The following is a 71,822-nucleotide window of genomic DNA, read 5'->3' as shown; positions in this document are numbered from 1 at the left end:
GACTGTTCCGGCACCCCAAGTATAAGACCGAGCCCTGCAGAACCTTCTACAACTTTGGCTACTGCCCCTATGGCTCGCGCTGCCACTTCATCCATGAGGAGAAAATCAGTGCTGGTACAATGCCGTCTTCCAAATTCCAGTGCCAGCCGAACCCCACAGCATCCAGTGGGCACAACCCACGCCACCAGCTCCGCCAGAGTGTCAGCTTTGCTGGGTTCCTTGGGTCTTCGCGCAGCTCATCTCCTCCGTCATTCCCTTCATCCTTCAACGATCCCAACCTGGGCTTCAGCCGCGCTCCCTCAGTCTCTCCACCTCCCGCTGACCTCCTGTCCCCGGTGTTTGGGGACACCATGCAGCGGGAGGCAGCTGCCTTCCAGTTTGGCAACCATCAGACCCGCGCCAGCACTGGAGACATCCATAACATTCCTGTCATCCTGGAGCCAAAGACTTCCCGCTGTGTGTGTGGCCATGGAAAAAACTTTAACAGCAACAACAGCAGAGTTATAACCAGCATGGAAGACGGGCAGTATCAGGACAGCGGCATGCTGTTTCCTGGCCCGGGAGCCCATGGGGGATTCACGAGGGCTACTGGGCTCCAGCGTTTTTCCTCCGAGGACTCCCTGGAGGACAGCTACAGCAGCAGCAGCAGCGGTTCAAGCGGAAGTGAGTCCCCAACATTCGACGGTTCGGCCACCAAGAGGCTCACCGTGTTTGAGCGTCTGTCCCTGTCTGACTAAATGGAAGTGACACTTTAAAGAACTCTGGACTTTCCTTCAGAACCAGAACAAGTCAACACATTGCTACAATAACACTTAAAGTTCTTAATTTATCTTTGTAAAACTCATCATAGACAAACGACACAGTCTGTGTTCGTTTTAGTAGCCAAATGTTATCACATTTTATTTTTTTATACATACAGATAATATGTAGCCTGTTGGGCCGTCGTATGTGGTCTGCTATAAGAATGAACTCTTCTGCAGGTAGCGACATCACCAGTTCGTATCCTGGTTTGTAGTTGATCAAAATTGGCTTATCTTGAGTGATAATCAATATCTCTGTGCCTTAAAGATTTCTGCCTGCCTTATGGGCTATTAATTATGTGTGCCACAAACAGTATGTTTGATTCAGTAGCCTTAATCAATGAGACCTGACATGAGTCTGTGATATGCACTTTACAGCTAATTCAGAAGGGAGAAGCTGTCAAATCTCCCAGTAGCATTCAACCAAAGCTTCACACTTCACTTTGCTCTGTGCTATGAATGAGTGTTTTTGTGTGTGTGGAGTGAGTCTGAATAGTTGGATGTGTGGGTGTATGTGTGTAACAAAGTTTTTCTAAGACCTGGGGTGCATGCAAATATAAGCTGCCGAATTTCTTAAGATCAAAGTGTGCAGATCGCTGAAGTTTTGTCACTGAGTTTTGACCTGAACATCTGTTTTCTGAAACACTTGACAGGACTTGCATACGCCAATCATTCTCTTAGATTTGCTGGTTTTGTAAACTGCACGCCGTCTTTTATTCCCCCATTCGTTCGACAGCCTGGTTCAGGGAACACCGCAGTATTTCCTTTTGGTTATTGGTTGCCTTGTGTTGTTTAACTTAAACTAATATATTTATTATGATATTTATTTGTGTTTAAAGAAAAAAGCAAATGTATTTTGTACTTTATTTATGGAAGAATATTTCAAGCTCTGTGAAATAACAATGTGAGTTTAAAAAAAAAAAAAAAAAAAAGCAGTAAAAAAGAGAATCTTATATTTTTAATTACCTTAAAGGGACAAAATAAATTTCTGAATAAAGAAATGATTGTAAGCTATTCTTTCTCTTGACTTTTATTACTCCCACTATTCACCACGAGTTGCACAGTTTATGGATTGTACATGAAATCCAAGAGGTTTCCAATAGTTTACCCAGCAGACACTGACTCCTCAAAGTACAGTAGTTTCATTATGTGTCTCAAGTCGGCCATTAAAGTACAAACAACATGAACTTAAGCTTTTATAAGAAGAGGACAGCAACCAGAAGTGTCTTTGCTACTTTGACTAATAAAAGTGGCTGCTCTGCACTGCAAGAGTCAAAATGTTGTCTTGTTTATTTGCCAAGTGTCTCAGCATATTCATCTAGTTTCCATTCCAAGTACATTGATGCATTTAATATGGGACCCAGTAGCCCAACAAGTACAATTTCTATAAGATATATGGTCTTCATTACATATTTAAAAGATGTTGAGTTTAGGTCAAATCATTGGCTACAGAAACAAATGTGTATGGATTAGTTATTTGTACTTTATGATACTTTATGTATCCGAAACCATTCCATACAGTCTATCATCCATTCTGCCTCATTCAATGCAGGATTTCAAGATACTGGAGCCAATCCCAGCTGACCATAGGCAAAGGCAATTTACACTTTCAAACAGGTCACCAGTCTGTCACATGGCAAACATGTACAGATTCACACTTCCCAGCAACTTAGTTTCACCAATTAACCCCAAAAAGCCCAGATTAAAACTGGGGATATTATTGCTTTGAACCAAGAGTACTTCGCCAATACTTACTGTGCTGGACCACTTGTCCATATAGCTTGTTGACATATATTTTTTGGGGTGGTTGTGTCATTACTAGGGTTTCACCTGAAACTGGAGAAATGTATCAACTTTGTACCTTGTGGAAAAAGCTGCTGAGACGGAAATAATCAAAGAGTTGGGCACCAATAGGATATAACTTTTTTTCTGTTTGAGTGGCTTAATGGATAAGGACTAACCCGCTCTATGTGAAACCTTGACCATCTGTCCTGTGACTGTGTTTTGTAGCATACAGTGTCTTTGTTTTGTATACACTGCTGTGCCAAGATCACTTCATGTCTACACGCCACCACACTGCTCTTTCTTATTCAGACATGCAATTTACAGCATTATAAATGATTATAATTCATCAGTATTGATGATATAGTGTAAAAATAAACAACCTGACATTTTAAACATCATGAAAATCCCATAATGAAAAGAAACAATAACCAGAAAACTGATTGACAAAATGTCATATTCTGTCACAATCTAGCTTCCCAAGTAGGGACCAAATAAAAAGCCATTTTGGGATGAATTATCTGTTAACATGATCAAATCAAGCTCTTTCAGTCACAGATTGGTCTAAATCTATGCGGTCATTAGATAATACCCACAATTCTGTTGTCTCCAGTTTGGTATATTTGGTAGTTAGACTCTCAAGTCTTACTGTCATACTTCATGACACTGAAAGCCTCGAAAATTGTTTAATGAAGCAATTACTGCTTTTAAACTGGACTTATTTATTGTCAAAAGTTACAACCTACCACACCACTTTGGAGCCCCACATTTGACCGACCTTGGCTAAATATCAATGTTTAGTTTCTAGCGTTTATACGAACAAACCTTTGTGTGATTCACAGAGCAGCTGAACATCCACATTGTTATATATCAGAAATTACACGGAAGATCACACATAGGGAGGATGAGGAGAGTTTAGTTGTCGAGAATGATTCTAAATGACGGACACTCTTGAGCTTGCGTAAAACAACTTTTACAAGTTAAGCAGAAGTTCATGAAACATCTGTGTTGCAATTTCCACTTCATACTCCCAGTGTGATCTCATGTGGTCTCCTGTTGCACAACTCGTCCACACAGCCACATTTCAGCAGCTGTGAACTATGTGGCAGCAGTTCTGCAACTTGGAAAAGGAAAAGATAAAAAAAAAAAAAGAAACCTGTTACACTGGCAGCCCACAGTGACTGGAAAACAAACAGAAACAAAAGGGCCTTTGTGGAAAGCTGGGAGATAAAGTTAAATTTGTAATAGTTACGTTTAACAACAGAGGCATTCTACATGTGCTACATTTGGATATTACAATATTGGAAAGCAAGGACTAATCTTTCTTGCAGTTTTGTTGTTTACTCTTTCTCTTCTTAAAAGGCAACACAAATAAAAGTCGGGATACTGAGCTCAGACTTTATGCCAAAACCCTTTTTCTAGAAGAACAATTGTATCAGATTTAATCAGTTTCATCAGTTTGTTCAAAAAACAATTTAAAAAAGAAGGCTGCCACTGACTTTTCTCTTAAGGTCCACCATCAACTTCTTGGTCTTTATCACATTTACTTCTTTATCCTGCTTTTGTTGGAACATTTAAGAAACACATGTTTGTAAAGAGTTCTTACCGCTCAACATTATTATTCAGTAGGATGTGTTGTTTGCTTCAACATCTGCTTCTTCAGCTCAGACTGTCCATCTCGAATATGCAAAAAATTAACAATACAATTGAGCATTGTCATTTATCATTTAGTGTAATATTTATTTTGTTTTTAGAATAAAAGTCTAGAATAAGTCTATTCCTACACTTCCTGCTCAACTAACTGGTTCAGGTTATGTTTTTCTTTTCACAAAACAATGATGTTTGGCAACTTTTACACAATGGCTGACATCACCCGGGAATAATAACATTTGTTTGCCCTCGATCAGATTCAAGGTGGGGCGGTTGCCAACCTGGTGCATCACAACACACCCATTCACAACAACAGAATCTAAGTCTTGTTTGTTTCTGTTATGTAGCAGTCGTCCACCAACATCCTCGGTGAGTTCGCTGCTGAAGCTTAGACGTGTGACTACCACTTGTGGCCACAGAGGTCACTGTTGTGAATGCTCAGCAAAAGTTGATGCATTATTGCCTTGCGTGTCACTAATATATCTCTGTCAATGTGTAATTTACTTAAATGTTAGTTATACTTGGTTGATCAATCAGAATCTAAAACGTATGACTTCATTTATAAGTGATTTCTTTTTTGTTTGATCCAGTGTACCTCAGCTCTGGTGACGGCCGTGCAATGTGTCTTTAAGCCTTGTTCCTCTTTCAGCCAATGGCAGGATGTGTTGCCATGGTGAGGAACAATGACCACAAGTGTAAGCTGCAAGGCCAAAGAGAAGTCATCAGCCTGTGCTCACAAACATTAACATCCCAGCCTGTTTCATAAGACCAGACTGGTTAAAGTTCACTAAAGTTCACAGCTGGTACATGAAACCTCAACAACCAAAGTTTTATTCATATACATTTGGATGAAGATATATGAAAATCTACTCAGTAAATGTAAATGTTTATTCTGTACTGATAATATCAAACAGGAGCAGAATACGGTGAGTGTTTAAATGCAGCTCACGTTGCTGGTCAACTTTCCAATGGGGAAGCAGTGATTTGCTGCTTCTGTTTTCTATGGTTTCGCAGACAAGCTGCTCTGCGTCTCCACTTTTCAAATGTAAAATGACTGTTATCTAAAATGCCTTCGTATTACACATGAACTACCTGAGTTCAGCCAGTCTCTTTTATCACAGCCTCCACATTATCACCGTTTTCTGTGGAACCGTTAATGATTAACCAGAAAGCCGCTGCCTTCAGAAGTCTCCTTACCCATGTCACCTGATCACACGGCACATGTATGTGCAAACAGACGTCTCTGGTTCAGTGTGTGGAGTGGATTGGCTTCCAATCTGACGGTTAAAGGTTTGATCCCCCTCACTGACACGCTGTCCATGAGTCCAAGTGTCCTTGGGCGAGACATTGGTGTGGAAATGCTTCGCATGGTGGCCATTGGCGTGTATGAGTGTGTCCTTGTCAAACCAAAAGCAGGAAAAGTGATTGATTAGGTGTTAAAATGTGCTATATAAATAAAGTGAATTTATCGTTTACACACACACTACCTTTGTGGGGTTCTTCCCACTGACATAATGCATTAGCAGCTTATCATAACTTTATTCTAAAGTTGGATCTAAAGTCACAGCTTGAACTTTAACTACATTTAAACTGGTATCTGGGCACACAAAGTTCAAACCTGGGCATGGATCATCAGGCAGCTAAAAATCATACGGTCTAAAGGTAGGAGAGAGAGAGAGATACTCTTATCCTAAGACAGTGAAGCAACAGTCTCAGAGGTCAGAACAGACATTCTCGCTCATCAAGCAGATTGGAATAGGAAAGCAGATGGCAGCACTCAGTTCTAAAGGCATACATTAGGGTGTGTATATCTAAACCCTTTAAACACTTCAGTAGGCTTTGGAAAACTTCTCCTCTGGGTGAAACTTCAGAAGCTTGAGTTCTATAATGTGAAGCGTTTTGGTTTATAACAGGGAGGAAGTCTTTCTGTCAGAAGTTGGTTTTCATCTTTGCTGCCAGTCGTGCTGGTTGGGTCGGATTGTCTCAGCCTGAGGCAACCGTCAACCAAAATCAGATAGGAAACATTCCTACCTGTTAAATGTGCTCACATGTGTGTGCATGCTTCACTCAGATTTGGGCCCTGATTTACTCTCAGCACCTGAGAACCACTCCTTCCCTCAATCCGTCCTCTTTCTGTCACAACCTGTGGGTTAAACATAATGGTGGGGCAGATCTGTTCCAGCCCCTGCCCTTCGTCAATCATCAGTGGAATGACGGAATACATTATGCAAGTTCTCTGTTATCATTTAGGTCAATGAAACTTCTTTTTTTTTTCCTTTTCTTTTTTTTAAATAAAGAATAAAATCCAAAGGGTTGATGCACTTTAAAATGCTCATTTGAACTTTGTCCTGTACTCCCAAAAACACTTCTCTTCATTTGAAGTCTTTCCTGGAAGTTAACCATGGAAAGAGCACTAACCCTATTGCACAACGGCGCTGGAGGAGCTGCAAATCACGTTCACACATAGATGGTCCCGTCAGGCGCAGCTGTAACATCTACAGAGACCAGACGTTGATTCTCAAGGTCGAAACTTTTATTCATCTTCTTATTCTGATTAACTCAATTTCAGACTCACAGTACCACTGTGTTACCGCCCTCTGCCGCTCAAGATGATATGAACATTTGCAAGAGGGGAAGCTTTGTTGAGTCACTGCGATGAGTCAGTGTCACGTGTGGAGGATGAAGGGAGGGTCAAGACACTTGAAGGAGAAATAGGACATAGTGTTCTGCAGTGGGACGCGAAAAAAATTGGATCGATTTCAAATCTGAAAACCAGAAAAGTAGGAAATGTATTAAAAAAAGAATGAATCAAATCTTCCAAATACAGTTTACCTTACCTTCAACTGAACAACTCACGTTCAGGAAAATATGTCTATATTTCTTCTTGAGAATACCATTCACTGTCTATTGGCCAGCCCGTGTGTCCCCCGATTTGTCAAAAGTTGAAAGTGACGTCAGACCATCTGTTCTTGTTTTACAAAAAAAAAAGAAATCAAAGCAAAGAGAGAATTGAGCAGGACGAGCAGGACTGGACTGATTGTATTTTTAATTTTGCAGAAACTGGAGTAAAGGTTTGCACAATGTGATAATTGCCTACTTCATAGTATTGCTTTTGTTTCTTTGTTTCACACTGCTGACACTGCTCAGGTGTCGGTTGAAAAACTCACGAACTACATTAAACAATCACATGTTGGAGAGAACAGTGGAACCAAGGAGACACATGTCCATCATCTGTACTGCTTTCTCCAGCCCAGGGTCATGGGGTGTGGGAAGTCATCCCGCTAATTAGTGGATGAAGCCAGGATACCCCTTGGACAGGTCACCAGTCCATCACTAGCAAAACATAGTGAGACAGGCAACCACACATGTGCTCTTTCACACTACGGGTGATTCAGGATCATAAATTAGTTCAGAAGGCTAACAGCACTAAACCCACACACGTAGTGTGTGTGTGTGTGTGTGTGTGTGTGTGTGTGTGTGTGTGTGTGTGTGTGTGTGTGTGTGTGTGTGTGTGTGTGTGTGTGTGTGTGTCAATTAGCCAATTGTCTTCCCTCTGTGTGTCTATTACCCTCATGTGGTTCACCTGTGTGTGTCCTACTTTAACCCCTCTCTCCTCATGTCTTGTGGCTTGTCAGGAACATGGGTTCTGAAGTTTATTTACAAATGGACCAAAGACAAAGTTATCGACAGGGCTCGGAGAGAGCAAATCTAAAAACAGGCTTAGGTCTAAAGTAGGAGCAAACAAGAGGAACACGAGGAATTGCTGGATGTCAGCGCACCAGGCAAACTGGATGAATGTGAAACATGAGGAGAGAGGGTTTTAAGAAATACAGGCGAACCACACGGTAACAGACACACAGAGGGAAGACAACCACACACCAAGACAACCCAAATCAATTAACACACACAAAGACAATTTAAGAGACGGACAGAGACTTCACGGGGATCAGACAGGACAGACGGAGACCTTGACAGTGCTGGACATGGTGGCTGTCACAGCTGGTCAATGAGTGTGTGTGGATAGATAGATGGATTGATGGATGGACAATGTAAAGTGCTGAAGCAGTGAAAAATAATAGCCACCAAAGAAATACATACACAGAACGGTAAAGTTTATTTTAACTTTAAAATAAAGATTTCATTGACAGCCTTAAATTTTAGTGCCCCCAAAATGATCTGGATTTGCCCCCTGATTACATATTCTGTTATCATTCCTAATTTTCTCAAAGATCACAGACAACAAATGCTGCCTAAAAATACCCAAAGACTGTTATTACAGTCTATTTACCTTATTTTAACGTATCAATGCAGACAAAAAAAAATGAAAATGAAAAACAAAACATGTCTTTTTCTGTGCAAACAACAGTGTCAGCAGATGATTTATAGCAATTTTGATGTTTGAATTATACATTCGGATGCCATTAGCCACAAGGCAGAGTGTAGTGGAGGCTGTGAGAGTTTGATAAACATCGTAGACAAAATATATGGGCCATGACCCACCATGCACTTGAATTAATCTCTCCAAACAAACGTCCCTCTTCATGGCAACCTGCATACTTATTTAGCAAGAGGGGGGCGCGGAAAGGATCCAGGGAAATGAGAAGAAATAGCAACGTCAGTAAGTCAGACTTGGAGGGGGAAGGAAATATTTGAATAGTGACATCACAGCGGCAGAGGGGAAGTGCTATCCTTTTATAGCCATGTTCTCTCTCTCTCTGCCACATTCCTTAGCTGCAGGCCACTCCGTCCGCTCCTCCTCCTGTCCTCCTTTCCTCCGTCTTCTTAACTCCTGTGACGCAAACAGTGGGAACAGGGGAGGAGACAGAGGAGGAGGAGGAGGAGGAGGATGAGGAGGAGGAGGAGGAGGAGGAAGGAGAAGAATGAGTGAGGATTGGTAAACTCTGCAAGGGAGAAGGCAGAAAAATTCCCTGAATTCCCCCTTCGGAGCCCTTGTGGCCACTTCTCTTTTTCTTTCACTGCACTCTTCCTCTGTCAGCTTTTACTTTCACCGGCAGGCCTGATTAGGCACGAAAGGTACACTTGGAGAATTCACTACATTGTGCTCTGTGCTCGGCTTCCGCTTCACAGAAACGGCTTTTAATGAGCCTCATGTAGAAAACCCCTTCCAGGGGTCTTATGTTATCACTGGGATATTGTTTTTGTTTTATTTCTGGACCTTCAAGACTTTGCCTTGAGTGTCTCATACAATAAAATCTAGTATTTCCTTTCTAATAAGCACTGAAATAAGGTCAAATAGACAAAAGTGTCATAACCTACACCTACTGTTACATTTCCTAAACTGAACTCGATTAAAGCCTGTGTTAAGAAAATAAATACAAAAATTGTTCTGATCTAAAGTTACTTTTGTAAAAAAGTATTTGGGTTACTTTTCTAGTTACAGGAGAAAAAAAAACAGCAATTAATTGCTTGGAAAAACAACTAATGTTACTTTTTATCGGCTCTGTTAGTTTCGGAGTATCAACAGGGACACGGTAGCTGAGCTGTCAGCTCTGTGTGGATCAGTCTGATGATTGACTCACTAGTTGAGTTTTAGCTGAAGTTAGATTATGGACTTCATTTTGCTGTATTTTGAATACTTCTGTCATGGTCAGTTGTGGATATACTTCTGGGATACCATGGATAAGTTAGCATAGCACCGCTTCCTGAAAGAAACAGCAACAAAACAGATAAAGAAAAAAATGCCAGTGTGCAGACAGCAGCAGGCGGGTCAAAGCTTCTCCATGCTAAAGTGAACAGCCAACAGTAAATAGGACATGGAGAGGCAGCAGCGCCACAACTACCACCAACAACAGTAACAAGCTCATTGAAACGTCAGTAATTGTAACTGTCGTTTTCATGAAAGTGTTGTCCCAAAACATTGTTGTCGGTTTGTTTTAAATCTTATTTTATTTGACATACTCACTATCATGGTTTGATTCTCAATGAGGTAAAAGTTGTACTTAAAATGTATACTCAGTACAAATATGTTGCTTCTATTGGACTTACAAGTACTGAAAAATGCTGGCGTACAAGTACAAATGACTCTTCAATAAACTACCCAGAGTATTAGACCCCGTTTAAACGACGATGTGGCAACATCACTCTGTGAAACTCTGAGCAGGGAGTGTGTCCATGGCAACAGACGCTGCACTCGTTTGATCTGCCTCTCTCATTCGCTTTGTATTGGAAATTCTTTTCACAGTGTTTTGGGATTTATTCGGAAACGGTCAACCAGAGACATCTTGAAATCTCAACGATTGGTCCGTGAGTGATGACAAATCATCCCTGAAAAATGTATGTAATTCGGGAGAGTAGTTTATGTGAAAAGTTGGTAAAATACATACAACTTTCATTGGTGAAGGTAAAAATGTTATCAAGCAGGAACGTTATGCTAAAAGAAAGAATTGATTGGTTACAGTAATGCAGATCAAAAGACTCGAATCATCATGAAAGAAAAATACTGCTTAATTTCATCGTTGTTTGTGTGTCATTACTTCCATACCATATGTGCTGAACTAAATGTTCTGACGTTTCTATTTTACGGAACAAGAAGTGATTCTCCATGTGTTTCCAACATACTGATCTGAAAAGAGGAAGCAGCAACCCATAGGCTGTGGTGCTGGATTAAAATCTAAGAAAACATCATGGCAGCCATTTGTCAAGCCGTACATTACACAAAGCAGAGCTGTTCGATCAATCGACGTGTTTTGAGAATGTGCTGAAAAAAGGAATTATACAGTAATAATGTGCTATTTATTTATTTAGGCTTTTAAGAAGCATCTGTTCTCAAGTGTTGAAAGCGTTGATAAAGTTATTCCTTGAAACAGCCAATAAAAGCGTTTTAAACTCATCTGATTTCAATAGCTTTTAAAAGCGCATCGTGTGGACTACGTGTTTTATTGCGCCAGCGTTGAGTTTCTCTTGTGCGAATCATCAATGCCAGTAAAAACAAGTTTGCTGATGCTGCAAACTTTTTTGCTGGCACTGGAGGTTTGCTAAGGCTGATTTCTTTTTCTAAACATGAAAGCCTTTCCTCGCTGCACTGGCTGTGGACCTGAGATCAAGATAAGATCTCATCATATTCTTGACTTTAGCGCGACATGGTTTCTGTCAGTGTCTCGGTCAGAAAATGAGCTTTTACATCTCACTTTACATCCTGTTAAGTTGAAAATGCAAACGTTAGTTTCTTGTGTATATTGGTGAAATTAGCTCACATCAGGCCATCGAATGCCTCTTGCCCACTTTAGGAAACCTTCATCTGACAGCCACTTGAAGGCCCATATTACATTAGTTGGATGCGTTACTGTCGGAGCTTTCAGGGACTGTATAGCAGGTCTGATCTGTTACATCAGGCTGTTGGACAGAAGAAAAAGTCCCCTCGCAGTTTCACATCTGTTCGGCTTATTAAAGCCGATCTTTCACAAGAGGCCGGCCCATACGTGCTGGCGGCACATTTCCTGTTCTTGATCACACCAGTGTGTGCGCTTCTCCTTTTAGACTTCACACTTCCTGTTTTTATGTCCTCCTCCCCTGACAATATGAATATAAATTAGCGCTGCGTTAGCGTGTTTATTGACAACACGTGTGGAGGGGCACACGAGAACAAAAGCAGCTTTCTGTGTGAAAGGCCAAATAACTAAAACGCTTTAGACATGGTCTGAATTTGAATTCCAGCTGGACAGTGTTCAACTTTATCAGTTTTATCACCAACTAAAAGACCTGTGAATGAATATATACAGTTTTATGTATTTTCACTTGGAAAGTCTTTAGCAGTGTTCAGTTGGAGACTATATATGAAGACTTACTAAAAGCAGCTAACTCTCCTTTAGATTTAAACTGCTATAACTTTAGAATAATATCTTATAATGCGGGAAAGAAAATGAAGAAATCTGACATTCAACTGTGATCAAAGTGAGTTGCCGGTGTGCAGAATGTGCTCCAGCCCTGGTATAAAGAAAATAATAGAACTGGATGTTTTGCCTGTTAGTTTAAATCATCTTCTGACTCAAGTCACAAGTCATGTGAGTCTTCTTTTCACTTTCACAGATAGGAGAAAAAAAAAAACACCTGCTCCACTGAATTTGTGCTCACATATTTGATATTTGGTTAAGTTTACTCAGTAGGACAAACTTGTTTAGCTACAATGAAGTGTTGCCCATCTTAGACTTTATATTGCCAAAACCAACACGCAAAAAATACAAATGTCAAACTGCTAAATTTGACATTTACTTTTGGTTTCGCTCAGGACTCAAACACCAGTTTCTTTAGATAAATGCTTTACCACTGCCTTTCCGGCAGCACGGTCTTTCTCATTCTGTGTACGGTATCTCCTGCCTCTATGCTTTAAGATTGCCATATGTCTAACTATATATTTGAGACCTTCTCCTCTCTGTTAATAGAAACAATGGGTGGAAAAATACAATAAAAAACATTGAATTGACCGAAAATGATTGAAATAGTTTGAAAAAGTGTATAGATTGGACAATATGTGTAGATTAGGACTTCATGGATGCATTTTCCCCAGAATTATGTTTTGATCATTCCACAAAGGCAACATGAGGAGTGTTAAAAACAGCGAATAAAATGATTAAAACAAGAAATATCGTCAGGAGAACAAGAGTAAAATAGCAAATATAGTATAACTAAACGTATTTTAAACATTTTATCATCTCAAGTTCTTGCTGAAGAAGTTTGTTTTGCTGAATAGTTCAGTCATTGCTTGTGAATTTATAAGCATACACACTCCACTAGTTTATGGTTCAGACTTGCATAAACACTTCAACAACATAGCATCTGTGAGTTCTGATTGAATCACGGCAATTTCCGTAAAATTCTCTACGAAACAAATATGACATTTATCAAGATTTTATAATATATCATCATATTTATTTGAACAGCATCCTCACGCTCCTTATTTGTCCCATTTCCGTGCTTCCAAGACATTGATTTTTTTGCTCTAGTGCACCGACCAAAGCCACAGTACTTAAGGAACCGTACTGTAGCTCGGCTCCTTCTCACCAGTGGCCATTTTATTTTCACTCTCATGTTTTAGTTTTCAGCTAAAATCAGCAGCGGACTTGTGGCTGCCGGGCCAGTTCATGACACAGCACACACGCCGTTGCCCTGAGGACAATAGACCCCTTTGTGAGGCGGCGCTCGCACACGTATGCACATATACACACTGCTGTGTTTAAACAGGTGGGCTGAAAACGAAGTGGTTAGCAAGGTGTGTGTGTGTGTGTGTGTGTGTGTGTGTGTGTGTGTGTGTGTGTGTGTGTGTGTGTGTGTGTGTGTGTGTGTGTGTGTGTGTGTGTGTGTGTGTGTGTGTGTGTGTGTGTGTGTGTGTGTGTGTGTGTGTGTGTGTGTGTGTGGTGACTTTGGTTATTAAAAGGAAAGGAATGGATATGGCATATGTGTGTTTAGCTCTGGCCGCCCTCCCAAGAATACATACCATAGTGACACCAGCAGTGCAGAGACCAGCAGAATTCTTTCTTGTGAAAATAAGCCTCATGGAAATGGAGAGAAGAGAAGAGGAGGGATAAAAATAGAAAACAAATGTCCTTCTATGAAATAAAATCAAATAATTTGCAATAGCGGTTCCAAAGTTTTTGTTATTGTTTTTTTTTATTCTTGAAGACCCAAACACGGCCTCTAATTCGCCAAAACATTACAGTGAAGCCAAACGCTGGCAGACACATCTACTCTGTGAGGTGTTAATTAGATCCAGGACTGCAGACTTCCTTCGAGGAGGTTTTGGAATCCGTTCGTTTTCTCGATCTAATTTATTCCACTTGGGGTCAGGGACAGCTGCATTCAGGGTACGCCTAAGCCGGGGCATCACAGGGCAAACGCAGACAGACGATTTCTCACCGATCAAGAAAGAAGAGCATGTGTTTGGACTGTGGGCGATCAACACCAAGCAAAACTTACACACTCACATGGACAACATGCTCACTTCACACGTTCTCATTGTGTATTTAACGTGTGAACCGCCATAAAACTGTGTATTTCTGTTCCTCATATACATGTAAAAATCAGCATAGAGTTTAAAACAATGTCTCTTTGTCTTTGCCTACTTCTTTCACTTACACAGATTAATATCCACCTTACACCCTCCTCATCCTGCTCCACATTAACCACCAGCTTCCCTCTGAGATTTTCACATTTATCAACTTGAGAAAGCGGCGGCCAGGAAAACACAGAAATTACGGTCTTACATAAACAAATGATGCCGCGACAGGAATGAAACACGGCGCAGTTATGAACCTCTCCCACTCAAAATCAGGAACTGGATACATCTGCTGTGTACTTGCGAACACAGAAATGGGCCGAGCTTTTGGGAAGTGACTTGCAGCGTGAGGTGGATTACTGCAGTAGTGACGGCTGTAAAAAGAGGAAGAGGACGATTGGTTGACACCAAGCAGTTTGTTTGGTTTAGCCGGCCAACAAGCTCAAATTATCAACAGGAATACACTGATGGGGTTGGTGTACACATGTTCTCTTGCATTTTCCTGCAACTTTACATACACACACACACACTCGTCTCGCTGACCATGACCTGATGTTTGCAGTATTACTCCGGCTGTATGACTGTTCAGCAGAGACACAGTCGCATCACCTAGAAACGCTTTGCGACAACGAAACCCGAATGTCAAACATTTACAGTCTTGAAATGTTGTCAAGCAGGTTGTCATTCCCAAGCAGCGAGACTTTGAACCCGAGAGATGAAGTCGCTAAGGAGAAGGAGGAAGTAACGACGTGCAAATACTTCGTAACTGAACTAGTAGATTATCTCATACCTGTACTTGATTTGAGTACATTTTCAATGACTGATTTACTTTTACGTTTGAACACAAACATCTGTACATTCTTCTCTTTACATTTAAAAAAATTAAAATTAAAATACTAATAATAAGTGATACTATGAATGCAACATAGTTTCTGTGCCAAAATGAAAGGCGAGTGTATAAACTGGGAGTTGAAAATCTTGATATCTTGTGAAACGTAAGGCCCGTGGGCCAAAAACCAGCCCAGAAGAAGCTCCAATCCAGCCCAGCAAACCTCCAAACAAATTCCCTAAAAATTCAAAGAAAAGAGTGATTTATTTGAACTAATTTCTTAAGAGTAGCGGCCACAACTCAACATACTAATATCGGTGATGCTGCCATGAAAGTTACCTCATTGCTATCAAACTTGCACTAAACATGAGTAATGTTTAGGAGAAAGTGTTTGGGACATTTCACATTGCACAGTTTCATTAAAATTGGCTTTTTGTTGTTGTTTGGTTTTACAACAATATAGACATTTACATCACGTATACTCTACGCCACAACAAATAAAAAACTTTAAACTTTCAATTTAAAGGTTATTGTGGCACTATTTGACCGGTCCAGTCGGCTCAATATGGAAATTGGACTGCATGTGGCCCGTGACCTAAAATGAGTTTGATCTAAAGAGTGTTCGTGAGTATTAGTAATTATGTGTCTTACCTGTTACATTTAGCCTTTTAAATTAGAGACCATTTTAAAGCCTTAATTAGAAAAGTTTTCTATTTAAAACTCAGCTCTAAAAGTGTATATTCAATAACATACAGTGTGAAAAACTCAGCTGGGGACATTGTAATTGTTCTCTGTACATTTGTAAATTTGATCTTTTTCCTATTTATCTGTTGTTTTTTATGACAATGACAATAAAGTTTTCAGATTTATGACGAACATCCACCTTTACCCTTTTGCAATTATCCCGGAAGAAGTACTTTCTTACATTAACTGAAGTGAGTTAACCAGCATCTTCAACTCAAATTTCTTTTTTTGCTCTAGTATATCTACTTCTACTGAAGTAGAAATGTGAGTTTATGTTAAAGAAGAATAGGACTTTAACGTACAATTGTACAAGATAATCAGACTTTTGATTTCAAGCTGAGCTTCGGTGTAATTGTCAAAATATTTGTCATCCCAACCAACTTTTCCCTGCTTCCATCAACCAAACCTGATATTTGAATATAGCGCATGACGTAGCTATCACTTTGGTTGGTTACTTGTATGTGCTATCCGTTTTCTTAACCAACATTATTCAGTTTAATTGCATGAATAGCTGTAGACAATCCAAGATGCATCTGGGCCAAAGGCAGAGTTCAGTATAGTGGGATCAAGTCCGGAGTCCATCACATTGACCCAAAAAAGGCACACAATCATTTATTTAGTTAACTCTGAATACAAACTGGCAGGCATAACTTTGGATTGTAGGAAGAAGTAGTTCCAGAGCAAAACGTATGTAAACATGGGCAGAACATGAAAACATCCCGACTGAAACCGAGTTCTATTCCAATAAGAGGGCTCACCACTGCAACACGCCATGCAGTCATTGTGGTCTTTAAGGGCCACGGTGACAGAATTGTCATTCTAAGAAAGTCCGCAGGAATAAATATACAAATAGCTCATAATTAATTTAATTTAGTTCATCAAACTGACTCAATAATGTGAGTCAGTGAGCCACATGGTGGATTCAAGACCTACTTTTATTCAGACTGACATCATTGCATTTATTCCTGTTATTCCCATGATTCAAAGACATATTAGAAGACTCACCGGCTGGTACAAAACATGGAAACTACGGGGGGAAGTTAGGACAGGAACCCAGCACATCAGACACTCTTATTACCGAGAACATTATCACACACCACCAGCGTGCAGACACACAAACACAGGGATGTACCTTTAGTTATCTGAGGGAAAACACAAGGATGTGTGCAGAACATCCTCGTGCGAAAACGTAGAACGTCAGACTATCGATTGAAAGAGTTTGTGTAATGCAGGTCGACTTGGCAAGCTGCCTAAATTGTCATAAACGTATGATTACTCTAACCTCTGGAGGCGCGCGTGATCGTAGTGGCAAAATGTGGTCTAAAAAAGGGACAAAGCACTCAACAGCTGCCACAACTTGCCCCGATGTTGTTTGTTTAACACCAGACTGCGAGATGTTGCTGGTCGACTGCAGCACATTCAAAAGGTTTTCTAATATGGTTTGACTTTTTTTATTTTTTTTATTACACACACATATACAATACATTTCAGTCATGGCATCACCTGTACTATTAATTAGTGAACGGACTTCACTTGTATGCAGAAATATTAACAGATTCCTGCTCTCACTCACATATAAATGATGATGTTTGCTATGAAAGGTGGTCGACTTCCATTGGAGGAATTAGAACTTTATTGTTTTGCCCATGGACACTTAGACGTGTGGGAGAGCAAGACGGGGGGATTGGACCACCACCAGCTTTGCTGCAGTCAAACCCTTGGTGACTCTGTATATGACAAGCAAAAATTGTGCACAGAAATACACTGTTTTTACAAGTTTCCTGGATGTTAAATTCTAAATGAAAGAAGGTTACTTCATTTGGCGTGAATCTCCATATGCGTCAATATCCATCTGGACAAACACACTCATCAATATTATGTGGTGTTGCTTGGATACGGTGGATGAGCACAACTTTGAGATTATACAAACCAGGAATCATCTTTTTGGTACACAGCCAAAGTCGGACAGAGACACGCACGAGCAGACAATGACATCACATGCACAGCCACAACTACTGCTGTACACAGACTTCGAGGGAAAGGAGGCCTGTAGTACATACACGTCGAACTCCCACGGCTGACATGAATAGGGATTGGAATGTGATGGGAGTGAAAACAAAAACAACAACAACAAATAACACACGCGGGTGAATTTCTGTGCTGCGAGTGAGTTACAAGCAGGCATTTACACCAAAAAACCTTCTTTATTACTTTTGTGTGGATGCAGATAGGATCAGTCACCGCAACGCACACACACACACACACACACACACAGAGAGCAAACACACTGGTAAAATACACAAAGCTGTTTCACCTTGATCTGGCTTTGTAATGAACATACTGCAGAAGCATGACACAGACACCATGTAAACAGAGGGTTTTTTTTATTTTCAGTTATATATATCAAACTTATTGGTTCAAATGATAGTTTCACATGCAATAAAACCCAAGTGTTGGGAATAATGTGTTAGAGATCGCTGAGACAGTTTGCAGGTTTCATTCCCACTGCAGGTTAGTTTCCACTGTGGCTTCGTGAGCTGGGATATGTGTGCTAAGATCAGCGCCACAGAAATAATTTCCTCATTGAGATCAACTGAACACAACCATGAAGTTATCAACACTTCATCCAGCAATCGCTGACGTCTCGCTGACGTTTCGCTGACTCGTCACCGACATGTCACAGACACTTCTTCAGTCGGTCATGTATCGAGCAGTTGAGGAGAAGCAGAGCTGCTGTCTCGCTCAGTGACGCTGGTATTGAAGTAACTGTTCTCTTCGGCTCGCCCCATCGTCACATTAACATATTACAGCACAAGGTACTTTTACAAGAACTGTCTGCAACACATAGTTAGTTTTACTTGCACTAAATTTCACAGAAATTTCCCAAGATAGGAATAATTTGTTATAGAGTAAATGATTATTGTTCTAAAATGATCAATGCATTTATTATTAAAGCTTGATACGAGTTCCTTTTGAAGTATATTAAAATGGTTGTAGAGCTGCTGTCTGCGTTCTGTTGGCATTGGCATTATTCAAAGCTGTTTGCTGGTGGAGCGGCCCCTCATTAATGATGAACTAACTTAGACATCCTCATACCAACATGAAATGTGTAGATGTAAATAGCAGTAAATTTTGCTTCTACAAACTGATGTGTTTTTTAGTTGTTGTTTTGTTTTGTTTTTTTTTTGTTTTTTTCAGAAACAAGAAGTCAAAATCATATACACAGTATACAAAGCAGAACACTTTTTTATTTCTATATTTAATTGCATCGTGTTGGTTTGGTTTAAATGTAGGTTTTCCTTTGAAGTTCTAAGGAGTAGAGTCGCCGACTCAACACACATTCCTGAAATGCAGATTGACCATCTGAATTCTCCACAGACGTCTCAGTTACTGTAAGTAATTTGACAAACAACAACATACACACCCATCGTTTTGTCAGTATCGCACTTCTATCAAATTATCAAAGGCCTGAGATCAGGCCGACTTTTTCTCTTACTTCTTCTAAACAGTCTGTGTTCTCGACATAAAACCAAAAAGCCAAAAGCAAAAACTTTATAATAATGTATATATATATATATATATATATATACATATATATAAGTCGGGTTCAAGCAGGGTAGTGGTATTTTGGTATTTTTATCTGAGTTCTTCCTGAAACAGCTTCAATAAATAAAAAATATTGCAACACAGCCCCTGATGACGCTCATGCTCCGTTTGTCTGCACTCAAACAAAAAAAAAAAAAACATGTGCAAGTGATGTCAAATGTTTGCATGTCAAACAGTTTTAAGTAATGTCATTACAAAACTTCCTATATTGAGATTTTGTTTGTTTTTTTTTGCCGAGTGGAATGATAATTTTATAATCCGAGTTCAATTTGTCGGCAACATTCCAAAACATTCAGTCTTTTTCAATCTATCCAAATATGTCCCAACATCCAAATCACCTAAACCATAAACTGTCACATATTTCATGAGCTCCACTTTTCCCACCAAAATGTCCTCTCTTTACTCCATCCTACCCTCCATCCCCCGTTGCTTCCTTTCTCCCCATCTGGCTCATCATGATCTTGTCATTTAAGATGTGAGTTTCACAGTCATCAAAATAAATTACTCATGAATCACAGCTTCTGCTCAGATGAGATGAGAGAGCCGGAGTTTGAGATCAGTCCTCTTTTTACAGGAATTTTCCGATTATATTTCCTTGTAAATATATATATATATATATTAGTGCTTTCCTGTAGAGGAGCACACACTTTGGGTCTGCGCTCTCTCTCTCTCTCTCTCGCTCTGTCTTCTGGTCACAAACGCAGAAGGTGATAAATGATTCCTCTGTTATTGAAACAAGGATTTGGCAGTTCTCTTTGTTTTGGGGTCAGCAGGATCTCCAGGAACTGTTGCTCAACATGTATGCTTCACTGTGTCGTCTGGCGGATTTCCAGGTTGTGCAAGTTCCCCTATCTGACCGCCAGTTTGTCTGTGTTCACTCTGCAGCTCTGGTTCCCTGCAGGGGCCTTCGGTGGCACTGAAAACACACTTACTTCATGAGACAAATAGTATGTACATAAATACTATAAAGTAAATACACGTATACAGCTGGAGGGGGTAGATGGTGGGTTTGCTTAATACTGATTTAGCCGAATTTAATTATTTTAATCACCAGTGAGGACCAGCAACACTACCACGAATATGATGCAACACTACCCCCTGCTGTTGAAATGCACGAACAGCACGTCTGGTTCTGTCACGTCGTCCTGAAGCAAACCTGCATAACCATACATTACAATGGCACTGCAAAGTATTTGGCACTTGCCAAGATTTAAGATCTTATTTTTTAGAAGTGATAGATAATTTGGCTTGTTTTAAAAGTTATTTAATTATTTTTAGTGATGGATTTTAGAATTTAATTTTAAATGTACTTTTAAATATCTCATTTCGAGATTTCTTATCATGTACAACGTACTTGGTGCAGATAATTTTCCACCTTTTAAGTCATATTCTTTTCAAATTTAGTGTTTTCATCTTATATTTAAGCTGTCCTTTGTTGCACGGGGGAATCAGAAGATTTACTCATATTCGTACGTTATATTTATACGTTTATTATGTGTTTGAATGTTTTTTTCTAATGACTGTCAAATTAGAGAGTATTGCTTTCACAATAAAATTCTAACATTTATTTTTATGCACAGAAGCCTACAAATTGACACAGTGGCATTGCAATTATCCTTGTTGAAAACACTGTTGTACCTGTGATATCATCGTTCACAATAAGGGCTGCAGGTGATGTAGTGGTTAATACTCACAGAGGGAATACTCCCCATGGCCTATTTGGTTTGTGGTGTAAGAGCTGTGTATATACACACAGCCTTAAATCAGACTTGTTCATGGCGAGTATTGAACTTCACCAAGGCGCATCCAGAGGTGCCTGCAAGGTCAGGGTGGCGTCATGAAGTTTAGAAAGGGATGCCTGCCATTTGTAGATGATGTTAACCTTTCGGCTCAATCTCTAAAAAGGCCTCAAGCATTCATTGAAGCAGTTCCCAGCTGAATGTGAATCTGCGTTCATAGTCTTCTCACAGAAAATAGATGGTATGCCCTCTTCAGGTGTAAGCTACCCCAGGTGGAAGAGTTCAAGTATCTTGGGGCCTTCGTCACAAGAGATGGAGGCGGGGATGATTGAGATTAGCTGAAGGTTTGTGCAAACGGCTGAAATAATGCAGTTGACTGTTGTGGTAAATAGGGAGCTGAGATGAAAAGTAAAGCTCTCTGTTTACATCCCCACCCTCACCTCTGACCATGACTTAAAGAATGAGATTTGCAAATACAAATATACACAGAGATAGGGAAGAGCTCAACCATCACGGGGAGACTCAAATGGGAGCTGTTACTCATTCAGATTGAGAAGAGCAAGCTGAGGTTGTTTGGATATATGATTAGGATTCTTCTCGTTGCTTCAAAATGGAGGCGTACTGGGCAAAGTTAACTGGAAATGACAGGATCCCATTGAGAAATGGTTGTATATCTCTGATAGTGACCTGGGGTTTTCCCTCAGATGAGCTGGAGGGGTTTCTCGCTGAGTGTGTTTGCTCTCCATATTGCCACCATGGCCTCATGGCGATCAGGCAAGAAGGGCGACTGTATTTTCCTCCCACAATCCAAACATGTGACTGAAGTCATCCTGCGACTGGAAACTGTCTGTGAGTTTGCTTACTGTACAAATGTATGTGTTTGTTATTGTCTGCCTCTCTGTGTTGGCCTTTTAACGGACGACTGATCATTACAAGATGTATCCTGGGTTTAGTTTGTAGTTTAATCCAGTAGTGGGCACTAGAATGCAGCAACTGCAGCGTAATCCCTCCATCCATCCAATTTGCATCCTCATCATGCACTGCAATGCAACATAGGATTCTTTTCCTGTTACGACACTGCCTCCAAGCGATTTACTAACAATGTGAAGTCATTTTCACCGAATCAGTCTTCAAAATCCATTAGCTACCAGAACAATTAATCACACTTGTACATGTAAAAGAACCAAATGCTGCAGAGACGGTAATCACAATCTGCCATGTTACTCCAAATTACTACATGTTCATTATTAGTTCATTTCCTCAAAAAATGACCTAAAGCAGCAAATACATCCATGAGCAGTTTTTAATAATAATAAAGTGGTTCAGTTTGATCGTGCTGCTCAGTTGAAGGCTTTTTGTCTGCCCCTCATATGTAGTTCCTGCACCTGGAGGCTCAGCCTTCTCACACCGTCATATTGTATGAATGGAAGTTTAACTGCTGAATCTACTACATGCTTTAATCTAAGGGTACAGAGATTTCTCTTCATCCAATGTAACCTCTCTCTCATGCCATTAAATTGATTTGGATCCTTTGCCTGATTTTGTGCTCCAAGTGATTGTAGTTGGACTTCAGACAAAGAACGCTGAAACAATATGAGCAGTAAATCTCGGCTTTCATTCACAGGATATGTTTTTCCGGTTTCATTCAGCTGCTCTTTAGCGATCCACATTAGATTCTCACTCCGAGGCGTCTACAGAGATGGTGATGTAGGTATTTCTTTCGTATATCAACTGCAGACTCGTGGGAAATAGAGACAGTGCTCGAGTGCGTGATAATATTACTTAAAACTGAAGAGGACTGTCTTTATTTGGAATGTGGTCGTGTGATACTACCTGCAACCTTAACCAAGTTTCCTTTGCAATTGAATTTTCATTGTAATCTGACTGTAGAATAATAGAATATTCTGGTAGAATAAACACAAAATGGAAAGATAACTATTCAGAGACACACTGAATGTGATAGTGTCTGGGAACATATGGTAATTTAAAAAAAAGCAGCATGTCAATAAAAACCTTGAATCAAAATGCACATCAGTTGACTAATATTTAGTTCAGGCAGGAAACCATGCTCTGGTACTTCAATGAAGCATTGATTGATTCAGTGACGAAATCTCATCAGTGAACTGATTTCAGCGATTCGGTTCACCGGAGACAATGTGGTGTAAATCAAATGAAATGTTTTGAATGGCAAAGCTTATCATAAAAGAAAAGCTATATCTGAATATGTAAACAAAAAAAGTTCTCAAATTAACAGAACACAAACCAACTTGTGTCATAAAAGGCAAGATGGGGTTTGGGAAATTAAAGTAATGCTACTTTTGTGCGTTAGGTGTCAGTAGTGAGTCACTGTGTTGCCCAGTTTGTTTTCAGTCCAGCTCCTTTGATTTCCTGTCAGTTTGTGTGATTTTCATTAGTACTTTCTAAGACCTGCAACTTCTGTTGTATTTACTTTGAAATCTGGACTGAGAACAGACTAGATGCTGCATTTTGAATAATGGACGGCCTGAGACTGGATAAATAACAAACTTCTTTTAGTGTATAAGAAAACCCTCCATATTATTATTATTATTTTATTTTTTTTTTATTTAAACCTGATGACATTAAACAAATGAATACGTGTGGCAGTTCAGTTGCAGCGCAGTTGGAAGTGTGACTCCATCATATTGTATCGCAGAAATATGATGCACAAGTTAAAGCATAGATTATTGTTTCTCGAAAACAAACGAGTCCGAACAACACGCGTCTGAACACGGCAGCATCACTCGCGCCGCTCTGAACCATTGTCTCTGTTTCTGGCCAACATTTGTCACTGTTATTTTGTTTTAAAGATCCTTCCTTCTCCTCCTCCTGCTTTCTAATTGAATCCACAGAAGTGAAGTCCAGCGAGTCGAGGAGGAGAAGAAGTCAGAGGTCAAAGGTCGAATCATGACCTTTGCCCTGTCACTAGAATACTACTGTTTGGGGCTTTTGGTTGCGTGTGTGTGTGTGTGTGTGTGTGTGTGTGTGTGTGTGTGTGTGTGTGTGTGTGTGTGTGTGTGTGTGTGTGTGTGTGTGTGTGTGTGAGTGTGTGTGTGTGTGTGTGTGTGTGTGTGTGTGTGTGTGTCGAGTGGGGGGAGGAGGGAGGAGGGAGGAGGGAGGAGGGAGGAGGGAGGGGGGGAGGGGGGGTGATGTTTATTATTTTTCCTCACATAAGTTGGTATATCAAAGTAGCTGTGATGACTTACATGTTGTTTTCAGAGTGGAGGAGAATATTGCACTTTCTATTGTATTTTCACATTACAGGATTTGTTAATATTTGTTGGGAACCATCAAAAGCAAAACGAATAACTTCTCTTGTGGATGCTTTCTCATAATCTTAATGCATTTTGACTTACTGTTATATTAATTAAAAAAAATTTTAAGTGTTTTTTAATGGGATGAATAATACTCGACTGTTTCGTGGCAGAAGAAGAGGATAACATTAATCACTTTTACACTGACTGCAAAATTTAAGTCGCATAACTCTCAGACAGACATACGGATGAACAATTAAATACACAAAAAGAAAATGATACCTAATGTAATTATTGGGAAAAACTCAAAGCTTAAAACACTCTTGTGGATTATATCTGGAGGGGTTTGAAACTTCAAAACAAATCCCGATGAATATTCCCTCATGAATGAAGAACTGTACTCATAACAAAACTTGAATCATATTGCTTCATCGCACATGACTCCTCCAACACACAGTCCATTGACGCTCTCTGTGGTAATTTCCCATTATGTAGCCTTTAGAGTTTGCCGTGATAAAAGGGATGTTTTTGAAGAACTCAAACGAACCATGATCAAATGTTTTTGAGAGAAATCAGAGTCGCATGAAGCAAATACAATCTCATCATCACAGTAGAAGAGAATAAAGTTACTCTGCGTCAAATTCGTAATTTTAGCAACATGGAAAACTGATGCAAACTGATGCTTTACTAATACGGCGTGGATAAAAACTACATTCAGTTAAGACTTGGCTGCACGTGTACACACTGTGCTTTCAGTGCTCACAGGGAAACCCTCCACCCAATTCTAAACTCACTCACAAACCAAAAGGATCTCTGTAATCTCAAAGACACACACACACACACACACACACACACACACACACACACACACACACACACACACCCACACTGTGAGTGAGTGGCGCAGGGGGTACATTGTTAAAGGAGGAGGGTGGGGGGGCAGGAAAATAGGAGCAGATGTTCATCAGGTCTACAAACCCCTCCTTCCCTCTCTTTATTATTTCACCGGTAATAGTAGCCTCTTATCTGAAGAAGCCTGTGTGGAGCTGCAGAGGAATGACTTCACTTAATCAAAAGAGTCTAAATAGACTGAGTGAGCGTGGGCATGTGCGTGCGTGTGTGTGTGTGCGTGCGTCAGTAACCCAAATGCACAATGCCTGCATCCACGCACTCATACACATCAATTAGTCAGCCGTCCTCGTTGTGCCGACTCGTCCTTCCAGACTTCCCTCCCAGTCCTCCTATTAATGGAAACACACTCATAATTAAAACATATGTAATATATGAGGTCATGAATTGGTGTATTTTTCCCGCCACCCTCCATCTTTTTAAATCACTGTACAATAATCCTGCTCCACAATGTGAAGTCTGACGCAGCCCCACAATGCAACGTCTCCTCCTACCTCCCATCAAACAGATGTTGAGTCAGCGCACTGCTAATGACTCGTGCCATTGTGCCACTGCATGAAGACTATTTCCACACAGCAAAGGAATGTGTCCTATCTGGTTGATTGATCCAAACTCTCTTGATTAAAAAACTATTTTGTGCTTCTAATTCCTCCACCCTGAATCCATCAGGGCCTCTCCTTTTTTTTTTTTTTTTTCCTTTTTTCTCTCCCTCATTTCCCCTGTCTCCTCTAAATAGCCCCCAATCCTGCTCCTTCATCCTACTCCTCAACCCCATCTCTTTCCTCCTAACAAGCCCTCCTATCCCACACATTCACCATCCTCCGTTATTCCCACTGTGTGCCGGGGTGGGGGGTGGTGGTGGTGGTGGCAGAGGAGGGGTGTGGAGTCGCGGAGGGCGGGCCATTAGTTTGTTAGTTGGTTCTGCAGCTCATTGAGCTCATTGTGCTCCTAAGGCCCTTCAGCCCAGCTGGACTCAACAAGAAGTAAGAACTCTCTTTCAAAACTCTCACCTCCTTTCTCCTCCCCATCCCCCCTTTCCCTTCAACCCCACCCCCCGCCATAATCCCCCACCTAACCGAAAAGATTTTCATTTAGGTAAACTCCACTTGTTGACCAACTCGCTTTTTTGTGTAGATAACATTTGTTTATCTACCCAAATTAACACGGGAGACTGGCTTTACCTCGAGGTGGCCGTGTTGTTGACGTTTCGCTAATGGCTTGTTGTTTACAGTAATGATGTCAGCGCCCGAGAACAAGAAAGAAGAAAAACAAATAGGGAATGAACCACTCAAGATGATGAACTAATTGGACCCGTGTCTCATAAGTGAGTTAATTAATAACTGAAGGTCAGTTGTAATAGAATTACTAGTTGTTCAGACTTGGTGTTAAAGCCCCCTGGTTCGTATCATTACATTTAAATGCTGTGGAGTCTAACTACATATGGGAGTGTGTTTGCAGTATGGAGTTCATTGTGGATGAAGCTTTGTTCCCAGTTCAATATGCAGACATTTAGGCTGCATTAATGAGTTTCTGGGAAGTGAGAAGATTCTCAATAGGAACTTCCCTCTGGGAAAATGAGAAGCTAAATGTGCATCTGTATGAAGAATATATAATTTCCTAATTATGTACTCTGTAATGTCCTAACTTTATTGCAGTTTGAGTAAAAACCTCCAAACTTCACAAGTCTAGTCTTTGTAGTTACCTTGTCACATTAACTCTTTTAACTGGGAAATAGGACTTGAATGGTGCATGAATGCATCATGAGCTTGTTCTTTGTCCACGTCTGAAGACTGAATGATTCTATCCTGACAGCCCCAATTGAGCTGTACCCAGATTTTGGTTTTACAAAATGTGAACAAAGCTCATGTTAAATCAGCAGAGCAGCAGTAGAAGAAGCTGAACTACACAGTAAGTATCATATATCATGTACGGATTAGCTCTATTCCTATCACGCATGTATTTCAGAAGCAGTTTCACAGCTTATAGCAATTTCATTAGTAGATTTGATGCAAGATTGCATAACGGGGTAACATCTTTTGACTGCGCTTGTCTCTCATCACTCGATACCAAAGTATCTTTACTTCACCTTTAACCACATCACACCAGTTCAGCATCGCACTCAAACCAAACAAGTCAAAACACAGGTCACTGACGCAGGCCTCGGGCCATATGGACTGCAGCTCCAGTGTAACATTACATTACATCAGAGGGGGGGTGGGGGGTGGTTAAGCCCTCTGTCAAACACACACATACACACAAGCATGAATAAACACAAAAACACACCCTTAATAGTGACCTCTTGGCGGGACCTAAACAAAGGTTTTCGTCAGACTTTGTTATCAGCTGAGCTCATCTTCACAAAGGGGCTTGGAGCTAAAAGTTGTATTCAAGAAGTTTTTTTTCTTTCACAGGGAGGAGTCTGAACCAGGGGCAAAACTTCAGGGGGTTGTGAGGGGCAGCTGTACCCTGCCCCGGGGGTCACTGAGGGCCCGGGCCTGACCCCTACTTTTATAGAACTTTTACGAAGCAAGAATACAGTACATGTATAGGGTGGCACATGCAAAACGCCACTGAGTATGTTCTGACAACTACTGTTTCGCACTAGTAGCTTGTTTATATCCCATATTTCCACATAAAATTAAGATGCAGGCCGACACATTTCGCTGAGAGTCAAAACGTTTCCAAAAATGAATTCATTTTCAACTAAATACTGTTTGAATTGTTCACGGATCATCTCTGGATTTTATATTTGGAACTCACCGGTGGTGAGTGCAGGTATGAACCTTCCCCTTCCTTGCAAAAACAAATCATTGACCCCCATAATATGTCATTTGAGCACTTTCCAAAAGATTGCGGTTAGAATATTGTTCTGTTGATTGCTCCCACCCTCTCAAAATCAACCTGGATTTAGACCCCCCCCCCCCCCCCCCCCAAAAAAAAAGATATCACCATTTTTTTTTATTTATTTAGTCATTTAGTCTTAGAATATAAAGAAGTCCTGCATCAAAATTCTTGTGCCAGAGTTTTTAAAGGGAGAAAGTGGTGTGAAGCTTGAAAGACACTACTGGCCATTTATTTTGCGAAACGCACCTGCTCAAACATGACGTCAGCTGTAGCCAGATCTTCCCCGGTGAAAAGTAAAACTTTAAGGGAGCAAAGCGAAGGCCTGGGGTCGCGGCTAATCGTTTTCCAGCTCGTCAGCCGAGAGGGCATGCTGTCATGGTTCCCTTTACGATCCCGGTGGTGTGGCAACTTCACTCCTGGCAGACCTGACCGTGTGTGTGTGTGTGTGTGTGTGTGTGTGTGTGTGTGTGTGTGTGTGTGTGTGTGTGTGTGTGTGTGTGTGTGTGTGTGTGTGTGTGTGTGTGTGTGTGTGTGTGTGTGTGTGTGTGTGTGTGTGTGTGTTGTTAACAGTCCATCTTTGTGAGAAAGGTCTCACCGATGTCAGGAGAATACTCACTCTCAGTGTGCGCCGCAGTTTTTCCGGGCTTGACTTCAGGACCGTGGTTGGCCAGAGGCCTCCGACACATGCAAGGTTCTATCCCCGGGATTATTTTTTTAACTTTGCTGTGAACATTTGTGGCCCTTGCATAGATAGAGGAACGTATCTCTGTGGGACCGTCAGATGGCTCCGCTCTGCTCCACGGTGGAGTTTTTCACACATCTGCCTTCACCTTTGAAATCAAAGCCGTTGCTCCTCCTCGTCTGCCTCTCGGGGTGAGGCTGTCTCTGTGCTGCCTCCTCCTCACCCTCCTCCCTTCTGCTGGTGTCTCTGCATCCAGTTGCCTTTTTGTCGCGGCTGTTTGTCTCCACACTCTCATTTCACTGCCGAATCCGATGTGTTTTTTGTGGCTCTTGTACTTTCTGAGCTTTGTTTTTCTTGTTCAGTTCATCCTCTTTTGTTCCCTTTGAAAACTGATAGAGACACTATGATTGATGCCAACAGAAATCCTCACGCCCTCACTCTCGTAAAAACAAAATTAGGTGTATTTACAAATAAAACCCAAATAAGATTAGATGAACCACTGAAGTTAAATGACCCAAAAATAACAGAAATATATATACAAAATATGCAAAATTACTCTGAACATTACTGAAGTTGAATATGCTGAAAAACAATACTTGCCCTGCCATGAGAAACCTACAGTATCTGAATCTGTTTACAGACAGATATTATTTTGTTTCTATCCGTGCAGAGGAGGCATACTGGAATATATTTTACATTTTCAAGTATCATTTAAGCATCTCGAGGTCAGACCAAGTGTCATCTCGAGTGAACACAAACAATAAACTGATATTGTAATAGAATGATGACGATTCCAAATGTTTTAGTATGAAGAGGAACAAGTCCACCTTTTAAGTTTCTATTTTTTTTTGTTTACAAAACCTGAAACTTTGAAATAAACACGTGTTGATTCAACCCGATGTTTTTAAGAATGACTTGTATTGTCTCTTGTGATTCCGCTGTGTCTCAAAATGTTATAAATGTCTTGACTTTGTTCTGGAAAGTCTGAAATCCTCTTTGCGACTGTGTTTCTCTTCAGAGAATTGTGCCTTTCATGTTGGAAAGTCCTCTGTAACCTTCAGCGTGCATTTTTTCAAAGAATCTCCCCGACAGTCGGACGTTGAAGCTCATGCTACTTTGCATCCAATGTGGGAGTTTCCTTCCTGTGTCATTATCTTGGTTCTCAATGTTGTGTTAGATTTGGTACATTTACCAAGACAATCCCCGTCCACTAACAAAAATGGTGCAGTGGTTTTTAATGAAAAAGTAAGTTATAAGGTGACCAAACATCGACTTTTCATGTCCCGTCTGAGGTAATTATTATAAATTCTTGAAAAAGTTGAGGTTTAATATGTCAGCATGGATTTGAATTGACTTGTGTTTTGCTCATAATGCCCACATTACTTTGTTATGCTCAGAAATAGTCTGTTCTTGGGCTACACCACTGTGCACAGGTGGGATTATTTTTAATTCTTATTACTTAATTCCAGAGGTATTTGAGTTGCATATGTGTCATTGATTGTGTAAGAAAGGTGATTTTAGACCAAGTACAACATGTTGAGTAATGTCTGAAAAGCCTGAATTTGTGTCTTTGGTGTAGAGAGACATGGTTTTGTTAAACAGAGGAAATGTCTGCCCATACAGAGGAGGTGTTTCGAATACTTTCTAACTTTAAGACATTTGAGTGAACGTCCATCTATCTTCTGTTCTGCTTAACCCAGTTCAAGGTCCCAAGAGAGAAGCTGACCATGGGCAAGGGCAGGAGTCAGAGTTATGGTCAACAATTATCCTCGCATGCATGTTTTTGGACTGTGGAAGGAAACCGGAGTACCTGGAGCAAACCCATGCACACCTGGAGGAAACATGCAGACTCCTCACAGAAAGGCCCAGCAATAACTTCCAGTGCATCTCAATCATTTGAGAATTGAAAAGCTTCTGTTGTCAGACTAATTGCAAGACATGTGACTGAATTTACAAACATATGTTGTCATACTAATTTATAACTGATGTATATTTTACATAAACACATTTGAAGAATTTCCATCCGGGATTTATAAAGCATTTCTATTCTATTCTATTCTGGGGGGAAAAGCACATGTTGAAACTACCTTTTGTTGAAACCACTAACTTTTGGGAGATTTTATTATTTTTAATTACATTGCTTTCTCTATATATACGCATGGTTTATTCTATTGTGCCTCATAGTTGTGGCAGCTGTGGCTCAGTTGGCAGAGTGGGTTGTCTCTCAATCAGAAGTCTGTGGGTACGATTCCTTATCCAGCCACATGTCGAAATGTCCTTGAGCAAGATACTGTTTCTCAAATTACTTGGGTAGTGCTCAAATGGTGGAATACCTAGTATATGAGTGATATCTTTTTGCTGTTGTTTGTTTTGCTAACTATAATAAATTGAATGTTGATATATGTACTTATTTTTGTTTTGTATTTTATACAAACTTTTTGTATGATATTAAAACTTTTGTGGGGCCGGTTCTGGTCCCCGGACCGTCCGTTTGACACCCCTGCTGCAGTGAAGGTGTTCCTGCTGTGGCTGTTGGGGGCGGGGGGGTGAACCTGCAGCCCTCGGCTGGACGTCGATGGAGCGGGTGTGGCCAACTCCTCCACGAGCCGGGTGGGCGGGGCTAAGCGCGCTATGAGGTTTTAAATCCACACGTGGTGCGGCTCGAGCTTGTTTAGCTGCGGCACAACAACCAGAAAGTTCGGAGCGACCCATGCCAGCGTGCCCGCGTCTGTCTCTGCCGCGGCGGACGGGATCGGAGCCCGGGTTTCACAGCTCAGCAGAATGCCGTCTTACCTCCTGAACCAGTTTGCGGACCTGGAAGAGATGATGTGCAAGGTAAGGAACAGAAAACCAAAAGGAAAACCAGAGAAAGTTGGAGACGAGCAGAAGAAAAAAAAAAGTTTGCTAGCTGGCAGGGGGTTAACGTTAGCTCTTTCGATTTCTGCTCTTTTGACTTCTTTCAGTCGCAGATACAACTTCTGTGTTGGTTTGAACATCATTTGTAACACCTCGTGTTTGTCCTGACGGTGAAAGTTGACATTTGTCCGCGGCTAACTGGTCACATCGTGCCATCGTTGTTGCTACGTGACCAAATGAATATCTCCTAACCTGCCATATGTGGCTGAGTCTGTTTTCTTTGAGTTGATCAATAATGGGCCTCAGTAGTAAAGTGACAAACATATACAAGTTGAGTTAAACCCAGTAAATTGGGAAAAAACAAACTTGTTAGCGATGAAGAGTTTTAGTTAGAAGTTCTGGTACTGGCTGGTACCACGAAGAAACAAGTACTGGAATGCTATATGTGAGTTTTAAGAAGAGTTTAAAGCACTGCCGGTGTTTAACAACATCACTCATGAGTGTGGCTTTGTTTATTACCCTGACCAAAATGTCATGTTGGTTCTCTCTGTGTTGCTTGTGAAGTTTGGTAACAGAAGCACAACTTCATCAGAGATGATGCTATTTCTCGCAACAGGGAACCAAAAACCACTTCATCATATAAAGATGTGACTGATTAGACCGTGACTGATCATTCATACGTTCATTGGGTGAATTGGCAGTTGAGACGTCACTATTAACCTTCAGAGCAGCATGAGCTGCACACAGTTTTTAAAGTTAATTGCACAGACATAGTTTTGTTAAGATCAGGTCCTCATTTCGATCCAGTCGGATGCCTTTGTGCAGGTTTTGCATGATGAATAAGAAGCATTATGTTATATGGGGGGGGGGGGGGGGGGGGGGGTGTATTCATGTTGTGTAATTTTGATTGAGTTATAAACTAAAGAATGAAAATGAAAAGGTTTTAAGACGAGAGTTGATAGTGTTCGGCACAGATAAGGATGTGAGGCCATTCAGTTGTACAACCATGTGGATGTTTGCGGTGTGACGGCAAAGAAGTCGACAATAATGACCTGACAAACTCGCTGAGCAGATGTGGAGGGAGTACGCCTTTATCAAATAAACAATGGTGCAAAGGGTTGTTGGGGGGGGTTATTATCTTTTGCTGTGTGTTCACTAAAGCAATAACATCCTTGTGATGTTAACCACGTCTGCCCCCCTTTTCTAAGATAACCTCATCTTTCAATATCTGGTGGTTCAATAGTGCTGTGTGTTTTTTGACCACACTGAGAATCTGTGTGATACTGCTGAATCTTGTGTGACTGGACAGTCCAGTACAGAAGTACTGATGGCTGCCGCTGCATCACTAATGCACTGTGATTGCGATATCGACATTTGAAAACATACATAGGCTGACCAAACTTCTATAAATTGTTTCCATGCACTGTCCATTCATGCTGGCCATGTCATGACGCGCCATTATTTCAACATGACATCATAACTGGTGGCAACAGGGAAGCGGGAAGCACTAAAACCAAACCGAGACTTAAAAACACCAAAAATGGGATCACAATGTGCTTTGCAAATCATATCGCAATGCTCGACCACAACATTGCACCTTTTAGATAATTCAGCCTTATTCACTGTGACGTCTAGTATGTAGATTTAAAGCTCTGTTTCTCTAGTTTTTAACTGTTGAATTATTTAATATTACAAGCAATGTATTTGTCTTTTTTTTTAATGTACTTGATTTGATTAAAAGGTGTGAATGTTGTTGGTTTGTTTTTTGTCTGTGCAGCATTTTTTAAATCTGGACCTGAGAGAGCCCAACGGATTGCTGCCGTCCCTCAGTCTGGCCATGACGGCGCCGGGCTCCATTGGCGAGCCGCGCAGAAACGCCTCGTCTTCTCTCTCTTGCCTCCCGTCCGACTCGTCGGACAGCGTGTTTCTCACCTCCAGCCAGTGGGAGCAGCAGTCCCAGAGTCCTCTGCCCCCACGGCTTGGCGGTTCCGCTCAGTGGGCAAAGTCCGGCTTCCCATTCCAGCGCTCGGTCAGCATGGTCGAGACGAGCAGCGCCTCGGGAGCAAGTCTGGGCTGGCTCGGCGCCGACATCGGCGACATCGGTCACACTGCGCTGAGCGCCAGCTCCTCCTGGTCGGTCTCCTCCACCTCGTCTTCGTCCCGCTACAAAACTGAACTGTGTCGCTCGTTTACCGAGAGCGGCTCGTGCAAGTACGGTGGGAAGTGCCAGTTTGCGCACGGGCCAGAAGAGCTGCGAGATCTCAGCAGACACCCAAAGTACAAAACCGAGCTGTGTCGTACGTTTCACACCATCGGCTTCTGCCCCTACGGGATGCGCTGCCACTTTGTCCACAACGGCGAGGAAGAGAGCAAACTCTCCCTCTCTCGCTCGTCCTCGTCTTCCTCCTCCAGCATCCCCCATCAGCCACTCTCCTCCTTCTCCTCCTCCTCTCGCCCACACAGGCCTCCTCTCATCAGACAGAGTTTCAGCTTCTCTGGGTTCCCCTCCGCCCCTCAGCCTGCCCTCGGCGGCCCCGCTGCCGTAGGTCACGCCCCCGTCGCACGCGCTCCCTCGGCCTCGCCGCCCTCCAGCGCCGACGTCACCGACCTTCTCTCCCTCGTGTTCCTGGAGATGGACTCTGGCTTCGAGGCCTCGCCGACCTACCAGCAGCTGCCCCCGTCTGCGGGACAGGTGGCGGCGGCGCCGGCTGATCCCAGGTCTCCGTTCCTGCCCTCCCCTGACTCTGGCTTCTCTCCCTGCGCCATGTCTCCCACTAGCTCCCCCCCGCTGAGGCAGAGCCCCGGTGCTGCCGCCATCCCCTCAGAGCCGCTGGGCACCCGATCCCTGTCCTACACGTCCCTGTCGGATCCGGATCAGGACAGAAGCAGCTCCACCAGCTCGCTCAGCGGCTCCGATTCCTGCGGCGGACCCGGCGACTGCAGCGGCAAACGTCTGGCGGTGTTCAGCCAGCTGTCGGTTCCCGAGGATGCCGCTGGATTCTACCTTTAGCCTGCGTGTACCCTACACGCATCATGCTTTACACACACACACACACACACACACACACACACACACACACACACACACACACACACACACACACACACACACACACACACACACACACACACACACACACACACACACACACACACACACACACACAACACAGCGCTCACACACGTAGACCACCTAGACTAAGCTTCTGACCGACGACCTTCTTGGCTCCTCTGGCGCTGAGGCAAATCCAGACTTGGTGACTGACTCGCTCAGATCGCCACGATTTTAAAATGTCAATGGCGCACGTTGAGGCTCAGGCGAGAGGGTTGCCGTCATCAGATCCGTACATATCAAGCTAGATGTTTCAAAGTGCCACAAAGTCTCAAGTCTTTTCTTTAAAGATTTTGTAATCACTATGTGATCGGCCCGTTGAGTCTGCTCACACCTTCCAATCACTTGAATTGACATCAAATGATTGTGACAAAAGCCAAAGACGTCATTTTGTAGCGTGAACGTGATTATGGCAGGACACACACCCTCACACACAAAGTGACCAATGTTCTGGAGTTATCCCATCAGTGGTACACCGGATTGTTTATAAGCTCGTGAAATATTGTTTTCCTTTTAACTGTACAGCCCGACGTCGTGTTTCGATCGCCGGCCTCGACCTGAATGTTTTTTAAACCGGCGTGCCTCTCGGCGTCGCACTGTTGAGACGAGATTATCTGGTTGATTTAGAGCCAAGTGAGACGCTGAGGTGTGTTTTGTGTGCGAGAGATGTGGCTCTTGTTGACAACCTCGCACCGGTCAAATGTAAAACGCTCCGTGTGAGGATGTAAAGAGTTGAAATGACTCCGGGGGGGTGGCGGGGGGGCTCGGTCCTACTTTTCTTTGAAGCTTTGGTTCGGTGGACTGAGTTATTGATGAAATTTCATCACATTGTTAAACATTAGAGCTTCAGTTTCAGGGTCTTTTGAATCTGATGTAAAGTTTTTGTTGTTGTTTTTTTTTTTTTTTGTTGGTTTGTTTGTTTGATATGTTGTGCTGATTCGTATTTCAAAAACATTCCCAGAGAATTTTTTTTCTTTTTTTTTTTTTTTTCTTTTCTTTTCTCTCTCATCCACCGGAGCTCCATTACTTGTTTGAGTGTGTTCTTGTGCTTCTCGCCCTCTTGTTGCCTTTCAGTGTTATTACCCAGCATCCTCTCTGTTGAGGCTCGGTAGTGTTGCGAATGTGCTGCGTCCCTGGACACCCCCCCCCTCCCCCCGGCGTCTGTGCACTGTGCTACCGGGGGGGGGGAGATCCAGCAGAGTTACTGTAGAGTTTAGGGTACGCCTGCTTAGTGTTTTTACAAATGTTTACTCTGTAGCTGTTTGGAGACGCCAATGCTGTTCTTTGTCTATTTAAAAGTGGCTTTTTCACCAACATGTTTGAGGGCTGGTTTAGAGGTTGGAAAAAGTGATCAACTTTAGTAAATTAATTTCTTTAATTTATTTTAACGTATTTATAGAGGACTTTAGACTGAGTTTAATATATTTTGAGGGGTTTTCTGCTTTTTTGTACTGAAAATAAACTTTTTTTTTTTTTTTAAACGGACTCTGCTTACTCTTCTTGCATGTTTCAGTCTTGTTTACATTGTAGCCCTGATCTGAATAAAGCCAGAATACAATATATTTTACATTACATAGATTTTTCAAGATCTTTTTAAATTACTGCTTAAGTCATTACATTCAAAAATACAGTATATAAATATTTTGAGGTCACGGGTTTTTTTTTTTTTATATACTTTCCAATTAAACTTTTGAAACGTGTGGGGATTTTTAGTTTTCATATCTGAAGCTGCTCTCGTCTTGAGATGCGACTGTACATCGAGGGTTTTCATGCAGCGTGCAGGAAGGAAGCAGGAAACCAGTGAACTGTCACTTCTAATTTTTATTTCGTGTCACCAGGCCCCCGAGAGACGGAACGCTTCAAAAACAAGACCGCGGAATGGGGACAGACAGAAACAGAAATCAGATTAGTCGTGAGCCTATTTCACATGATCCAAATACTCATAACACCGACCCAATGAGTTCCATCAATTCATGTAGGGTTTTTTTTTTTTTTTTTTCTCAACCAGAAGCTCAAAAATAGTCTCATTTCAGACCAAACCTAGTCAATAAATTCCTATTTAGTTTTCACTCATGCCGAACGGCGACCTCAAATAGTAATGGCACAGACTTTACTGACATACTTTAATGATATATCTCTCTGTGCAGGTGTGGGCTCTACTCCCGGTCCTCGAACGTCACTTCCACAGTCCAAAAACAAGAATTCGAGGTGCAGCGGCGACTAAACTCAGGTGTGACGGATCGGTGTAACTCGCCTCCATTTCAGTCCTTTTATTTAAATTTTTTTTTTAAACCACATTATACGTCAGAAGTTCTAAAGATGTATCAACCAGACTGTGTGACATTTTCCAGAGACGTGAGAAATACAGACTTGGTTTAAACCCATAAAGAGGAAAAATCTGTTTTTATTCAGTCAGTTTAACAGTTTGTGTTCAGTACTTCTATTGTTTATGTCACACAGAATAATGGTGTGTAATTCTACTCCCTCACAAAGGTTTCAATAACATATCTCCAAGTTTCAGTATTTCAGCGAGTGCCCTATAAAGGCTTGAAAAGATAAAAAAACAGGAGGAGGCCGTACGAAGAATTCAGTAAATGCAAAAACAGTAATTGGCTGAAGTGAGGTCTTGAAAGTTAGAATACACTCCAGGGAAATCCTGCATCCTAAAATGTTCAAGTGTGTAGTTATTTTTGGTGCATTTTGCAAATCGGGACTTACTTTAAGTGAATTTTTCAGTTCGTGGAGGCATCTCTCCGTGTGTGAGGATTTCACGTAGAGATAAGAAGCCCTTGGTCTGAGTTTTAATCTGGACAATCTCCGATATCCGCACTTCTTCTTTTTCTATTTTTTTTTTTTTTTTATTCTCCCTCGCTGATTCCACCTTTTGTTCTCCTCCACTCTTTTATTCGCTTCCCCCTTTACCTCCTCGCCCTAATTTAATCTTCCAACTGAGGTGGCAAACACAAGGCCACGAACCCCCTGAGCCAGGTTAAACCACACTATATTTATTCAGTGCCAATCTCAGGAATCGGATACTTGCGCTCTCTCCACTTCCATAAAACGCAGGGAGGGAAAAAAAAAAACCCGGCCCGCCGCTTAATAGAATTAAAAGTAAAATGAGAGGCCGAGGCCTAAAACGCATGCTCCCAGCTCACCCTGAAGGAATCTCTCTTTCACGCGTACACACAAGGGCTATTATCTTGTCACTGTTAACATGAGATGGGCCGGCCGTCTGGGAGTGATTAGTGGCGGTGAAGGGGTTGGAGGCATGTGTGTGCTTGTGTGGTTTCTGTGCGTTTGTGTGCTGCATTGTGTCCTATAGACAGTCTCCCACACTCTTGCCCTGTGGGACTTAGGAAAGGCAGGCAGATGGCTGCATTCAGGTCCACTGCAGGTCAACATATGGCCCCAAGAGACAAAGTTTGTGTGTGTGTGTGTGTGCGTGTGTGTGTGTGCGTGCGTGTGTGTGTGTCTCTTACTTTTACTATGCATGAGTGGAGGAAGCCGAAAGAGTTTGGTGAGAAGGAGGCAGAGGAAGGAAAAATTAAAGTAGGAAGTTAAGTTAAAGGAGGATGGGAGTGAGTGAGTGGGTGAATGTATCCGTCGTGTTCTTACGTCACACTGAGCAGAAGCCGAAGTGGTTGTTTAGAGGCGGGTTCAAACTGAAATGGTAGATGCAACGTACTTTGGTTTTGGTGTTGAAACTTTCAAGAGACTAAAATCTACAGGACTGACAAACTAAACAACAACTGGTGGGATCAGATGATCTTTAGTCTAAATGTTTATTTTTGTTTGTTATTTTTACACTTGACTTGATACAAAACAGCCATTAAATGAAAGATTATATATATATATATATATATATATATATTAAATAGAAATCAAATATGTAACAACCTTAAGTTGGTTAATGTGGTATGGTACATAAATGGATAAATATTAGATTTGGAAAGTAAAGGAAACAGAAATGTTAATCCCTTTACCAAACTTTCACTGCTCCTTGTTCACTCAGGTATTGAGAAAACCAAGCTTACATAACTGAGAGTTTTACAGGTCAGTTAGTTGTACTTCCTATGATTAGAGTGGGTCAACACAATACTATTATTTATAGAAGTCATTTATTATCGAAGTGAGTAAGATAGGAAAGCTCATTACTATCAACTGGAGTTTGTTTGTTTTCCCACTGAAATAATGAAAAAACCCTTAAAGTTCAGCGACATCGATTGGATCGATTTCATTTTAATCAGTTTTACAGTTAATTTGCCTGGATGCTCTTAGAAAGGGGAAAAAGTCCTGAAAGGTCATTAAAGGGAGCAAAGCAACTCATTAAAGTTCTTTCTGGTATAAAACATTCCAATGTTGACGTCTGTGGAAACCAGGAAGGCAGAAAATCTAATCAAGAAAACAGTTTAGTTTATTATTAAACAAAGTGGCATCAGGTAACATTCAGCTTCACTTCAGCTTTATTATTTTTTCACACATTTCAGCTGAAGGGCGTGTCCTTTCTGCTCCTCGTCGCTTTTGCACTGAAGCGAAGGCGAACTGATGGTAGAAACGTCTTTGCAAACGGCGGTTTCAACTTGTGATTGCAGTTTGTTCCGCTGGATTTCTTCCCTGCGCCGGCGGGAGAACTGCCCCGCGGGGGAACTTAACCCGGATGAATTGTCTCTCTCAGGTTCTCACACCACAAAAGACTGGAGGCGGCCTCTGTGTGGACAGTGTTGCTGAAATGTAGCAAGTCATCAATTTGAGGGGATGAATGCTGGTTTTTACTCACATACACCCCCAACACCTCCTTTTTTTTTTCTTCTTCTTTCCTGCAGCCCTTGAACACACCCTCTGCTCCTCCTCCTCTGCTCCCTCCATTCATTCTTCTTCTTTGTGAGTGTATTTGGTGACACTGCTGCAGGAGGAAGGGGAGCGGAGTCCCGTAATGGCACTAAACAGCTGCTGGAGATCGCTTATCATCATCATCCTCCTCCCTCAGTTTCCAGATTCCCTCACTCAACACATTTTGAGGCCTTTCGGTTCAGACCAGACACTGAAGTCGTGTCCCTCTCTGCCCCTCGCCAGCACAACCTCTTCATCTTCAATCCAACCCCCCCACCCCCTTCTGCGGACTTTCTACAATCCTCCCTCTCTCCCTCCTTTCTCTCTAATCCCTCCTGATTTTTTTTCCCTTCCTCTTTCCACAGAGGATTTGGGATAAGTGTTTAATGGGTTGCAACAAATGGGCAAAAGAGTGGGCCCATAGTCAGGTGCGGCACATTTCTACAGACGCCTAACTCAATTTCCTTCGCCGTTCCCCTGCTTCTCACAGCATTCCTGGGTTTGTCTGAACCGACACACAACCCTGTGCCACCTCTGGCGCGCCGTGTGCAGACCAGCCGCCCGCACTCATAACCTGGGATCTTTGTGAAATTTTAAGCTCATTTCAAGGACTCTCATCCTGGGAGCCTCCTCACACACACACACACACACAAGGACGTAACCTGCTTTCTCAGTACCTAACTTAGCCGAGAGCATTGTTGTACTACACTTTCATGATGCTGAAGGACGCCCAGACAATAGATGTTCAAATGGAATGACGTAACGCGGGCTGAAGTATCGGTACTTTCAGCCTCTCAGAACGCACTAAATCCTGTACTTCCCCATTACGCAGCCCACTGTGACCCTTTTATCATCCTATGAGCATCATTTGGACTTCTGGAGTAAGTACGCATGTCTGGATTTAACATGCGTCCGACCAGTAAATACATACATAATTAACGCTTCCGCCTTCGTTGAAAAATGCAGGATCCCTCCTAACAATGTTCATATTTGATCACTTTTCACAAAACTTCTTCCAGTTTCTTCTGTAGGACTTGTGAAGCCTTCAGCATGCCTGTGTTACTGACCCTTGTGGTATAGTTCTCATGCTTATGTCACTCAACCAGCAAAAAGGGAGCTGTAGGTGCCACTGCAGCATCTTGTTGCCAGCTGCTGTTCAGCACTCAAGTCTGTTATTTCTTCTACTTTCACTGAAACAGGGCGACACCCGGTGGACAAATCAGGAACAGCAGTTTATTTTTTTTAAATGGCAATTTAGATTTGGTGTCTATAAGATGGTTACAAAGATGTACAATGAGTGAGTGCTGCCGCCTATTTTTGTTCAAGATGAAAATTATTTTTGAACAGTTTTTGCATTTTAGTGTGTGTTTTTGACTGAGAAGTTCATGTTTTAAGCTTCAAACACGTTCGTTCTGTGTTGTCTCGGGAGTCACCCTATTGAGTATTATGTGGTAGTTCTGAGGAAATTATTTGATTCATAAACGATCTTAGAGTAATAAGAAGTATGCATGCCAATACTAGAGACTGAACCCTCTTGCTGGCCTGTTTGGGTCTGCAGACCTCATGTTTGAAATCCCTGGTCTAAAGAGTAAGTCCACATTAGCTGGAAATATATTTTTGGCTCAGTATACAGCTTCCACTGGGACATTCTAATTGATGGAAAGAGACGTTACGGTAAATAATAATACAATATTACACGAGAGTAATTCGTGTCACGGCAGATTGTGCAATTATGGAAATGAGCATCAACATCAGTTGAAGTGGCGAGATCATACGGAAAGAACTTTATTATGTAAACGTTTTACACTGATGGCAGTGAAACACTGGAGCACAACCAGGCGCGCCGCATCGGAACTGAGACAAAAAAGCCAAACCACAGGATCATCCGGTGACACGAGCAGCCACGTCCACGTGCGGTGCACAGACGTCACGTAAGAAACTCTGACGTCACCGAGCAGCGATGAGGAAAGACATTGTAAGGACAATATGTTTGAATATTTCTGTTGCTTACAGTGCCATAAAGAAGTGTTTTCATGTTAAAACTCATTGGCAATCATTTGAAGTGAATGAGGAAATAGCTTCTTTTTTTTTTTTGTGTCATGGTGAGAACAGCTTCCTCAAAGTGAGAATAGAGTGTAGTTTGCATGTTTTTACTGCACACGAGTGGATTTTCTACAGGTACAGTTTTCTCCAAAAGTCCCATGTGTTTGGGGTTAATTATATTATATGGCACCGACTGAAAATAATTGAACAATTTCAAACCTGGGTACTTTTCGGAGGGTATTCACAGGGTCGATTTTAGGCCGGAGATTATTTAAGCTTATAAAAGTAACAATGTAAAGTTGTTAAGGGTTTTTTTTTTCTTTTTTCTGTGGAAAAGTGCTAAACTGACCACTATCATATGGAATTTCTTCCATTGGATCGCTGTAATCAAATCGTGTGTCCAGCAATAGTGTCCTACACTGTTCTGCGTTATGCGCGACAGTGGTTGCTTAACATTCCTTTAATCAGGTGACATCGTGCCCTCACTGGGAGTCACAGCGGCTTTTCCAAGCTTAAATAGGCAAAACATATAAGTGTTTAGAGCTGTTACTTTAAACAAATTCCCCCCAAAAATTGTATAGAAACAATTTTATTGCGTTGCACAGAAATTGTTCATGTCTCCTGATGACACAATAGTTTCAAAAAAAACGGCGCGAATCTGAGTCATGAAACAGCTTTTGTTTTTACAGCACTGTACAGCCAGAAGTATTCAGCTGTGAGACCAAAAATTCACCCAACAGAAACCACAAAAAAAAGACAAAGGAGACGAGACACAGTTGGCAACAATCGGAAAAAGTGAGAAAACAGCCGACATAAAAACCAGAAACAGCTTTTTGTCTCCCTCTAGTGGCACAAAGGAGCAATAACCAGCTTGTGATGGTTGTTGGTTTTTTCACTTCAGATGTGAGAATGTAAAAATAAATAACATAAACTGCACATCTTTACAGACGGACAGTTATAAGACTCAGCTGTGAGGAGAGGTTTATACACAGCTGGTTTCCGCCCGATCAGAAATGTAAACCAGACATTTGTGTGAAGTTTCTCAAAGTCTTTACTTAATTGTTTTTTTTTTTTAAATTCTTGAGAAATAATGACAAAAAGAAATAAATGGAGGTGAAACTAAAAGTACAAGAAGAGTAATACTTGCATCTGTAAACCCACAGTTTATTTAACAACGGTATCGCGTGGAAAAATATCACATTTTTGCCCTGAACTGTAATTTTCGCGACCACCAGCATACGAGAGACACCGCTCGAAAGGCAGAACGGAGCACCGACTGCTGGATAGAACTTCTTTGCGCGTTCACAGAAATACACAAAGATAAATAATGAGCCTGACACGGTGTAAATCATTCTCAAGGATTCAAGCACGGCTGTTTTGAATTCGTGCTCAACACAATGCAATGGCAAATCCCGGACGACCTCCCGGAGCTGTATCTCTCGCTGTCAAAGATAAAAACATTCAAAATAAAAAAAAAAGGTGTGGAGTTAATTCTGTTTCTTGGTTTTGCACCAAGACTCGTCGTTTAGTGACGTAAACATTGCAGCACATTACAAATATACAATAATACACACGATTGACGACACAGTCACATTCTCGCGTTGTAGCCGAGGCCGATCGGTCACTTCTATCCAAACGCCGCCAGGCAGGCTCCACTAATTCAAACTGAAAACTAGAACTTTATACAATATATATATATATATATATATATATATACCTTGGCTGACCCTTTGTGTCCAGCCCGGGTTACCTGGTGGTCAGCAGAGTAATCTGAGTAATTCCATTTTGACCATGTGGTACGAGTCAGTTCCGATGGTTCACTCCCTCTGCGGCGGCTCAGGCGGTAAACAGGAACTTCCTTTTCGCCAAGACGAGAGTCGGGAGGGTCACGTCACAACTTCTGGACGACCACCTGAAATTTACCTGGACAGGCGAGAATGTGGGAGGAGTCAACCATAACAGATCCGCTTCGGGAAAAGTAGTGTTTTGCGACGAAGCATAAAGCATAAAGAATGCACATAAATACGACATTTAAAAATCCAAGAGGGAGGGATAATTCATTCTGTAGCAGCGACTAAATAGAACCGTAAAATAAACTAAAATCAGCTATAAAATACAAGATCGGTAAAGAAGCATCAGCGTGAGATTCTGTTTTAGCACACTGCTTTCTGGTCATTATTATCAGTTTCTACATTAAAAGACTTTTTTTTTTTTTAACTATTTAAAAGAGATCAGCAATGAGCACTTGATGACGCCCCCCGCTCCATCAGAAACGTGATTGGACGGCACTTACAAGAGGGCATGACGGAGACCTCCGCCGTCACCACGCTGTCCAGGCCGAGGTTAGATAGAGCGCCCCTCACCACGCCGCAGGAAAAGGCAAGGTACTGAGAGGAAATCAAAGAAAAATGATTTAGTTAAGAGCACTGACGGGAGAAATTCTGATTTCTTTTGTTGGGGGACTCCTCCTCCGTAATCTCCAGCAGGTTGAACTTTAATACGGGCGAGACCGAAGACAAACCTTCGGGGCCTGATCCAGGTACTGTTTTCCACTGGAGAGCTGAGTCAGCAGAGCAAACTTGTTATCCTGCAGAACGTAGGTACCCTGTAGAGAGGCAAATAGAGTTGGAAAAACTCCAGTGACAAGCTTTCACCCAGGCACACAGGCGTCCTTATTGCAAACTCCGGGTTTTGGGCTTTTAAGCAGGAGCCGTCAGAAAAGTTGGGGCAGGGATTAACGGGGCTTGTGGCGGCCGAGCTTGTCGCTTATTCATCCTTCGTTGTCGGCTCTTCCGATCACCGTGAGGCAAAATTCACCAAGCGTTGGATCGTTGACGCGCTGACGGGGAATGTGAGCCGGATTTCGACCACATGTTACTTTTACCCTGATGATGTATTGTTGCAGCAGTAATCAAATCTAATGAGGTCACATGACCGAGTCAAGTTGACCTGATTCAGTTCGCTTCCAGATGCCGACTGGGATGAATAAGAAGACGCATAGACACATCAAATTAAGTAATCTATGAGAAATTATGAGACATTACAAGTCTCTTTGCCACTAAAAACACATTTTCATAAGACAGCTCAGTTAAAGTTGAACTTAATATTAGATTTTAAGCCTTTTTAATTTTTTCGCCCCCGACACTGTCATTGTACCAGGTGGTGCAGTGGTTTGCACTCTGGCTTCACAACGAGAATGCCGTGGTTTCAAATACCAGAGTTTGCATGTTCTCTCCATGGGTTTCTTCTCTCAGTGCAAAAACATGCATGTTGAGATGAAGCGATGACCCCAGATTGCTCCTCGGTGTGAATGTGAGTGTCTCTGTGTCTGCACTGCGATGGACCGGCGACCCGTCTGGGGTGACGCCCGGCCCCTGGCTGGAATCGGCTCCCCTGTAGAACACGGATGGGCGGTACTGTACCTGATGGTTCGTTCTGAGGTTGTCGATCTGCCTCCTGAACACTTTCGTCCAGAAGTCTTTACAGATGAACTTCATGACGTCCAGCTCGTCCTTAAAGCTGGGGGAGTCCCTGGTTAACCTGGGGAAGAGCAAACACCAACCCTCTCAGGAACTCACCTCATTTATTTTTGTCTCTGTGTGTGTGTGTATTCTACCTTTCGATGAGTCCTTGACCCACTCTGAAGCCCATGCCCTCCAGGACTGAAACACAGACAGCTCGGTCCTGCAGAGAAGCAATTGAACAGGTCAGTTTCATTTGCAGACGCAAACTCTCTTAAAAGTGAGGTTTATCTTAAATGGTGGCAGTGATTTGATCCCAGTCGCTCATTGAGGAGGAGATGAAGCTGAACGGAAGTGTTATTATTACTCACCTTATTGTCCAGCTCCCCTTTATTGGACTGTTGCTCTTTGTAAATATGCGATACGATCTCCATGTGGAGGAATTCAAACAGAGCCTCGTCTGCCATTTCTGGAAACACACACACACACACACACACACACACACACACACACACACACACACACACACACACACACACACACACACACACACACACACACACACACACACACACACACACACACACACACACACACACACACACACACACACACACAGCGTTTAAAATAGCTTTTTGCATCGATTCCGGAGAGAATAAGCAGCAATAAATAAAACAATAAGCAGCAGTAAATAAAAACACCCTGGATCTGAACATTAGCATTAGCTAGCTAGGTAGTTAGCGGGTTGTTGTTTGGTCCCGACGCAGAATCATTTTCCCAAATTCGGTATATGGAGGAAACTCCCAACAAACGAATTCATGCATATTTGACCTACAATCAGCGAATCTAAACATATTTCAAAGAGTAATTTGTCCAATCTGCTCTACCTGTCAAATACCCGTAGCAGCCGACTGTCGGTTTGACACTCGTTATTTTCACCAGGGCATGCCTTCAAGACTTGCACGGGCGGTGTTAGCAGGAGTTAACCACTTAAGAAGAATAACCCCTGTGGGAAGCTGATTTACTTGATATGCAATAACAACAGAAATCCCAAATTCACTTTCATCTACAAAATCTTCACATTGTTCCAGCCTTTTTGGCGTTAGTTCGTATCCCCGCTCCTCTGCTTTAATAAGGCGGGGAAACCACATAGCGGGATGCGCTGGTGATTTTCTAAGAACACCCTCTTGATTGGTTCATCCAGTTGCAGTGTGCAACGTCATTTATCACGTGACAGAAACACTCGCATCAGATTGGATGTTGGAAAGTGAGCCGCTTCCGGTCTGCTCATGTGATTTGTGTTTTGATGCAGCAGAGAAGGTCTCACTTTTCTCGCTGGAGATAAGACGTATTCACCGTGAGAGTGTAGCGAACCCAGATTAATTTCTCTCGGTTTGTCTGTGCAGTCATGTCCAGCAGGTACCAGATCGTGGTGCAGGGCGAGGCTTCTGAGACGGACTCGGATGACGAAGTGTACATCACCTCGCTGCCTGCGCCGCAGCCTGCTGCAGGAGAAGTTAAGGTTTGTACTTATTGTGTCATGGAGAGGTGATGGTGTGTGTTTCAATGTAGGATTTAATCTCGTATTTGACCAAAAAGAGGAAAAGTTAAAGGCTAAGAAAATTCACTGAACCAGCTGCACCTCATCCAGAGTCCTGTTTAATCTCTGCACTGGCTGCTTGTGTGTTAAATCATCTTACTTCTGGTCTGTAAAGCTTTGAATAGTCTCGGGCCTAAAAACATCTCAGATTTACTTGTAGAATATGAAACATCCAGACCCCTGTGGTCTTCAGGAAGAGGTCTATCGGTGCTCCTGGAGTCAGAAGAAACAAGGAAAAGCAGCTTTTAGTTCCTACGCTCCTCACCTGTGGAACAAACGTCCTGCTGACACCCTCGCTTCTTTAAAATCAGGCCTTAACACATCATTATTTGCTCAAGATTTCCATTAAACAATAGATTTTATTTATTTTTAACCTTTATCTTAACGCTTTTACTATTATTTCTTTTCATTTCATGCCTTCCTTATTTGATTAGTTTCACTGTATTTCCCCATAAAGCACTGAGAATTGCCTGGTGTCTGAATGTTGCTGTAGAAATGGAGTTGTCTTGTCTTGTCTCAGGTCCAGGGGGAGGCGTCTGAAACCGACAGCGAGGGAGACGCAGAGGAGGCCGCCAGGTCATCCGCATTGAGTGAAAGTGCTCAGATACTCCGGAGAGACCTGCCTCCTCTTATTGTGGTCAGAGACCATCCTGATATCCAATCTGTAGTGGAGGACAGACCCAGCCCCGTACACAGGCCGTTTGGTGAGGAACGCTGACAATAAGAACAACTTATCAGTATTTCTTCTCATTTTGTTGCCGTAGTCCTGCAGACAACTGTTGCTAACATTCACAAAGGTGTGAATACAAATGTTTACTGTTTCAGATGTTTCTATGGCTAAACTGAATTATGGCCTGTCCAGTAATTATAATGTTTCTTTGTCAACAGGGGACACTCTTTTACAACAGAAGCTACAAGAGTCAAACCACCGGCTGTACTCCGACGTGGGACAAACAGTACGACAGATTTATGGCAATGCCAGCAAGGAGGTATGTGAATTTCAGTGCAAGGCATTTAAGGGTAAATATATATATGAACTAGACATACATTTCCTCGAACACACCACTGCTGCAGTATTTAGTCCACCAAGCATATGAGAAAAGATGTGTATCGTACTTTTTAGAAGGGAAAACAATTGTCCCCTACCTATAGAGACCTATAGATTAATGCAAACTGTTCTGACATTACCATATTTATTACATAATTGTCGTATCATTCAAGCACAGCCCAGTCATTTATTTGTGCTTTTCAAAAAATGAGAATACGAGGGGAAAAGTTTTTTTTTCACCCATAATGGACTTCAGATTTTAAAAACTTACATATTTTAAATTTATTACACAGAAATGGCAAATGTCAGGCTATTTTTTCTGCTTTTTTCTGTATAACACGAAGTGATAACTCATAAAAATCAAAAATACACCTTCTCAAATATATTACATTTCACAACATCAGGCGATTTCCGTTTTTTGGGTTTTTTTAACAAGTGGCCGTAGTTAGAAAGATTTCTAAAAAAAAAGAATCTTCAGATATTGACCATCAGTATAGACCACAGGTGAATGTCAATATAAATGTAAATACAGACGGTACAATATACTAACTGTGGTATCCTTAATTACCAACATGCTTCTCAGTCGTATTAACAGAAACGTCTGTTCACATAAGGAGTTTTATGTTGCGTCGACTCTGTTTTTGGGTAAAGGTGCGCAGCGCGACATCTCAGCTGAACGGGTCACAGAGCGCCATCATCAACGCCTCCCACAGCATCCGATTAATCCTGGACGACCTGAAGGCCGTGTCCGAGAAGATTGATATCATCACCAGCTGTCAGATCCTGCCTGATATCAACATTGACACCCCAAACAATTATCCTGCTCTTCATGCCCCTGAAACTAATTAGTACTCATGGTGTGTCTATAGATATCGACAAGTGCCACTAATATAGTGAGCAGTGCTTATTATTATTTCTATTTTTAAAAGAAATATCTCTGCCTATAAGCAAGCTCATGTATTTCACAGTAACACCGTTTTGTGACGGGTTCTGAGAATCCAACTTTCTCGGATTTCATGAATGAAACGGGATTAAAGAAGTTCAGTTCATGTGTAATAAATTTAAAAAAATGTTACAGTAATTACATTTTGGGATAAAATAACTCTTCTAATTTGTTATGATTTTTCATAATGCACCCTTAACTTGCCAGTTGGTGATTGAAAAAAAAAAAAAAAAAAAGTCCAACTCTTTGTTCTTATTGATATAATTTAACTTTGTTCCATAGATGTATATTGACTAACATGATAATATTTTTGTAAAATATGGCATTCATGTTTGCCTTTGCTGTGTTTTTTTTTCAGTTTTGAGGCGGAGACTAGTTGTCTTAAGTTTCTCTTGTGTTTTTTGAGAGTCTCAACATTGCAAAATAAATATATCTATTTCCTTCTTCCTCATCATTCTGAACACTTCTCTTTGAAACATGTTTGCGCTCAAATTATAATTTTCTTATATATTGGAAGTCAGGATTATGTCTGCAGAAATGTGGGATGTCATTGATGCTCTGTTGACAAATAGAAGAAGTCCTGATTAGGTTATTTCACTCCCATTAAATTCATTTTATTTGTTAAAATCAAGCATCATGTTAAAAACAAGCATTACTGCAATACTGTTCAGACAAGCAACAGTCATGCAGAAAGTATTAAGAATTTAAGAGTTTTTGTCTGAAAGGTAAAATCACATAAGGAAACTCCACTCTGTAACTGAAATAGCTCCAAAACAGGAAAGTTCTTAAGGTTGATGAGTCATTCAAAATGGAACAAAACAGTAAATCCAGCATTAATCCCACTTTTATCACTATAAGGAATAGGACTTCAGCTTTGAGGGAATTTCCTACTACAAAGGTCAGTTGAATGCCAGTAAACTATTACATGAAGTACCAGTCAAATCAACAACTTCAGAGATGTGAAGTATCACAATCTGTTGTGAATCCCTCCGTGCAGTTGGGCGACGTGTCAGACTGGGGTGTAGACGTACACTAACACCACCACCAGCAGGTTGAGAACCGTGCCCACGATACCCACAATGCCCAGCAAGTGGTCAGGGTCCATGTTGCATCTTGCTGATTCAGAAAACATCCTTCCTGGACTCTCAGCCTGGGAAAGGAGAAATGTACAGTGTCTTTTATTTCTTTCAAAGGAGACAGTAGGCATGAAATGTACTGTTACTGACATGTTTCAGCCACCTGATGGCGCTGTGGGTGCACATACTGTGCTGAAACCGGCCCACGTTCTTTTGTTGTTGTTGTTTTCTGTGCCCTCTCAGTATATTCTATTCTGTATGGAAATACAAAGTATGTAGTCCGTCTCACACAAATATATCCATGGATGTAATGAATCTAATGCAATGACTAAGCAGCTTTGAGTTCAGTTGTGGTTTTACCTTGTTTTAGTTTATTCTATTGTGTTCTATTTCATTGAGATGATCATGCAGAGAACCCACCGCTTCCCTCATGTAATCTATTGGACCACGTAAAGCAAATGAATTTGATTTAAAAGAGAGAAAAAAACATTAAAATGTGTATTTATTTTGCATTCGTGACTTGATGCTGGATAAAAACTTGTTAACGTTTCACAGATAGAGTACAAATAAAGTATAGCCAACCTAAATATAAATCAATTTTGATTTAATAATGTAATATTGTAGTTATTGTATTTTTACCTCTTCATCTAATGTTATGTTTAGACTTGATTTAAAGCAAAAATATATAATAGAAATATATTTTCCTTTTTCCACCAATCACTTGTAGCCAAGTGCTCATTTCTCAACTCCCATGGTCAGAATTAGCATATCTAACATAATGACGATTAATCAGATGAAATAATAAAGTGATATTCAGCAGTTAGTTCAGATGAACTTGTATCAGAACACATACTGTGACGTGCATTATGTGTGATCCTTGCCTAATGGCATAAATAATAAAAGCTAAGACAATTTAAGTAATGAGTCATAATGAGAGGAGATTTTTCATTTTCACAACTGTTACTTGAATTTGGATGCTGCATAGCTCATGCACAGTAATATGAATGTAATATAAGGTATGTATTATGCCTGACAGGAATATATCTAATCTCATGTATTGACAATGTAATATTTCAGTCAGTTGTTGTCAGTTTATGTTTTTGTTTATCCAATCTGACTTTTTTCTGTTTTGATCTATATGTACGTTGAATAAAACTAGTTATAGGTAATGGTAATGTACACGTAAAGAATTTTAGAACAGATACCACAAAATGTATAGAAACTGATAAAAAGTCAAAATGTCATCAATGTGATTCTATTCTGACCTATTTAGTGAAAAATACATATCTTAAGACCAGCATATGAGGAAACTTAAATTAAAGTGACATAACAGAAAACATAAGACAAAATATTAAGTGTCCTATTTTGAATATCACACAAAGATTAATACAAATTTGTTAAAAACCTACACAAAGCAATATTTATTATGTCTGACAAACAGTAAATACATATAATTGTGTGTAATATTTATTTGTTCAGTTTTTGTTCTATTCTATTCTACTTCTGCATGTATTTCTGGCCACTGTAGGTATAAATAGGAACATAGAATATGTATGTTATACATACTATACTCATACTATATTCACGAGAGTGTATGGGTAACCTGTTGTATCCTTTGCACCTTGGTGCAGCTCTATGTACATTAATGTCCCACATGTATTATGAGTAAAATACACCAGGCGAATTCAGTGTGAAATATGAATTAGATTGATTTCCTTGTGATGATATTTACAGTTGCATATTTTATTCTCTCAGTCTCCCCTCTTGCCTTATTTTGCTCTGAAGTGGTCTTTCCTCCGACAAAGGTTTCTGTTAAATTTCCATATACCGACCTGTCTGACATGTCTCTGTCCTCTGGCATCCCTCAGTTCCAGAGTGAGCTCCATGTGCCTCTTTCCAACCTCACCCACAGAGCGGCAAACGCCAATTCCGCCTTATTTCAGTCCAGACCCCGGCCACGCAGATCCAACTATTCACAGGGACGATGGCAGCGTGTAAAAGCTGCTCGCTCTCAGAGTTTTATGTCTCCGGTGTCCTCTTTTCTCAGGGCACAGGGACCCACAGGTCTGTCATGAATGAGAGAGAAAAGATGCTGCTTGTTTGCTTCTGTTGCGTATCTCAAGGCACAAACTGACACAGAAGGCCGAAAAAAGCTGCTGAGCTGCCGCCGCCACTCACTGTGTGTGTGTGTGTGTGTGTGTGTGTGTGTGTGTGTGTGTGTGTGTGTGTGTGTGTGTGTGTGTGTGTGTGTGTGTGTGTGTGTGTGTGTGTGTGTGTGTGTGTGTGTGTGCGTGTGCGCGTGTGCGTGCATGTGGGGAATGGTACTTGTTGTGTTCAGACTGGAGGAGGACTATATTAGATGCTTACATTTTTATGTTGGTTTGTGTATCTGTGTAGTTTAGTTTACTCAACTCAATTAAATTTTAAGTATATAATGCCAACAACATCATTTCAGAGCACTTTACATAGAGGAACTCAGTCGTTCCACATGAGCGACTGTGGAGAGGAAAAACTCCCTTTTAAAATGAAGAAACCTGCCGACCCAGCCTCAGAGGAGGAGATCTTCTGCTGTTGCGGTTGGGGATAGAGGGAGAGAAAAGGAGAGGACAGAGAGAGAGAGAGCAAAAAGCAACACACCGATAGTTATAAGAAGGCAGACTTTCAATGTCAGAGTTGTTCGGACACCCTGATAACTCAGAATCACATTTCCCAGTGGAAAACTCTTAATGCGAACCACAATTCTCATAAAACATGAAGTTGTGTACCGTTTGCTCCCGCCTTGTTTGCAACATCGTTCCACTTAAACATGTCATGCATTATGGAACAGAGACGTACACAGAAAAAAGACTGATTCATATTTGATGCCTCCAAAGCAGACAGAGGAGAACGTGTTGATCTTTTGAAGAGTAAAAGCAAAGCGCTGTCAGTGGAGAAGAATTATGGACTACTTTATGGTCCTCGGTCATTTTTATACAAAGAAGAATTTGAACTTCAATAATCTGAAGAGACTCAAACACCAGCTTTTCGGATTTGCAAAGATAAAGTCACAAAAACTTCAAAGTATTCACTTTTAATTTCACAATGCCGCTCGGGCTCTCTGAGGCGAACCAACAGGTTCAGCCTCGACGAGTCAATCTGGGGAAACAGATTCATGGCAGTCGTCTCACCCACAGACCGCGTGAGTCTGATGATTCAAATTCAGCTGTTCAAACGTGCTGAACGCAGCTGGGCTTCTTTTGCTTTTACAAAACCACCAATGAAAACTCTCGATTTAAAGTTTGTCATTGGCTATGCCAAGTTCTTTTTTCTTATTTATAAAAGTACAAACTATTCTGTGACTATGTCCATTGGGCAGTTTGGTAGAGTAGAAAATGATAAGCAGGCACTAAGAGAAAAACACAAGTAAGTGCCAATATAGTAATGGTGCAGAAGTGATATGTAGTCACTGGTTAAATCGCTTTCTTTAATAAGAAGTATATTTAACTCGTCTACTCGATCCTACTTACTCCCTGGCTGTATCTTTGTTTTCTTTCCAGCATATTTAGGTAAGTTGAGGAGCACAAATTTAAACATCCTTATTACAAAGTGTTGATAAACACTTTTGTTTTGCCAGAATGTTCATATTTCGGCCGTGCTGTGAGAGAAAATTCAAGTGGAATCTAATGAACTCGGTGTGTAGTAGCTTTTGGTCAAATAATAGCACAAGGTGAGATTGTCTGAATTTGCATTATTGCAAAGAATGTGGGAGAAAATTAACTTCCCAGAGGGCGAGAACAGCATTTTCTGCATTTTCACAAATCTATTATCTCGCTCTCTCTTTGTGTGTGTGTGTGTGTGTGTGTGTGTGTGTGTGTGTGTGTGTGTGTGTGTGTGTGTGTGTGTGTGTGTGTGTGTGTGTGTGTGTGTGTGTGTGTGTGTGTGTGTGTGTGTGTGTGTGTGTGTGTGTGTGTGTGTGGGTGTGTGTTCATCCATTAGTCCCAGCTGTGCTGACTGAGCTCCAGGCTTCGAGAGCTTCATGAGTGATGACTAATCTGAAATGAGGGCAAATACTAAAAACTCTACAGAGACCGCAACGTCGACGTAATCCCTAACCAAGAAAACAACACCATCCAAAATGTGCTGCTGACAGTGGTGATGGTCTATTATCCACTATTAGAAATGTTATTCAGAAGCATTGGAAAGAATTGAGTGTCGTTTCTCATTATCATTCATATGTGACCCGTGCTGGGGAAGTCATCACTGCTACTGCGGGAATTTACCTCTTATAAAAGCAGTGAAATAACTTTACGAGTTGCTTTGCGTAAAGAAAAATTATTGCTGCTGATTGTTTTAGAAAGCGACTAAAAACATTTATGTTTTGCAGCACTTATTGATATTCATTACTGCCTTTCAAGTCTTCTTATTGATTTTAAATACTTTGAATTGCTGCTTTAAGTATATATTGTTTTAGCACTTTGAGATTCACAGATGTAAAGTGGAATACAAATAAAATGCATTATTATTATTATTATTGGCTGAACTGTGACAGAGCACATTTAACACAACATTTCTAAGAAATATGGCAACTGATTCCAAGAATGTGAATTTTAATCACTGTGCATGTCCCTTACCTTGAAATAACTCACTAGCAGAGGAATCTGAGCTGCTTAAAGGCTTTTTAATGCAGCTTTTTCATTTTAAAGCTCATTTTAGAGGATAAATTCTTCCAAGGAAGCAGTTTTATGGTCATATATCCTATTTTGATCAACGAGATTTGCTGCATCGTCTTTCATTTGTCACTGTATTTCATAAGTCACATGTGATGCATAGACACTCTTGCAGTTTGTTTATTACTCTTATGTTTAGCTGCAATTTATCAGAAACTCAAACATTATGTCCCTTATAGCATGACATCAATAATAACGTTCCGGTGGTTTTCAAAGTGTGGGAGTCCCAGCTTCATTGCCCATTATAATGTAAAAAAAAAAAAAAAAACATGCGTATGAAGATTCTTTATTCCATTAACACATATATTTTTCAAATAGAATGATTTAAAACTAGAAAATGAGTCTATTTAGAAGGACTCGGTGGATAACAAAAAGAAATTAAAAGCAACAAACAAGGACTAAAAGACCTCTGCTCCTTATTGCCCGTGGATCTCTAAAGAAGCAACAGAAAGACCAACTTCCAAGTACAAAGAAGAAAATACATGTCATGAGAGTGTGAGAGTGTGAGACGGGTTTGAAGGATGCCCTGTGAGTCAAGTTGTTTGAGGGGAGCTTCAACTGTCACACTTTTAAAACAACTGCTGAAATCAAAGCCTAAATAACAACCCCTGTGTAATCAACCTCAACACAAATAGTATTAAACATTTTTAGGTTTGATCAATCAACACATCAGACTTACAACAACGTGTAATGTAAATGACTGAGATCTGCACAGCCACAAGGAACCTCGGCGCTTCCAAAGTGGTTCAGAAAAAAATAAAAGCCCTCTTTGACTCAGTGTGTAATTTCCTTCAAGGTCGGGTGAACTTCCGAGGGAATTGTTACACTCAACAGGCAAGTAGGACATTATATTTCTGTTTACATAAAACATCTTTTCCTGTTTCAGTGACAGTGGCTGGAGGCTCACAGTCAAGGATGGGCTTCATGCTCGAGCTGGCAAACTAACTGAAGACCAAAATAGAAACAATGAACCGAGGCGGCGAGGGGAGAAGCATAGATGTTGGGAGGGTCAGACAGAAGAGAAAGGGGAGGAGAGAGGCCCCCGATTACGAAATCATACCTGACTTTACTGTACATTTGAGGGGAACTCAGATCAGCAGGAGACCACGGGCTGGTGTGTGTGCATGACTCTCCTTTCTAGTGTGTGTGTGTGTGTGTGTGTGTGTGTGTGTGTGTGTGTGTGTGTGTGTGTGTGTGTGTGTGTGTGTGTGTGTGTGTGTGTGTGTGTGTGTGTGTGTGTGTGTGTGTGTGTGTGTGTGTGCGCGCAGAGGGCAGCGTCCACATTAGCTGGGTCACTGGCCGTCTCATGGGGCGCCTGAGGACACAGTGTTAGTTTATACGGCTGGCTGAACGTGGCTGCACACAACGGCACAGGTCTGCCAAAGTAACTCCTTTAAAGAGGAGCTGTGGGCGATAACCTGGTTTTCGGACTGCTGGTGCATTCAAGACAACACGGGGTGAGGACGCCGGACACAGACAAGCCAGAAGCATTAAGAAGAGGAAATATTAAAAACACCAAGCAGTCAAGTTGAATATGGTTGATAAAAAGAGGATACACAAATGGGACTGGGTTTGGACTTTAATGTAGTTATTCCAGTTCATTTCAAACATCTTCCCTAATAGAAAAAACAGAATGTGGATGAGCTAAAATGGCCACAGATTTATTTATTTATATATATATTTTTTAAAAAGACTTTATTTTAATTTTTTTTTGCTTCACCGACTTACTTTCACGCTCCTCGGATTGTTTCTGAAGCTCCACCAGAGCAGGAACTCCGCTGAAGGATGAAAATCCATCCCGCACCATCACGGAGCCAATCACAGCTGACGTTGGGCAAAGGGCACAGAGAGGCAGTCAGTTAAACACACACACACACACACACACACACACACACACACACACACACACACACACACACCTGAGGGCAGTCTAGTGTAACCAATTAACCCTGACCTCAGGGTGTTTAAAGTGTGGGAGGGTGAGCCTCACAACGCTCCACAACTCTCGACCTGCGGACTTTTTCTCTCACTAAATAAGTAACGAGATGTTATTGATGATGACTGTTGTGATCCATGAAGGCAGAATTCTTCTCGTTCTACCTCAGTACATTTAATTTGATGTCTTTTGATGTGGCCTGCTGCTGTCACACAACTGTTGCACTTTAGTATTGCAATGAGGCTCCTGTTCAATTTAAATTTGTTTCTACGACAGAGAGTAAATGCAGTTCTAAAGAATTTTACTTTTCACGAAAAAATGTAAATGTTTCACCCTCCACATCCCACTCAGATTCTTCCTGCTGCTGTCAGCACTATGGTGCTGGGATTAACACTACCCCATTGTGCCTATGAATATGAAAATAATACAATTGGGAAGACATATATTTTGTATAGTCATAACTTTGAATAAAAGAAAAAGGTCATTTAAATAATTGCAATCACAAGAAATATACCATATATTATGTTCAACCAATTACCCTCTGGGTTCACATTTTATTGCACATCTTAAAAGCCTTTTCCAGCTTTTAAATGTGTGTTAGAATGTTTGAGCTGAATGAGAAGTAGATATTACCGTTTTTAAAAAAGCTTAATGTCATAGGTCCAAAGTCTTTTATTTAGGCAGAAGGCAGAAGTCCGTCAATGCAATTTTATATTAAAAATTGTATACGTGGAATTGAATTAACTGTGCATTATATACATATAGTCACATCATTAAAGCACAAAAGAATCTTAAAATGGACAATATAATCAGTCTTAGATATTCAGTGTGTGTGTGTGTGTGTGTGTGTGTGTGTGTGTGTGTGTGTGTGTGTGTGTGTATACACATTGAGGAGGTCACTGGGTGTCCTTTAGTAAAGCAGATGGCTGAATTCAGCCGCTGGGTTCTTTCCTCTTCTTGGTCCATTTAGCAAAGTCTTTTATTGTGAAACTGGTCTCAGCATCGAGCTTTAACTGCCTTGACAAACGCAAAAGATTGAATTCAGCTACAGTGTCCTTGCAAATAGATTGACTTGTAACTGTAATTAAATATAACACTGTGTTTTGATTATCCCTCCACTGCTACTTCAATTTTTAAAAATAAAATAAAATACTGTGGTAGTTTCAGCCTCTTCAGGCTGCCCTTCAGTTTCCCTTTATTACAGTTGAGAACAACAAAATGATGTTCTTGTCATCTTCTTAGAAACAAACTTAACATGGTTACTATCGGCACAAACAAATGTCTTTGATTTATTTGTAATAGTTCATTAGTTTGGTGTTTTGAGTCTTTAAGGGACCAGATTGGAGGATATTCAGTGTATATATGGATATGGATATGGATATGGATAAGGATATTCAGCCACTTACTGCCACTGCTCTTTAGTGTTGGAGTGTGATTTGTTGTTTCAATAGGCTTCAGTGGAAACATGTCCTCACAATGATTTTCAAAGACAACATGCTCCATTTGTACATACAGGGTACAGTTTACTATAGTAAAGTCCTTAAAGTGTGGCTGTCGCCATCCCTATTATGTTTGATCAAGTACAGTTATGTTAAATGTAATGAAATAAATCTTAGATTTAAGATTCACTAATTGTATTTTAACATGTTTTCTTGGTGGAAACAAGGACCCCTCTTAATACATACAAGCTCATCATGGGAATTTATAATGTTTATACTATAGCTGGAATTCTGTAGTAATATAGTGAAAAAGAATCGGTTACTGAATTAATTTCTCATTTTCATGAATGAGCTTAATGAATGTATTCAAATATAATATCAACATCCAATGAAACTTTGCAGCATCGGTGAATTTAGAAAAATGTACAAATGTCTCTTATTGTGATGATATTCTGCAGGACAAACATTCCTAACTATTAATCTCTAAATCATGTCGACATTATTGATAAAAAAAAAAATAACTTTTTCATTTATGTACCTTTTACAAAAAAATGTCAAAAAAGACAAACCCTGCATTCACCCAAATGAGTACCTGATCATCACTGTTGATTTTACTCACTAACTTAGTGTTTGTTTGTTTTAATGTTTGTCTTGCTGTTTTCAAATGTGTTTCTCGCTCAGCTGCGTGCTTCATCTGCCACCGCCTGACGGAGAATGTCTGGCAAACCAACGGTGGCTCTGTCTCTGCTTTGGTGCACTCTTAAAATGGGTTCGGCTCCTCGAACTCCACTGCAGAGTTATTGGATGTGACTGAAGCGTGCAAGTCGCGTCGACCTCGGCGTGCCGACGGTTAGAAATCCCGATGTGTGTTGAAAAGACGGCGTCAAATCCAACTCACGGGGAGAGACGCAGGCCGGTAACGTGTGGACATTGATCCTTCTGCCTCTGCGAGGATCTGTTTGAGTCGAAGGTGAACAGAAAGCAGGTCTTTTCCATTTATTCAGATGCCTTAAAACTCCAAGTAGTTACATTTGATTCAGAATTGAACCAGGATAGAAAACAATCAGATGAGGATTATTGATAACAGGCCAAAAGCAGGAGGATATTAAAGTGTGCACATGCCTGTGAAAGAGACAAATTATACATAACAGTTACTAGAAACCTTCAGATCAGTGGTTTTAAAAGTGTGAGTACCAGGAATTGTTGAGAATAAATCATGATCAAGATGTGGAGATTTAAATTAGTCTATTGAATTGCAAATTTATAGAACCACAATTAATGTTAAGTGTAATGCAGATTAATTGAAATAGTGATAAATAAATAATTACCAGATATTTTGAATGAAATGCATCTCACTAATACAAGAATAGTTATACTTTCTTGCCTATGGATGGGCGCCTAAACCATATAAGTCTTATAATGTGAAAATACATCAAATTTAGTTACCACTTTCATTGGAGGGTATTTCGGGGCACAATGTGGTTCCAGCTCTGTGAGGAGGTTCTTATATCTGCTCCTACTTTGTAAACCACTGAATTAAGTTCATCACATTTCAACCAAACAAAGCAACTCATTTATTAAGTTAGATTTTTTTTTTCTTTAATTATTCCAGCTTCCCACAGTCAAGAGTACTTTTTTTTTTTTTTTTTTTTTACCTGAACCCTCAATCGGTTTATAAAAATATTGAGTGGTCACTAAAACCATTTATGTTGTGATTGATCCAATACATGTTCCAGTGTCGTGACCGTGAATTTCAAATATATTTCACTCAATAATAGGTTGCTACTTAAACTAAGAACACACACACACACACACACACACACACACACACACAGACACACACACACACACACACACACACACACACACACACGCACACAAACGTCAACACTTTTCCCCACAAGCCAACATGAAAACTGAAGTGAGCAGTCAGTCGTGGTCGTCTGTGTGCTTGGTGAATTGACAGCGTGGACCGTTGTGTTTCTATGTCTTCTCCGGTGTGAGCTTGTTTGTGCAGAAAAGGATGACGGGGATCAAGTGGAGATTCAAGCCGGTGCTTCCTGCTTCCTGGTCTGCTGCTCCGCCGCTAAACACCCGGGGCTGAAGCCGCTCGCTGTGTCCACGATTCCCTGCGGGCTCGTTGTGTCTGTCCTCCCGGGAGGGTTCCGTGCTTTCAATACCGACGGCGAGGCTTCGGAGAGACGTCTCATGTCCCCTACGCTGGTTCCCCCCGATTGCTTTGTCATTCTCGTAGTCCTTTGCGCCGCATTGCGAAATGCAAGATTGTTTCAGCTTCGCGCTCCGTCCTCTCCGGGGCCGCGCCGTGCTTCGTTCACGCAACCAATCAGAGAGACAAGACGGCAGAAAATCCGGCGTTAGGCCGTACACGAACAGGTGTTTGCTGCTGCGCAGAGCTTCAGCACAAGAGGAAACATCAGCACCGGTCAGTTCCATGTCTTGGTGCGTCACTCATCAAGTAAGAGCAAACCCGGTTCGCACAAAGATGGCAGTCTTTACATTTTGGTCATTGTTGTTCAGAATCTGATCGTCACAGCAAGAGAAGTGTCAGTAAATATAGACGAGAAAGAGAATACTGCATTATGAAAAACACTAACCGTCTTGACACAAAAAAGATCAGCTTCATAAAGTGTATTTTTGTCGAACCAGTGTGTGATCAAGTCTCGGTTTCTTAAAGCTTCTGGATGCGGCTGCTCATACTTGTGATCGCCATGTTTCCATTTATTTCTTTTTCCACGGCAGGACTCGTCAGGCTTTTTTGATTGTGAGAGCGACTTCAAGGGCACTAAGTCATACAAAGGGTTATTTGTTACAAATTTCCTGAAGAGTTAAGAGTTTCGGACCTTGTCGTTTGTACTGACCACTATTGTTGGAGCGCGTCCTGAGGGCTACCAGGTGTTGGACTCCTGCTTTTTCTGGCATTACTGAATGTAAACTACGACCCAACGTGTGCTCATCTTACATTATATACAATTGTGCTTAAAGAACATGCTCGCTGCCTTACACCGTCATTGGCTAACGCAGTACTAAAGTACTTGGGCAGGATTTCAAACGGCTGTACATGGAGAAGAACCTCCATCTGGACACAGTGACTCAAATGGAAGTGTATATGTACACAAAGGCAAGCAGCAGGAGGTTGAGCACAATGCCGAGGACTCCCAGCACAGCCAGGAATCTCTCCTCTGGGGAGCTCGGGTATGGACAAGGTAGGTCCATGTAAAGGCCTTTTCTTTTTTCTTTTTTTTCTTTATAGCAAGTCTAACAAGGAAATAAACTGAGATTTAGATTGTGTTTGTTTGAGGGCTCTATGGCTCTATGGCTCTATGGCTCGATCTCCTGATAACTGCTGCTATTCATTTAGTTACTGACCCATGTGGCTGTTTAAAAAGTGGCTTGTTGGTCGGATGTTTCACGTCTGTTGTACTGGCAGTGACGAAACTGAAGACGGTAACACAGTAGGACACACGTCAAACGCTTTCACAGTGTTATCCGACAACGTACAGGCGGTGAGCACAGTAAAATATGACAACAGCTGAACGAGCGTCCCCTGACGGGACACTGTGTCAGCAGTCGTTTAAATATCCAAAGCTGATTTTTTTCTTTTTCTTTTTCTTTAAATGTAATAACACAGTTTGATACGGAAGAGTTTAGATCGTCCCACTTGCTGCTGCAACTCAGTAACTGGCAGCAAACTTCATGGAACGGAGTCGAGCTTTTATAGCGGGTGAGTTGTGACCCAGGTGGAGGTACACATCCAGCTGGGCGTCCAGCCGGTCATCCCCATGTCACTGTGCTTAACTTTGCAAATCAAACCGTCTCTCGGTCCACGAATAATTCAGGAGAGGAGGGTGTCTTGCAGGAAACTCTCAGGTGACCGAGGTGTAGATGTAGACAAAGATGACCACCAAGAGGTTGAGGATGGTACCAATGATGCCCAGCACTGCTAGGATTCGCTCCTCGCGGTCATTGGTGGAGTCGTCTTCTCTGGCGTGAGCGCTGCAAACATAGCGGCTGCCGGGGACCATGGTGACCATCACAGACCCCCACCCCCACAGGGCGTGCCGCCTGAACACATCAAGACACAAAGACGGAAGACACGGGTGATTAGTTTAGACACAGAGGAGCAGAAAATTGTTTTTCTCTTTGAAAAAAGCCAACACACACACACACACACACACACACACACACACACACACACACACGCGTGCACGCGCAGAATTCAGGGCCGTCATAGATAAGTGCCTAACAGATACAGACACACACTAAGAGGTTTGCACCAGCTTTTCATTCCGGATGCATTTAGGGGTTTTAATGTTGAATAAAGACGACTAAAAGTTAAAAATCGGTGGAGTATGAAATGAGTTTTTGACCTTCACTTCAAAACCCTTCTTCTATCCTCCATTTTGCTCATTGTTCTTGCTCTGTCTGATAGTTTTCTTCATCCCATCTGCATCTTTTGAATCACATCCCCTCTCTTCTCTTGTGAAACATTGTGCTTATCTGTTATCGAACGATATTTTTTAATTAATGTTTTTTAATGAATGATGCAGAAACATGGGACACAAACTAAACATATTATATGTTTTCCTTCACTGGATATTATCAGGCGACATGGCTCCGTTGGTAGAGCGGTCGTCTCCCAATCGGAAGACTGCAGGTTTGATTCCCATCTCCACCTGTCCACATGCTGGAGTGTCCTTGAGCACCGAACCCCAAATCAATCCTAATGGATTGACAGTGCCTTGCATGGCAGCAGCCTCCAGTGGCGTGTGTGTGTGTGTGTGTGTGTGTGTGTGTGTCTGTGTGTGTGTGTGTGTGTGTTAAAATACATCTTACAGCACAGTTCGTTGCTTTGCTTTTGTTCAGCCAAAGAGGAGAAGCAGTTGGTCATAATTTTGCACCTGAAAACTTATAAATCTACGATACCGGTAATTATTATTGACTTTTTTCGGGCATCTAAACAAAATTCATTAGAAACTTCATGACAAAATGACTAATAGGGCATAAATATACTTATATCCTGGAGTTTGGAGCTGCTCTTCAGCACTTTGTTGTCATTGGCTTCTTTCGTTGCGCTCCTCTAACGCATATCACACTGACTTTATTTCAAAATCTCAAACGTGACTCTTTGTAATCTTTGGAAAACTTACTCAAAAAATGAAATCCTAATCTGCGAAATTCATCTTCCTGTGTCTTTTTCGTTGTCACAAATCTTTAGCTCTAATGCCGAATCAATGGCATCTCTATTGCAAATCAGCGAGGCTGGATGCTGATGAGAGGAATTATCTTCACTCCTCTGACACAGTTCAGGATTCGCCCTGAAGAGAGGGTTAGGATGAGGACAGAGCATGAGTGTGTGTGTGTGTGTGTGTGTGTGTGTGTGTGTGTGTGTGTGTGTGTGTGTGTGTGTGTGTGTGTGTGTGTGTTAACATGATTATCACTGTTGGCTTTTCCTGAGTGTCCCCTGCAATGAAGCGCTCATAATTGAGTTCCCTGGCTCTATTACCTCATCCACTTTTGTCAATAACTCACCGCCCCTCCAACGAAGGCAAAGATGAGCGCCGAGAACGCAGGAGAAAGCAGTTTTCCGGCGCGTTGTGACGGAAGACGACAGATTCTCTCTGACCTCAGAGAAAGTGGTCGCAGATCGATTTATCTTCCCCCGTCTTGTGCACGTGCTTTTCCCCCCTGCCCTCCACTTGTTGTTCTTCTCCTCGGTTTTGTTGGTGCGCTGGGTAAACACTTCGGCATCCAGCAGCCGTTCGGGCGGCCTCGGGGTGTGTGTCCGTGTGCATGTGTGTGTGTGGATGTACACGCAGCCAGAGACACAGTGCAATCTTTTGATGCGGCTCAGCCATTCAGCGGTGTAACAAGATTATTTCCGGCCCACTTAGAGGGAATGCACGGCACACCTCAAAAATCAAACCCGTAAAAGCAAGAGACAGAAGCGGGAAGGAGGAGAGTATGGAGGAGGATACGCATCAGAGATCGTTTGCAGCCATCGCCTCACCACCAGGCTTTTAAAAAAATATATAAAAAAAAAAAAAAGGGTAAAAGTGGTTATTGGCAATAAAGTCCTATGTGCTCTCCGTGGGAGCATGAGGGGGAAACAGTTTGCTTCTTGTTAATGTCGGGTGGTCGGGTCTGCACAGCTGGAGGTCATGTGGATGTGCATGTTGGGTTTTTTTTTCCTTCAGTACCTAATCGCACCAAAATATTCCCTTTTTATTGTGAGATCTTAAAGAAGTAACAAATGAGAGACTCACACTGCTGTGATACAGTTTCAGGCTGTATTTTTCCTCATGTTTTCAGTACAATTACCAGCAATCTACTTTTAAACGCATTAGAAACCACTAAATCCTCAATTTTAAAGTACAGCTGAATTGAAAGAAATATCTGCTGCTGACAGTGGAATTACTCTGCTGACTGTGCTGCTTTGTCAGCATTTGTATTGATTTCATTTGTAAATGTGTATTCTGTCATGGACAATAACAACTTTTGTACTCTGCTTGTTCCTCGTATTTCTCTTTTCATCCACCAGGGGGCCTTTTGCTCGACCTCACAGCCATCTGGTGAGTTTGTGTGTCAATCTTCGTTCTAACTTTCTTGCTGACCTGCTCTTATGCTTCCTTCTATGCTTGATTCTCTTATTCTAGTTCTACTCCATTTTGTGATGCCGGTACTCCTGGCTCCTTCTGCCTCGCTTTGTCTCATAATTGAACAGTGATCTGCTGAAAGACATTGTGATTGGACTGTTTGTCACCAGAGTGTCTTCCAGTCGGGGCCACCCTTTTCTTAGGTGCAAATAACTCTCTGGATATATTTTAACGTGAGTGTTTTTTCTTTCTCGTCGTGTAGCTCACTTATATTATCTTCCCAATGTCGTTATCTGCACTATATTCTTTGATTTAAGAGCTAAATGTTTCATTAGAATACATCTTTACTACACAGTGCAATAAAACAGCTCCGGTGCAACATGGAACAGGGTGAAAACCAAGATAAACTCCCGCACTATTCACAGTCGTTTATACCGACAACAACTGTTTTATAATAGAATTTCATGTAAAACGTCCACTTACCACATGTTTATATGCATATTAACTGGTATTTCTTTGCCCACCAAACTGTTATCAAGCAATGTTTTATATTCATTTTCCTGTTAGACTGTTAAATACCTACAATGCCTTTTTTATCTCCATACCTGCTCCTGTGAAATTGTGTACACTTGCATACTTGTACATTCATATTTCAGTCATATTGTATATTTTTAACATGTTTCATAGTACAGTATTTGTATTTTAATTTATTTGGTATATTGTATATTTTGCTTCTGTTTACCATTTTTGCTGCTGTAACAAGTAAATTTCCCCATTGTGGGATGAAGAAAGTATAATCTAATCTAATCCAATCAACCTTGGTTTTCAAATTAAGTTTCTAAATGAGCCTCTTTTTTATAAATGATCTAATAATTTTCGGCTCCCACCAGTCATTGACAACAACATATAGGATAAGAGATGAATGTATACAGAAAATCGAGCATTCAAACCCCCCAAAAACTACTTTGCATGCGCGGCACAAGATTATGACTATAAACCGTGTTTCACCCAACCGCCAAAAAGCATGCACGCACCCCGGATGTATCCTTCCCCAAACCACCCAGTTAAACTTATGCATTTTTTTTAATGTATGACCGCAGGTCAATGTTTTGATCCTTTGAAAAAAATGTACTTCCCATCGAAATGCTTTAATTCTTTAAATAATTCGCTTTCCTCTCTTTAACTAAACACACACACACACACACACACACACACACACACACACACACACACACACACAGAGCGGCTAAAGCGTTCAGCCGTTCTGACTGTTGGAGCAGGAATCTCATTTCAGCCCGTTGTAACTCGAGGGGTTAGTTAAAAAGTTCCCCCTGTGCTAAAAGTCGACATTATAAAGAAACTTAATCAGAACTAGTTGGGCTATTTCATGCAAAGCAAGCACGAGCTCAGGAAAAAGTCTGATTAAAGCCATTTTGCAAACATCCTAATTGGAAACCGCTTCTGGATATTATTACCAGTGATTTAAACACGGAGGCGACTTTAAAGTTGTTTTGAACCAAACCGCGAGGGCAGTGTGCACTGCACTATGAAGTTCCCAGCAGCACTGGGAAGATTCCCCCACTGCCTGAGCAGTTCCCCTCCCCTGTGAAACTCATGCATACTCATCATAATTGGTGCAGATAGCTACTCTGCTTCGTTCACTGTCAGATTAATTTATGTAGGATGTGATACGGCTTCCCTACAGATGGTCCATCTGCCGTGCAGTCTGCACATGAGGTCACATCGCGATCCATTGCCAAGGTAATCTCATTGAAATATCGCAAATGGAAGTGAAAGCTCGTGAGATACATATATTATATTTCTCTTCTCAGTTGAGTGAAACGCTCTGCTTTTTAATCATAGATTTCTTTCTTCTTTTTTTTTTTTAAGTAATTATGAGTTGTTGCATTTGAATTAGGAACTTTATACGTTTTTGTGCCGGAAGTACTTTGTGATACTTTCTGTAATATTGGTTCTTGGTGAGGTTTCAGTCAGTGGAGCACAGTCGGTGGGCGACATTCAGCCTGGGAACACAGTAAGTGGAGCCTGTGAAGTTTCCCTCGGGAAGGGGGGGGGGGGGGGGGATTATAATGTAGTGCTGCGACTGATGGGGACGAGTTTGGACTTCAGCTGAGGCAAAGCTTTAACTGCAGCGTCCAAAGGATCGCAGACTCGTGAAATGACTGACAGAAGTAAGTTTTGCCTGTAGCCGCTCAGAACTTCCTGTTTCTGTTGGAATAAATCTTTTTGAGTTGTGTCTGTTTCAAACACTCAGCTGTGAGCGTGGCGCCTACGACCTACAAAATTATAGTTTTCCGGGTTTCTTGGTGAAGATAGTTTGGTATTACTTCATACTGTTAAACCCGCTTCCTGCATTTAATCTCAACACACTAGTTTAGTCTATGTTTGCCAGTATGTTGGAGGAAGAGCTTCCCTTCACAAAACATGAACAGCGTATTACTTTGGTGGTTTTTCACATCATTATATTGAGCACTTTTTGTGCTTTTATCTTGAAACATCTGATAAGTTTTTACATTGAGTGTCCAATTGTTGCTCTTATGCCTCTGCACGAAAGCTGATTCCTTTACACTGACCCCCCCAGAGATATCTAAAAATCCCAGTTTCTGCACTACAAATCATTTGGCACTTACCAAGAGTTAAAATCTTATTTAAATAAGATATAATATTTGGCTTGTCGTAAAAAATATTTACTTATTTTTAGTCATTGATTTTACAGCACAATCTTAAATCTAGATTTAAAAATCTCATTTCAAGATTTCTTATCAAGTCAAATTTACCTGCTGCAGGGACAGAATAATCTCACTAGTTTTAAGTGAAGTTTTTTGTAAAATGTTGTGTTTAAATCTTATATTCGGGCTATCCTTTATGCCAGTGAGTGACATGACTGTCATATTTCTTATTGTGATTGGTTTCCGAAGAAGATGCTCTTTGGTGCCCCCCAGAGGTTTCTCTCTGTAATCAGTTGCTCATTTGGAATATTTAGTAATCACAATTAAATCAGGTAATTCACAAAATAAAGACAAAGAGGACACTTTAATGGACTGTTGGGTAAAATGCATTGGGAAGAACGAGTCAGTACTCGCTTATACAAAATACTCGCTTATACACAGCGAGTATTTTGTTATGACTCCAGTGGCAGCAGCCTTTCTAATGATCTTGGTCTGAAACATTAGAACCACCTCCACATCCTGGAGTTACACACAGATGCATTTAAATTCATGTGCTAATATGTTACGTCTAACCTGCATCCCTGGATCGTTTTTCCAGCAGAGGATTATGAGGAAATGTGCAAAATGCCGTGCGTGTGATCCTAAATTAATGTGGCGCTCTCGTCAGAGTCTCAGCTTTACTGCAGTATGGGGAGGCTGCGTCCAACGCCGCACGCTCTCAAACTTTTTAGTTGCGCTGACTGACATTGAGGACAATGCTGCTAATGAGGAACTGACAATGCATAAAAAAAGATTTGTCTACATCAACATCTTAGCTTGATGTAATTTTGTTTCTCTGGAGACACTAAGAAGTTTATTCAGAGTGGAGTTTATCCATCACCAACATCACAGTATACTCATGACTTTCCTCAGCAACTGTCACAGGATGATCCTTGTTTTATAAATACATGACATGAATCTGCATTATTTTGGAAAAAAAAAAACATTAAAAAGTGACCGAGCTCCTTCATTTATATTTTAATAATCAAAATCCATGACTTGTACGCTTCTAATAATTCATTTTTATCGCTTCTATAACCCAGTAATGATTAAAAAAACAAACATTTTTTAATGTTAAATTCCTTTGGAAGTCTGCCATCAATCGAAATCGCTTCTTGGCGTGAGACTAAGTATCTGCTGCAAATGATGTTGGAGGTAATTTGGTGAGTTTCAGTCTTGGCAGTCCTGCTTTACTCAGATTTTGAAATACATTTACTTGATGCGTTTCGAGCCGCTTTCTGGCGAAGCAGCTTTGATCACTGTGACGGCGAGATAGATCCTATTCCCCCTGAGATTTCAAAACCAAACTGAGAAAAATCTGCCGAAGAGGAAAGGATTGGATGAACCCCTTTCATTCCCAATTCACACCACAGACATATTACACCCGGATGTGAAATGGCACAATCGCACTGGATTAACAGTGAGCTTTCTCGAACAGGAATCATTTTCCATTGGTGATGGTAGTATTTTATATCTTTATAGCAGTGACTTTAATTTCCCACGTTTGTCACCTGCTCCAGCTCTTGATCCTCTTTCCAATATTGTGATTCTTTTCTCTCGACATATAGTTTGCCTCACTGTGCATTCCTTTTTTGACTTGTTCATCTAAGCATGACGGTTTAGTCCAGGTAACAGATTCCATTCTTGATTAGAATTTCAACCAGTTGATCTTAAATGCATCATCCAACTTTTTCTACTTCTTTCATATTCGCTCCTATTTCAATCTTCATGGTTCATTCATGATTCTCCAGTCTGCCAACAGCTGATAGTTATTGTAACGTTGCTGTGACACATCATCTGAGTCTAATGGCTGAAGTTAGTTGGAAGTCATTTGGTCATTAATGTTTTCAACTGCACATTCTCCAGTGAGATGGATTTCACTCATAACACCTGAAAGGACTCGTCATAATGAATGAACATCAAAGACTGCTCTTATAGATTTAAACTTATATGACTCATTGATACATCATGCAAGCTATGGAGGGGAAAAAAGCGTATAGCTGCAACAGGGTGCAGGACAAAGAGTGGCAAGCAAGTAACAAGCTCTCAAAATGTAGGTAAGGCAGGATGTTCCATAATGCATGACTGCATAGCTCATTATTCCCAACACTGGTGGTAGAATTCTTGATTCTGGCAACAAAATACTTTTGCAGGTGGAAACCATCATTTTTTAAAAAATACATTCGCTTGTCGGTAACCAGTTCATTCACTTTCTACACAACTTTAGCCAACTTTGGGTTGGCAGAGCTTGAGCCAGTCCAAGGACAGTATGGGCAGAGCACACTCTGGACAAATCACCATCAGTCAGTAGTTTACCTTTAATTAGATTGTCAAATAAAGTCAAAACAAAAGTGTTTTGCTTTAAAGTGAAAAACAGACTGTTGTCCTAGTTTACATAACAGTATTGTTTCCTCATGTGGAGAACAGGTTTGAAGAATTGAAGGATGCATCGACATGTAGGTTTATTGATGTGATGTTTAATAGTTATCTGCAGAAAGACTTTCTTAACTGGTGATAAATAATGAAAGCTAGATTTGGTGTACAGTAATCCTTCTTCTAAAGCCTCAAGCTTTATCCAACTCAAGTTGCTGGAGCTGATCCCTGCTGACTGTGGATGAAGTCGGGGTACACCAGGTCACCAAACACACCGACGGGCAATTTGCGGTCACCGATTAGTCTCAAAGGATAGTTTTCATACTGTTGTAATAAATAAAAGAGTGTGTGGATAAAACCCATGCACACACAGGGAGAACATGCAAACTCCACATCACTGTGTGGCTCTTTACAGTAATAATTGTTGCTAAAACCTGAATTTAATGTCATTGATATGAGAGCTAACAATACAAATGCTGTGTGAATTGTAATTGCTTGATCAATTATCTTTTCTTTTTTTTTTTTTTTTAAACATCAAAAAACAACCGAACTTTACAATGAACGAATCTGACTCCCTTACCCCAAGAGTCTAACGTACAGAATACGATTACCGTCGAGCAAGAAGCGAGACTAAACAGTAATAATGTCGCATACAATACAAACTAATTGACTTGTTCAACCGTGACCAACCGTGCTGTATCTATTAGCTGCACATGAAGTAGTGATCCTGGGAGCGGTGGAATAACAAAGCACTGATTGGTGTCATCGATTGGTTGGTCTTATTGACTCTGACTTAAATCCCCAGCATCGATCTTACCAATGATGTTTGCTACACTGCTCAGACCAGTGGAAAGCTCAACACACAAAGCTTGTATTAGCAACAAGACGTCCATCAGAAAAGCTGCAGGGAAGCTATGGAGCTTACCATACATGTCATACATTCTCAATAAAGTCTTAAAAAAAACACACACACACACTTTATTATATTTCTTTTTCGGGTGGTTCAGACGTACAAGTGCACTGAGCTAATTTACATGGTGACGGTGTGGGAGCCGGATCCTTATGACACCGGAACGTTCCACCGCCTCATTACGAGCTCGGCCGGCCAGCGCTGCGAGAATACGAGGCCAGCGGCCATCAAGCGACTGTCACTTCGCCTCAGCCGCAGCCCCTGCCCTCCTCCGTCTCGATGCATGTGTGGCTTTATCGGTGTGTGTGTGGAGGAGCCACGGCGAGAGAGAGAGAGCGCTCCGAGTGTAGGATAGAGCGCGGCATGCATGTATTCATGACGGCAAGGCGATTGCAATCCTGTAAGTGAGAGTAACGGAGCGATGGTGTTGACCAAAACGTTCCTGCTTGCATCGACTTGAATACTGAGCGCGCAGAATGTTTAGGATGTTTTGTGGTTCAGGGACTTAAATTGGCAGAATTTTCAGGTAGAGCTGGACTGCATGATTTACTCAGCTTAAGTTGGATTATCTTATGGGTTTATAAGGCAGCTATTCTAACTGCAGGGCAGACCCAATTTTCAGCAAAAGGTAAAATTGTGGGGGTCAAAGGGCTGCCTTTTCCCCTTGAGTTTATGAGAACATGTCATAATAACTATTAACTACTTCATTAAAGTACTCCCTCTTGAAACTGGATTTGATGTTTGAGATCAATCAAAATCATGAGTTCCAGACTATATATAGAAACCTCATTATAAGTTAGAAACATCCATTTAACAAGACTTGATTATTGCATAATGGAGAGCAGCACCTGTTAATGATACAATATGAAAGAAGGCCGACATTTTATCAAACAATTACTACTTGATATGAGGCAAATGTTGCTCAACAGTTCACGTTCTATAATTCACACCTTCTTGATAGTCCAACAAAAGTATGGAGGCATCCAGTAAAGCTGTCAATGCCCTACTGCTGCCTGACTACGAAGGGTAGTACAACACAGCATTTTAGTCACATCAGCAAAACCTCATAGCAGAGTGGTCTGTACAAGTCATTGAGGCGGTAAAAGAAATACGTCGATGTGCGGCAAAAAAAACCCCATTGAAAACGAAAGTTGTGGTCCACAAAGCAGCGAGACTTTTCCTCAGGTAACTGGGGAGCAGCAAGAACATTTGCAGAATGATGGAGCCTGCATAGGCTGCAGTGTGAGCAGAGGCTTATCCTCCCACAGTTTAAAGTTTAA

General features: G+C 41.3%; 5 protein-coding genes across 7 annotated transcripts in view; 3 read left to right on the top strand and 2 right to left on the bottom strand.

Annotated features, from left to right (window-relative positions):
* LOC308107167 (mRNA decay activator protein ZFP36) overlaps positions 1 to 1,812 on the top strand; it is a 2,888-nt gene extending 1,076 nt beyond the window's left edge. The window contains exon 2 of the mRNA XM_080459331.1: positions 1 to 1,812. This exon is cut by the window's left edge and continues 511 nt beyond it. Coding sequence (XP_080315457.1) covers positions 1 to 737 — 737 coding nt within the window. The 3' untranslated portion in view covers positions 738 to 1,812.
* Positions 1,813 to 31,596: 29,784 nt separating this feature from the next.
* On the top strand, positions 31,597 to 34,732 carry LOC308107280 (uncharacterized protein; the record flags this gene model as incomplete). Its single annotated transcript, XM_080459549.1, has 2 exons — positions 31,597 to 31,701; positions 33,500 to 34,732. Exons 1-2 carry the CDS (start codon positions 31,648 to 31,650, stop codon positions 34,730 to 34,732), a joined length of 1,287 nt encoding a protein of 428 aa, XP_080315675.1. The 5' UTR covers positions 31,597 to 31,647.
* Positions 34,733 to 41,427: 6,695 nt separating this feature from the next.
* trappc6bl (trafficking protein particle complex subunit 6B, like) lies at positions 41,428 to 46,248 on the bottom strand. Its single transcript, XM_080459548.1, has 7 exons — positions 46,056 to 46,248; positions 45,540 to 45,637; positions 45,324 to 45,391; positions 45,130 to 45,247; positions 44,229 to 44,312; positions 44,001 to 44,094; positions 41,428 to 43,630 (listed from the first exon to the last, which is right to left on the bottom strand). Exons 2-7 carry the CDS (start codon positions 45,633 to 45,635, stop codon positions 43,599 to 43,601), a joined length of 492 nt encoding a protein of 163 aa, XP_080315674.1. The 5' UTR covers positions 45,636 to 45,637; positions 46,056 to 46,248; the 3' UTR covers positions 41,428 to 43,598.
* Positions 44,194 to 49,218, top strand: bloc1s3 (biogenesis of lysosomal organelles complex-1, subunit 3). Of its 3 annotated transcripts, none has more exons than XM_080459547.1 (5): positions 44,194 to 45,413; positions 46,575 to 46,690; positions 47,289 to 47,472; positions 47,657 to 47,757; positions 48,468 to 49,218. In XM_080459547.1, exons 2-5 carry the CDS (start codon positions 46,577 to 46,579, stop codon positions 48,663 to 48,665), a joined length of 597 nt encoding a protein of 198 aa, XP_080315673.1. In that variant the 5' UTR covers positions 44,194 to 45,413; positions 46,575 to 46,576; the 3' UTR covers positions 48,666 to 49,218. The 3 variants fall into 3 exon arrangements, with proteins under 3 accessions (XP_080315673.1, XP_080315671.1, XP_080315672.1); XM_080459546.1 differs by lacking the exon at positions 44,194 to 45,413 and adding an exon at positions 46,456 to 46,488; XM_080459545.1 differs by lacking the exon at positions 44,194 to 45,413 and having other exon boundaries at positions 46,431 to 46,690.
* An 11,967-nt stretch (positions 49,219 to 61,185) lies between these two features.
* LOC308107431 (uncharacterized protein) overlaps positions 61,186 to 71,822 on the bottom strand; it is a gene marked incomplete at its 5' end in the record, with an annotated part of 17,658 nt that continues 7,021 nt past the window's right edge. Inside the window, one exon of the mRNA XM_080459750.1 lies at positions 61,186 to 61,999. Coding sequence (XP_080315876.1) covers positions 61,801 to 61,999 — 199 coding nt within the window. The 3' untranslated portion in view covers positions 61,186 to 61,800. The remainder of the gene's footprint in view (positions 62,000 to 71,822) is intronic.

This window comes from Lipophrys pholis (genome assembly GCF_963383615.2).
Source record: "Lipophrys pholis genome assembly, chromosome: 3".
NCBI classification, from domain to species: domain Eukaryota; kingdom Metazoa; phylum Chordata; class Actinopteri; order Blenniiformes; family Blenniidae; genus Lipophrys; species Lipophrys pholis.
The sequence above is the reverse complement of the archived record's forward strand: the minus strand, read 5'-3'. Positions and strand labels throughout refer to the sequence as shown.

Excerpts from the sequence above, each read along its gene's own strand:
- trappc6bl (XM_080459548.1), bottom strand. The coding sequence starts at position 45,635 with ATGGCAGACGAGGCTCTGTTTGAATTCCTCCACATGGAGATCGTATCG. Across the intron at positions 45,392-45,539 it reads AAGGGGAGCTGGACAATAAG|GACCGAGCTGTCTGTGTTTC; the intron begins GTGAGTAATAAT and ends GCTTCTCTGCAG. Across the intron at positions 43,631-44,000 it reads GGTCTCCGTCATGCCCTCTT|GTAAATTTCAGGTGGTCGTC; the intron begins GTAAGTGCCGTC and ends TCGCCTGTCCAG.
- bloc1s3 (XM_080459547.1), top strand. The coding sequence starts at position 46,577 with ATGTCCAGCAGGTACCAGATCGTGGTGCAGGGCGAGGCTTCTGAGACG. Across the intron at positions 46,691-47,288 it reads CTGCTGCAGGAGAAGTTAAG|GTCCAGGGGGAGGCGTCTGA; the intron begins GTTTGTACTTAT and ends GTCTTGTCTCAG. Across the intron at positions 47,758-48,467 it reads ATGGCAATGCCAGCAAGGAG|GTGCGCAGCGCGACATCTCA; the intron begins GTATGTGAATTT and ends TTTTGGGTAAAG.